Genomic DNA, 54,219 nt, shown 5'->3' with positions numbered 1-54,219 from the left:
ATTTTACAAGCTGAATTTTATATCTCCAGATAAAATTCATCTTTTCTTTGGGGAAGCAACTTAATGGGTCTTTAGGCTGTGTAAAGATAGTATTCATAGACTAACGTGTGGAAATAAGAAGCCAGACTGCTCTATGTAGCCAAGATTGTATTCCTTGAGTGCAGAGAATGTCAAGTGGTTGCCTGATTTTCTGCTTGTGGGCAACCCAAAGACATGACATTGGGATGATTTTACTTGGATATGAAAATATGTTGATCTCAGGAGGCTACAAAACCACAATACAGTTAGGGTGCACATTGGATCCATTTGAGGTCGTTTTGAACTCTGGTGCAACACCTACATGCATCTTAGACTCGTCACTTCCCCTAGGACTGAGTCAAGAGCAGATCCTCACCACGGCTACCAAAAGGGTTTTCAGAGTCCACAATGACTAATCAATCAATCTCTTTGTCTACACCCTCCCCTCTTCTCTCAGTTCTCCTCTGTTTTCTTCCATCATCCACCTTCAAAGTCCCTCAATTGAGTGGCCTCACAGCTACTATTCTTTTGGGAAATTCCAGTCCCACCTACTGGAGAAGGAACTTTTTATTCTCAGTCTTTTCCACAGCATTTACGGGGAATGCCTCTGGCTTTGGCTAGATGGTCATAATGACTCTCTTTCACTCAGTCTGGGTCAGCTCCTGGGACAAGAGGACCAGCTCTTCTTTCTGGAGTGTGGGTGTTGGGGATGCTCCAGTTCTAATTCAGTTTCCCATCAGTGAGAGCAGCCAATGACTTCCTACTGACTTCACCTAAAAAATGAGCATACCTCAAACTAAGCAAGAACAGCATTTTATTTTTTTCTCTCCTTAGGAACATTATATCTAAAAGGTAAAAAACAAAACAAAATATTAAAGATTGTATTAATTTCACTGCTTCTTTCAAACAACATACCCTGGTTATTGAAGCATTTGCTTTTTCCTGGGCCTGGCTATAAACTACTTTTTGTTTCCTAGAAAAAATCGGAAGCACAAGCTTTAATTAAAATTCTTTTCTTATCTACTGCTGATGGCAGGCTATCCTACTGTCAACAATAATTTTTAAGAGCAAGGCAGTCTCAATCCATATTTATGTCTAGAAAAATTTTTTCAGGATAAAATATGCACCCACAAGGAGGACAAATTTTACATATAAAGAGCAATATAAGTTTTTGGAGCTAAACATCTGGTTCCTCCTTAAAGAACAGAATCTTAGCTTTATCTTTGTATAACGAAAATGTCAGTCTTAGGCAGTGCTCAAGCTCAAAGGCTATGGATTTCTCTTCTACTCTCAGCGGTTGGTATGAGAACAAAGATTTTTTTTACAAATCTTAGAACCTTGGAAGAGGGCTATGATCTTGAGAGGAGAGCAGTAGGAGATTTATTTCCCACCTTCTGCAGCTAAAATCAGAACAGACACACACACACACACACACACACACACACACACACACACACACACACTGAAATTGGGAGGGAGGGGGAGGAGAAAATAGACTGTGATGTTAAGTATGTCTCTCTCCAGGTGGTATTATAAAATATTTGTGGAGAAAGAAATCTTCTCTGTATTTTTCAGTTTTTGAAAAACAAGTATATAGTGCATAAAAACTTATAAAAAGCCTAAAATCATTATTTTAAAGAGAAATAGTGCATGTGAGAGTTTATCATGCCAGTAACCTGGTATATGCTCAGTAAATCTAAGTCTCCTATTATCTCTGATAAAAAGGAACTGGCTATACTTCCAGCATGAAAAAATAAAGTTAAAATAAAACACTCTAGATTAATAAGCTTCTGTCATAAGGTAGGAAAATCACCTCTATTGCCCCAAGCAGCCAAAATTACAAAAGGTTCTTAAATCAATGTCTGTTCTAAGAGTTAAATCCTTTGAGAATACCTAATCTATATAAGTAAGAGAGCAGCACTTCTAGCAGCAAATCCTCTCCCTGCAAAACAACCTAAAACTAGAAAAAATTTTCAAAACCAATCATTTCAGGGCTCTGGGAAAAGATCAGACACAAATGATAAATTAAGAAGCATTTATTCATGAGAAACTGCTGGACTTCTGTACAAGCAGTGGGAGTCTGTGGTGGTCTTGCCTGGGGATGCTTCAACATCCCCCAAACCACTAGCTTGGTAGTACTACCAAGGTGGAGCTGACTGTGAAAACCAGCAGCTTCACCACTGGTGGGGGCTGGTTTGATTTGGATGGAAAGCAAGAAACCCGCCTCCGTTGGTGGTGTCAGGAAAAATAGCAAATTTGATCAGAAATAAATGGGTGAACTTCATGTTCTGGAAAATCATGATTCAAAAGATGAAGGCAAATTAAAAATATTCCCAGATAAAAAAAAGTCTCAGCAAATTCTCTAGCAGACCTGCCTTTAAGAAATGCTAAAGGAAGTACTCAGGCTGAAAGGAGGTGACACCAGATGGCAGTTTGAATCCACAGGAAGAAATGAAGACCATCAGAAATGCTAAATATGTGTGTGATATATTATAATAAATATATTTTTATTTTTTCTTCTCTTTATTGCTTTAAAATACCTAAGATTGTACAAAGGAATAATTTTAACACTTTACTGTTGGGTTTAAAACATATAAATATCTAATATATGAGAAAATAAAGCTATATTGGACCAAAGCTGCTATACTTTACCAGAATGTTCATTATCAATCAGAAGTAGATTGTCATAACTTACAAGGCGTATTGTGTTTCTTAAAGGAACCACAAGAAAATAGCACCAAAAAATTATAGTTAAAAAGCAACAGAGGAATTAAAATGCTACACTAAAAATATTTTAATATAGGAAAAGCAAAAAAGGAGGAACAGAAGACCAAAAAAGACAAAAGACATAAAGAAAACAAATAGCAAAATGGCAGGGTTAAATCCAACCATATTAATATTACATTAAATGTAAATGGACTGAACACTAATAAAATGGCAGAGATTATCAGACTAGATAAAGGTCAAGATACAACTATAAGCTGTCTATAAGAGATACATTTCAGAATCAAAGACACAAATACACTGAAAATAAAAGGATGGAAAATAATATATAAATTCTGTTAAAAAATGGGCCAAAGACCTTAACAACCACCTCACCAAAGAAGATATACAAATAGCAAATAAGCATATGAAAAGATGCTCCACGTCATATGTCATCAGGGAAATGCAAATTTAAAAACTGAGATGTCACTATATACTAATTAGAATTGCCAAAATCTGGACCACTGACAACACCAAATGCTGGTGAGGATGTGGAGCAACAGGAACTCTCATTCATTGCTGGTGGGAATGCAAAATGATGCAGCCACTTTGGAAAACAGTTTGGTGGTTTCTTACAAAACTAAACATACTCTTACCATACAATCCAGCAATTGCACTCCTTGGTGCAAAGGAGCTGAAAACATATCCACACAGAAACCTGCACACAGATGTTTATAGCAGCTTTATTCATAACTGCCAAAACATGGAAGCAACCAAGATGCCCTTCAGTAAGTGAAGAGATAAATAAACTGTGGTAAATCCAGACAATGGAACAATATTCAGCATTAAAGGAGATGAGCTATTGAACCATGAAAAGACATGGAGGAAACTTAAATGCATGTTACTAAGTGAAAGAATCCACCCTGAAAAGGCTACACACTGTATGACTCCAACTATATGACATTCTGGAAAAGGTAAAACTATGGAGACAGTAAAAAGATGAGTGGTTACCAAGGTTGGGGGAGGGGAAGGATGAATAGGTGGAGCACAGAGAACTTTTAGAGCCGTGGAACTACTCTGTATGATACTATAATGGCGGATACATGTCATTATATATTTGTCCAAACCCATGAAATATGCAACATCCAGAGTGAACACTGAGGTAAACCATGGACTCAGGGTGATAATGACAATAATGACGTAGGTCCATCAGTTGTAACAAAATGTACCACTCTAGTGGGAGATGTTGATAATGGGGCAGGCTATGCATGCGTGGGGGTGGAGGATATATAGACATCTCTACCTTCCTCTCAATTTTGCTGCGAACCTAAAACTGTTCTAAAAAATAAAGTCTTAAAAAACAAAAACGACAGACTGCTAATACAGGCTACTTAAATTCTCTGGGATCATCCTGGGTGGGGGCAGTCTAATCCACATGAGCCCTTAAAAGCAGAGAACTTTCTCCAGCTGGAGTCAGAAAGATGCGGCAGAAGGTAAAACCAGGGAGATTCACAGTGTGCGAGGAACTTTCCCCGCCATTGTTGAAAGGAGCCACATAGAAAGCACGAGAAAACATGCCAGCAACCACTAGGAGCAGAGACTGCCCTGGGCTGAGAGCAGCAAGGAAACAGGACCCTCTGTCTTGTAAACACAAGGTCCTGAATATGGGCAACAATCTGAATGAGTTTGGAAGCAGATTCCTCCCTCCGGCTTTCAGTGAGGAGTGCAGCCCTGCCGACACCTTGATTTCAGCCATTTTGAACCCTAAGTAAGGGACTCAGCTGAGCCCACCTGGACTTCTGACCTACAGAAACTGTATTATAATAAATTTGTGTTGTTTGAAGCCATTAAGTTTGTGGTAATTTGTTACAGCAGCCATATAAAGTTAATACATCTATCCATATAGAAATTTTATAACATTCATAATTGACTGGCAGTAGCTAATTCATGATTTCATTAGCTCCCTGTCTGTGAGAGATGTTGAAGAAATGATTCATGCAATGGGTGGGAGGTAGGACTTGACAACTTGTAAAGTTCCCTTCAGGTTAAGATTCTGTCCTCCAAAAATGCATGTTTACTGTGAGTGATTTGAGCTAAATGATACAGATAAGTTCTAACAGTTGCTATGGTCTATAAACTATATCTTAAGTATTGATAAATAAACATGTTTATCTCATAAATTAGCTATTTTTGTTTTGAACCCTTTTAGAAATCCTGCAGAAGTCAGAAATGCATTTGTTTATCCCTGTCCTTAATGCCAACATCTGAGACCCAATCTCTCAAGTATATGAGCAAAGAAGTTCACAAAACTAAACATGATGTGAGCTCTAATGAAACAAAGAATGTTTTTGCAAAATAAAATACAAATTATATTACATTACTAACTTTGCTTATAGGCTTCTTCATTAGGTAATACGGATAGTTGATTTGTCACCATTGTCTTTTTGAGACATTTTACCATGCAATATTTCTCTAAATGGGTGATGAGGAGAGTATTTACTCTTTCAGAAATTAAATAGTGGGACATATGGATTCAGTAAGACAGTGATTAAGAGAATGAAATTTTTAGTCAGACAAATATGTGCTCAAATTCAATATCTGGCAGTGGTATGAGACCTTGCAGAAGTCATTTAAAGTTTCTAAGCCTCAGTTTATTGATCTATATGATGAAGATGATATTGAAATTAACCTAATAAATTATTAGGAAGATAAAATGAGACTATAAGAAAAAAATGCTTGTAAAATTTAATAAAAATCATTCAGCACATTTTAGTTGATTTTGAGAAGAGCTCAATGATTTAGAAATGCCTATGCTTTCTAAACCATAATTAATTTGATGTGATATTTCTTTCTTTTGTTGAGACTGTGAATTTCTGAGAGAAGTTATGACAGCATGGACTCACTTATGGGGCACTTTCACATTTTAAAAGAGCTATATATTAGAAATACTATTTCACAGTATGCACCTAAGAAATAATGGAAGTTTATCTATAGTTATAAATAACTTAAGGGGTTGTATACATTATTTAAGGAAATTTTGAACTAAATTTATCCAAAACGTATTTTTCTATGCATATCAAGTGATAAGTCAATATATTTAATAACGAAATTCTGGAAATCTGCCAGGTAACAATAAATCATGTTTAGGACACAGTTCATAGATACTTTTATTGGCTTAATTGTGAAGAGGATGGGTGATGAAAAAAATGACCAAAATAATTATTAGAAAATGTGCTTAATTTTTGTGGTCATAAAACTTTCAAGTACATAATTGGAAATATTTTACATTGTTTGTTAATTTAATGTATGCTTTCCTCATCCTAAAAATAATCTAAATCAGCTACAATAGGATGCTATATCAATTAGTCACCAACAGCCATTTGGAAAGTTCCATTTGTATTTTCATATTTCTAAATTACTTGTTATCAAATTACTATTTTTGTGTACTAAATTGTGGCCTAAAGCTATGTCTTTTATGACTAAAAATAAATAATCTTTAAACAGTTATTTTAACAAAAAGAATGACCTCCAAACAAAATATCACTTTTTTAAAAGTTTTTTATAGTTATCATAGAACCTAATAAAACCTAATACTAATAGATTAGTATAATTCAATGACAAATAGATAAATAAAAGGACACATCAATCTTTAAAAACACAAGCAGATACCAGTAGAAATCTATCACTATGCAACTTTTTTTTTTTTTTGGCTCAGGAAGATTAGCTCTGAGCTAATGTCTGTTGCTAATCTTCCTCCACTTTACAAGTGTGTTGCCACCATAGCATGGCCAACAAGTGGTGTAGATCTGAACCTGTGAACTCAGGCCGCCAAAGAGGAGCACATGGAACCTAACCACTATGCCTTAGGGCCGGCCCCTATCATGATGTAATTTAATGAGGGGTTCTGGTTAGTGGAAGAGGGTTTCTGTTTATTTCAATCAAAAGGATTTACTATATTCTTGCGTGGCCTGTTTATATTTTATCACTCATTTATTATAACTGCTGAAAATACAGTGCAACTAAATTTACTCTTTTCCTATCAAGAGAAGAATCCAGAATCTCTTTTAAAAACAGCCTTATGGCCAAGACAAACCTACTCAAGTTACTTAAGGGAAATGCCAGAAAGGTCATGGGTTCATAAGCAAACCCCGGGATGTCTTTTCTAAAACTTGTGGGTGAGAAGTGAACTCAGCTAGAGCAGGGAGTGGTGTGCTACATGAAGTCAGGATTTCAGAGAAGGAGGCAATGTTCCTCCCACTTCCCTGGGGAGGGGAGCAGTGGTGGTGGTTTAAAAAGTACTTAGAAAACATAATTTTTAATCAACACTGTTTCATGTGGCAGGCTCTTAGGGTGATTTTCTTTTCCTTTTCTCTCTCTTTCTTTCTTCTTTTCCTTCCTTCCTTCCTTCCTTTCTCTCTCTCTTCCCACCTCTCCTTTCTCCCCTCCCTCCCTTATTTCCTTTCTTCTCTCTTTTATACATTCCAAATTTTAATGTTATAGTATTTGTATAAGAAAAAAATTTTAAAAACACTGAAAGTTTCTAGTCTTTGAATTTTCTGCTTTTAATCTTTCTTTTGTCACAGAAAGGAAAATAAGAAAGGAATCTCAAGCAACATCAACTAGCAAAGAGATCCTTTGTGCCCTTGCTGGGGGAAGCAAGGCCCATCACAACAATTTTATAATAGTGCAGGTCTGTGATATTAGCTGTCTATCTTTTGTCCTACATTACAGGCAGGGAAGACAGAAAGATTGCTTATAAAACTCATCAGGGGCTTCCCACTACTCTCAGGACAAATTCTCAGCTCCCATGTGGCTGGAGTCTGGTGAACCAGGGCAGGATATGGAGAACATAAAGGGAAGAAGTTGGAAAGAGGAGGAATGTCGGGGAGATCTTGTAGGACCGTGTGGGTCATTTGATGATTTTGCATTTTACTCCAAGTGAGATAAGAAGCCCTTAGAGGTTTTTATGCAGAGGAATGATATAATTCCAGAGATCATTCTGGCTTCTATATTGAGAATGGCCTGAAGTGAGGCAAGGGTAGAAGCAAGGAGATGTGTTGGGAGGCTACTGATATAATCCAGGTAAGAGATAATGATGGATTAGACTAGGATGGGAGAAACTGAGGGTGAGAACCAGTAGGATTCTGGATATATTTTGAAGATAGAGCCCATGGGATTTACTGTAGACTGGATCTGGGATGAGGGAAGGTGCCAAGGATGACTCTAAGGGTTTTTGGCGTGAGAAATCAGGAGCGTGGAGTTACCAGAGATAGGGAAGACTGAGAGAAGTAGGGTTTTCTTTTGTGGGGTGGGCGGCGGTGGGGGGCGGGGACCAGGGTTAGGTGCGAGGAGAAATAATAGGAATAGATCAGGAGTTCAGTTAAAGACATGTTAATTTTGAGATACCTATTACGAATCCAAGTACTGGAAAGATATCCTTGAGTAGGCATAAGGGAATGGAATCTACCTCATAAGTAGAAGGATTGGACCAGGCACCAAGTGCTTATGCCAAGCACGTGAAGATAAAAATATGGGTACAGATATAGTAGATGGGTGGATGTGGTGGTGGCAGCTTGTGAAAGTTCTTTTCTGATTGTTTTTATTGTCTCAATGAAAGGAGAAGCAAGATTATCTCCCGAGGGGCCGGCCCTGTGGCTGAGTGGTTAAGTTCGCATGTTCTACTTTGGCAGCCCAGGGTTTCGCCGGTTCAGATCCTGGGTGCCGACATGGCACTGCTCATCAGGCCATGCTGAGGCAGCATCCCACATGCCACAACTAGAATGACCCACAACTAAAATGTGCAACTATGTACTGGGGGGATTTGGGGAGAAAAAGAAAAAGATTGGCAACAGTTGTTATCTCAGGTGCCAATCTTTAAAAAAATTTAAAAAAAGATTATCTGCTGAGAGTGAGCATGAGGGAGAAAGTTATTATAAAGGTCTGAGGAAGAAAAGATGTGAAATAGTTATCTAGAAGAATGGCAAAATGAGTGTACTAGAGAAATGTAGTATACAGTATATGTGTAGTAGTTATGAATTTAAAGTGAGACCAGTCAGAATGGTTGTATATTTTTCTCCAACCTGTTCAGCTACCTGGGCTTCTGGTTCAGGGTGTCTCAAAAGGCTGCTATCAAGATGTTGGCCAGGGCTTAGTGGGTTTTCTGCTTCAAGGTCTCAGTGGACTGCAATAAAGATGTCAGCTGGGCTGCATTCTCATCTGGAGGCTCGAGTGGAGTAGAATCCACTTCCAAGCTCACTCAGGTTGGCAGAATTTATTTCCTTGTGACTGTAGGACTGCTGACTTCAGGGCTTTTCGTTTGTGTGTTCATATTTTTGCTGGCTGGAGGCCACTGAACTCCTAGAAGATGCATGACATTCCCTGCCACATGGCCCTGTCCATAGGCAGTTCACAACATGGCAATTTGTTTCTTCGGGGCCAGCAGAAGAGTGAAAGTGAGTCTGCTAGCAAGAAGTCTTACCTAATGTAACCTAATCATGGGAGTGACGTGCCATCACCTCTATCATACAGCAAAATGTATTCAGGGAAAGTATCCCATCAGCTTTTCCATATTCTATTAGAAGCAAGTCACAGGTCCTGCCTACACTCAAGGGGATGGGATTGTACGATCCAGGGAGCAGGGATCATGGGAGTCACCTTAGAGTCTGTCTGCCATGCGATTCTATTCCTAATACCTGATACCCAATGAGCCAAACTTGGTAAATATTATTTTTTAAGTAAAAGTTTACACAGCTCTTACTCTGAGTCAGAAACGGCTCTAAACACTTTAAAAATATTAATCCCAACAGCAACCCTAGTAGGTAGGTCCTATTATTATCCCCATCTTACAAGTGGAAAGATGAGGGACAGAGACAACAATTAACTCATCCAAGGTCATTCAGCTAAGTGACTTCATAGCCAGGACTCAAATTCATGCTTTCTAGCCTTCCAGTCCATATTCTCACCCATTATGCTAAGCAGTCAAAAACAAAGTAAATGAGGGGCTGGCCCCGTGGCCGAGTGGTTAAGTTCGCGCGCTCCGCTGCAGGCGGCCCAGTGTTTCGTCGGTTCGAATCCTGGGCGCGGACATGGCACTGCTCGTCAAAAACCACACTGAGGCAGCGTCCCACATGCCACAACTAGAGGAACCCACAACGAAGAATACACAACTATGTACCAGGGGGCTTTGGGGAGAAAAAGGAAAAAATAAAATCTTTAAAAAAAAAAAAAAAAAAACAAAGTAAATGAACAAATGAATGCTGTTGAGGGACACAGGAAATAATTACCTAGCATCTCTGAGAACTCAAGTGAGTTTTGAGATAGAATTTTTGTAGTTCAATTTTGATGCCAAACCGGTTGGCACCGTCAGAGACGTTTATTGTGATTTGGGATCTTTCTTCTATTAGGTAACACAGACCAAGCGGAGATGTGGAGTCTGGGACAAAAATATTTTAGGAACTTTTTGTTGTGCTTGAGATTTCTTGGAGGTGACATCCCATTTTGATCTTTTCCTTATTTAAAGATATTATCTTGGGGCCAGCCCAGTGGCATAGTGGTTAAGCTTGCACTCTACCTTAGCAGCCCAGGGTTCACAGGTTCATATCCTGGGCATGGACCTAGCAATGCTCATCAAGCCACGCTGTGGCAGCATCTGACTTACAAAATAGAGGAAGATTGGCACAGATCTTAGCTCAGCGACAATCTTCCTCAAGTCAAAAGAGGAAGATTGGCAACAGATATTAGCTCAGGGCCAATCATCCTCACCAAAAAAAAATAAAGATATTACCTTTATGTTATATAAAATATAAAGCAAATTTCATCTGTTGTAGATTCATAAAGAAGGAATAAGTAACTAGGAGATGTCACCCAAATAATAACTTGTGATATACCTTGTGTGTGAGTTGAAAGTGTACGAGATAAAATGTGCAATAAATCCAAACATATTGTACTTACGGTAGGGCTGAGAAACCATATCAGAAGCAATCGTTCACATCTCAGAAAACTTTTCATGGATGGTCATCCAGCCAAGCAGAGGTGGGTGGCTGAATAATGACCAGACAGGTGGGGAGGCAGGTTTGGAACAAAATATGTTGCAGTTCTGGTTTCAGTGTATGTCAGATATCACTCTAGGCCAAGTTTCTGAAGAATTTGCCCTGGAGACAGCGCTGCTGTGCATTAGAAAGATCCAGCCAAGAGGGCTCCCAAGGGTAGATATTAAATATTTGACCCACGGCTCATAATGGTCTCATAATGGTGAGCTGTTTAGCTTTGAGACAAGAAAATATATTGGAAACGTTTATTATGGTGGTTGAAGTTTTTAGTGATTGGATTACTTTTACACTTGTAAATTCCAGAAAAACCCTCTTATATAGCAATAGGCTTCTACTCTTGCTTCTACTTCTTAATTGTGTCTTCTGTCCTTAGGTAAACCGCTTCATTTTTTAGGAGATGTTCCCTTATCTATGAATTAACGGAGGTGGACCAGATAACCTCTAGCCAACGGCACTGGAATGGAATTTAAAGTGCACTCCCCCACACCATAAAAACTGACTCAGTTGGCAGTCCTGAGGCTGTGTATCTCTTTAATTATTGTACACCAACACTCTCTTATCTACTTTCTCCCTGGTTCATTCCATTCTGTTATTTATGTACTTCCTAGATTACAGTCAGTTTTGAGGGGGTATACTTTGAGTAAAAAAAAAAGAAGTCATTTAACAGGGTATATTCATTATTTCACAACATTTCAAAATACACCCTGTGCTACAGAAAATTTAGAGTGTGGGAGGAGTGGTGAGCTGTTAAGTCAGGATGCTCTCCCAGGGGGAATGAAGTACTCATGTCCTAGGAAACTGTCAACAGGAAAGTCAGAGCCCTAATCCCTCCACCACCCATTTGTTTGTTTCTTGGAAACAGTGATCTCATGAATGCTCAAGCCTGGCCTCTGACCGAACCTTGAGCTAAGCCAGACTCTTCTGGTGATTGCATGTACTACCGGGAAAGAACCTGGGTCCTTTTGGAAGTTCAGTGGCCTACCTGAGGCCCTCGCCTTCAGGACAAGGGAAGGAGAACTCCTCCGGTGTAACCTCACTAATGCCAGCCCACTGCTTGATAAATCTTTGTGGATCATCACTGGTTGTACTGCACAAGAAAGTGTGGACAGACTGGCACATATCCAACACAGCTGCAGGGGAAAAACAAGCAAGCAAGCAGGCTCTTTTAGTTAAATAGCATACCTGCTTCTCCGAAATTAAGAAATACATATTCTCCTGGGGCTGGCCCAGTGGCATAGTGGTTAAGTTTGCATGCTCCACTTTGGTGGCCCAGAGTTTGCCAGTTTGGATTCCAGGTGCAGACCTATGCACTGCTCATCAAGCCATGCTGTGGTAAGCATTCCACATACAAAATACAGGAAGACGGTCACAGATGTTAGCTCAGGGCCAATCTTCCTCAGCAAAAAGAGGAGGATTGGCAGTGGATGTTAGCTCAGGTCTAATCTTCCTCAAGAAAAAAAGTATATATATATTCTCCTAATTATCAAATAATTTTCAGGGTCAGCCCCATGGTGTAGTGGTTGAGTTTGTGCACTCCACTTTGGCAGCCCAGGGTTCGCAGGTTTGGATCCCAGGTGCAGACACACACCACTCGTCAAACCATGCTGTGGCAGTGACCCACACACAAAGCAGAGGAAAATTGGCACAGATGTTAGCTCAGGGCACAGTCTTCCTCAAGCAAAAAGGGAAAGATTGGCAACAGATGTTAGCTCAGGGCCAATCTTCCTCACCAAAAATAAATAAATAAATAAATAAAAAATTTTTACTTTAGTAAATTTACAAAAGAAAAAGCCAAAAGAGTATAAAAATCACCATAATTCCGTTGTCCCTATAAAACAAAAGAGCTTGTGTTTTAAGTTCTTCTGCATGTTTAAATTTGTGTGTAATAATGGCCCATTTAAAACATCTCTCTTGGAATCCCAACACGATTCTGTGTTTTTAATGGAGACTATTCCATTTTCCTTTCTTTATTTTTTCCATCTTTCTTTCCTTCTTTCTTTCATTTTTTTTTTTTTTATTAAAGATTGGCGCCTGAGCTAACAACTGTTGCCAATTTTTTTTCTTTTTCTCCCCAAATCTCCCCAGTACATAGTTGTGTATTTGTAGTTGTGGGTCCTTGTTGTGCTATGTGGGATGCTGCGTCAGTGTGGCCTGATGAGCAGTGCCATTCCGCACCCAGGATCCGAACCCGTGAAACCCTGGGCCACCGAAGCGGAGCGCTCAAACTTAACCGCTGAGCCACAGGGCCAGCCCCTTTCCTTCATTCACCTAACATTTATTAAATAGCTACTGTGTACTAGGCCCTTTCTTTTTTAATTCTCTTTCCAACTTTGTCAGATATACTTTACTATCATCCCAATTTTGTAGACAAGGATACTGAAGTTCAGGGAATTAGAGTGATTTCTCCAAATCTTACAGCTTCTATCTGCCTATCACCTACCTCAACTATCTAATATATCTATCTAATAGACGAAAGTATTTTGTATTTTTTTTAAAGCCAAGCTGGGATCATACATACTATTAAAAATACATACCCTTTGGTAAATATTCCCTTTTCCGTGCTTCAGATTTCAGTTTGTTTAATACCAACCCCTAAGTAGGTCTCTCAGTCCTAAGTTCTGTACTGGAGTACAAATTCCTTGGTTTCTTTCATTAAGGACACAGCAGGAGCTAGAAAAGGTGATGGTGTTGCCAGTGGGAGAAGAAACAACGGGCTCAGAGAAGCCCCATTAGCAAGGCTGGGGATCCAGGGGTAGCCTCCTGTAGAGTGAGGCTGCCCCTTACCTCCTGACTCTTTCCCAAACCCAGCAGCCTATTCTGTTGGGAAATTGATTCATTTCTTTATTCTCTCCCTCCTCTGAGCTCTGAAATCCTATGCGCTCGCTGTGGCACTTAGGGCCATGTAGCTTGAGAAATGAACATCTCCTCTCTTTATTTTTGCACTATAAATTCCTTGAGGACACAGGCCTGATTGTCCCTGGTACCGATCACAAGCACTGGCACAGAATAACTCAATAACATATTTTGAACAAACATCTACTTGTTCTTAATTGCATTCTGAGAACGTGCCAGCTTGTTCTTAAGAGGAGAGTTCAACCCCAGAGACACCCAGATAAACATCAAGGGATTCCAGGCAATCCCCACTCTGCACAAAATCCTGTACTCCTCATCTAAACCTCCGTGTTTTCCACTGGGAGGTTGAGAATCAGAGAAAAACACTTCCCTATCATGATTCCTGTCTCCAAGGCCCGGCTGCCACCATTCAACAGCCTGCTTGTGGCATTTACAGCTTCCGGGATGATGTGGCATCCTGACAGGTGCTAGGGGGCATGCCACAAGGCACAGGCAAAGGACTCTGTAGCCTATCATACCTCCTTTCCTCCAGAGCTGTGTGCTCCATGGGTTAAAGATTTACTTTTGTGTTTGGACTGACAACAAAGAACTCCACCATTAGTTGTATTTTAATTTTTTGTACTTTTAAATTTTTATATAATTGTGACCTTACAGAGAAATTGCAGAGCAGTATAAAGAAGTTCTATATACCTTTTACCCGAATCTACCGATTGCTAGCATTTCCTCTCAAATATATGTTCCTATCACATATACACATATCTGTATCTATTTCTGTATTTAGATTAATAACCATGGGTTCTTACTGATAACTTCAATTCCAAACCACCAATAAAGAGGTAATTCTAGTCTCCTTTTCCCTATTTTTAATTTTCTTCTCCAATAGTAAATAACCTCTCTCATTATTTTTTTTTTTTAGCGAGGAAGATTGGCCCTGAGCTAACATCTGTGCCAACCTTCCTCTTTTTTTATATGTGGGATGCCACCACAGCTTGATGAGCCATGTGTAGGTCCAGGCCCAGGGTCTGAACCCATAAACCCCAGGCTGCTGAAGTGGAGGGCATGAACCTAGCCACTACGCCACCAGGTTGGCCCCTCTCATTATCTTCAATATATTTTAATCATTTGCTCACCTCCACTATGCACAAACTAGCTCCAGAGTTGCTACCCCATACCACTGCGAAAAGCCAAACTACTAACCAGAGTTTACTATTTGTTTACACTTCTTTTTGTCTTTAGATTGAGAGTATATAGTTAAAATATTATGCTTACAGAAATATTCGTATGTCAAAAATCATCAAATTGTGCACTTTAAATATCTGTAGTTTAAGTCAACCTCAATAAAGCTGTGAAAAAATACTGTGATCAAGTTACTTGGGTTGGTCCCCCAGGAACCTTTCCAGGCAAGTTATCTTAAGACCTACAGTTAGGTTGATTTGTTTCTGTTTGTTTTCTATTTCAGAGTTCAACTTCCCTCTTTGTTAATTTTATCACATTTTTTGAATATGTAAAGCATTAACATGGTTCTAAAAGTCAAAACTACACACAGAGTTTTATTCAGAGAAGTGCGACCCCCTCCTCCTCCACTTGATTCCTGCTCACCCCCTGTAGGTAACTAAGCTCACTGGTTTCTGGCTTATCCTTCTTTTTTGTTTTCCTTCCAGAAATAAGCAGATGTATGTACATTTTTCTTATTTCCCCTTCTTTCATTTATGTATACTTGCTTGTGTTTTGCTTTTTTTTCATTTAACAATACATCCTCAAAGTCACTCCATATCAGTCTCATTTTTTTTTTTGGCAGCTATATAATATTCGATGTTTTCTTGTAACTCTTGCATGATTTCATATTTTACACTTAGGTCTCTGATGTAGTCGGAGTTTTTTCTCATGAATGGTGTGAAGTATGGATCTAATTTTATCTTTTTCCAAGTGGCTACCAGGTTGCCCCATTTATTAAAAAGTCGATTTTTTTCCTCCTGTGGTTTGAGATGCCACCTTTGTTATACAGTAAATTTCCATAGGTACTTGGGCCACATTGTTTTAATTATAGAGGTTTCCTAGAATATTTTAACATCTGGTGGGTGATCTTATTGGGGCTTTTCCTCTTCAGTGTTTTCCTAGCTATTCTTTTATGTTTCTTTTTCCCTGAGAACTTGAGTTATCAACTTGTCTAATTATAAATTTATAATTAACAAGGAGTGTAATTATAAATTAACATGGGGCATTTTCCCATTCGATCTGGTGTCTTTGGTGGCTTTTGTGTAGGAGTGTTTTAGTTTTCCTCATATAGGTTTTGCACATTTTTGTGTTAGATTTATACCTAATTATTTAATTTTCTTTGTTGCTATTGTAAATGGGATTTTCTCTACCATCATCTTTTAACTAATTATTGTTTGTATAAATGAAACTATTAACTTTTGTCTGTTCATTTATCATCATTTTGTCTGTTCATACTCTCATGACATTTGAAAATCAATGTAGGTCTTACTCGTTTCTAACTCTTAAGCCTCTTATGATTTCTCTTGTCTAACTGCATTAGCTGGTATCTTCAGTGTAATGTTAAATAATCACGGATAGAATGAGCATCCTCGCCATGTTCTCTGCCACTAGCTCTTAAAAGACCATTTATATATAAAATATTTTAAAGGACAGAAATAACTCTCCAATGTAACAAGTGTCTGGATATTTATCTGGCAAGATGAGAGTAAGGGCCTTCTTATGTCTAGTAACCAGAAAAAAAATTTTAGCAAAAAGGGTAAAAGCAAAAATTTGATTTTATAATAGTTCATTGAAAACACTTGTGCTGGGCCCCAGTTCTACCTTTTTTCTTTAAAGGACTCTTTAATAATGATTTTGCTCTTTATTCATTCATTCATCTGAGATTTTAGAGAAGGCCTGTAATACTCCAGACACTATCTTAGATTCCTCATTTAATTTTTACTACACCCATGTGAAGTAGATAGTATCCTTATTTTATAAAGGAGGAAACTGGGGTTTAGAGGTTAAATGACACAATTTACAAGAGTTGAACTGTGATTTTGAATCTGGGTCTCCTAGTTTGACTTTTTCTAAACTCATATATTTCTTTCTCAGGGAGTAGAAATGTAGAAGAGTAACAATTAGTAAATGTTTAGAAAGCAACTGTCTTAAACTGTCTTCCCTTCATTAAAGGTCACAATGCTATCTATAGTCAGTTACATCATTGTGGGCAGGCGTCTATGTCTCTTTAAGAGGGACCTGGGCATCACTAAGGGCAGTGATTTTGTTCTTCTCAGTTGTCATGAAAGATTTGAGAGAAATGTGCCTTACGGTATCAGGGATCCAAACAACAAAAAGTTTTCCAGATGATGATAAATAGAGCAAGTTATCCAGGACCTAGAGAGCACCTGACATAGAGTAAGCAATCAAATAACAATAATTAAAATTTATGATTTACTCCTTTTACATTCTTTACTTGTATTGACTGGTTTAATCCTCACAACAACCCTAAGAGCATTTTTTAAAACTGTCTGTAGAGATTTGAAAACTATGCATGAGTTGATTAACTTGCCAAAGATCATAAGCAATAAAGAAGCTGGAATTCTGTCTTCAGATTGTCGATGAAAATAATCCATAACCAATCTATAAATGAAAATTTGGGTGAGTTTATTCTGAGCTGAAATCTGAGGACCATGGCCCGGGGCCTTTCTTCCCGAAGGAAGAAAGGGCACCAAAGAAGTGAAGTATACAGAGTGGTTATATACCTCCATACAGGACGTTTCACATATGATTGAAATGTCCCTCCCACAATAGTCACAAGATTGCCCTGTCATCACAACGCTTGATGGACACAGCGGATAGTGGGTCTGCTATCTCAGAGGGCATAGCAGGAGGCAAGTCTATTGTCTCGAGCTGGGGGTGTCACAGGTGAGCGCAGCAATCAGTTTCTAGCGTAAGGAAAGATGCTTAATCCTTAAGGAGATGCCAACGTTGGGAGGGGGAGGGAAGTTGCACCTTTATTTCAAGGGCCTTCGCTCTTGCCATAGGGAATCTCTAAAGCAGATATACAATGCATGCTCAACAGCCACGGTCAGGCCCTTTTGGAAAGACAAGGTCAGGCTGAATTAGGTTTACACCAAATGGCTTCCTCATATTCTCCGATATATCCTATTGCTTGCCATTTTTATTCGTCAAGATCCCATGCCCTTAATCGCTACACTATTAGGTTAACACCAAATGGCTTCCTCATATTCTCCGATATATCCTATTGCTTGCCATTTTTATTCGTCAAGATCCCATGCCCTTAATCGCTACACTATAAATCTTTCAAATAAATGAAGTTTTGGGATCCTGAAAGACGAGTATTCAACCTCTTGAATGTAAATCTACCAGTATTACTTACCAAGTGTAAAGTTTTCTGTTACTTGATGTGGTGGGTAATCTTGCAATTGATAAAGGAAATGAAGAGGTCCCTCCACTCAAGAAAGGTGCTATGTTAAATCTAGGTGTTTTTGGTATTTCAACACACTGGACTGCTTGCAAAGAACGGCAAAGCGCAACGCAACTTTAAATGGAAACAGCTTCTAAGGGCACAGCGCTGAGCATATAATCTGCATATGGAAATGCACACAGGGTTATAGAACAGGACTGACGGTATACGACAAGCGATTATAAACACCAGGCCTGCAATGGGTGTGGAGGTCATCCAGTCCAACCATTTTCGTGCTGGATACTGAGGTCCACGGAGCTCAAGGCCTCAGTCACACAAAGCTGACACTTGGCTCACACTCACTGGCGCGCTTTTCACTGCCTCACGTAGCTAACAGAACACCTGTTTACATCTCCTCTCTCCTTTCGTGCCTGTTTGTGCAAAAGTAAACGGGCCTGGATCGCTTCACGCGCTTCACCATGTAACAGACAGAGTATGGGGCCCTGCCAGGCACCCGGCCAGCTCGAGGCGAAGTAACTAGCCAAGGTCAGAGGGCGCGCCACGTCCGCCCTTCAGAGTTCAGCACAGAAATCGGCGGCTCTTTCGCAACCATCCGCGTGGGCGATCAGACACCCGCCACCCGGATGACACAGCTCCCCGCCCAGCTCCGCGGTCTGCTTCTGGACGCGGGGTGAGCCCCGAGCCGCTGGGCCAAAGGGGTTACTAAGAGTCGCCGGCCCGCACCTCGCGCTACGACCTGGTGACGTCGCGGCTCCAAGCACCCGGCCCACGGCACCGTAGCCAAACTCCGGCCCCGCCCCTCCCGACCGGCGCAATGGACACCCCGCCCCGCCCGCTGGCGAGCCGTAGGGCGGGGCCGTCTGCTGACAGGACTGCCGGCGCTGCCCCCATTGGGCCAGAGAATGAGTGACGCTCACAGGCCCCGCCCCCGCCTCGTCGCCGAGCCTGCCTGGTCGCCAGAGCTCGCGGCGCTGACGTGTCGGGGCGGGCGGTGTCGGCTCCTCCCCGCGCGGGCAGCCACTCGTCGCGGCTGGAGAGGGGCGGGGTGGCCGGGGCCGGCGCTCCCCCCGGCCCAGCTCGCGGCCCGCCCCGCCGCCCCGGCCCCCCGGATGAGGGTATATATTCGGAGCGGGCGAGGGACGCTGATGAGTGGCCGCGCCGAAGAAGCCGAAGCCGGGCGGAGCTGCCATCGCGTCGAGGGAGGTGAGGGGCCCCTAGCCGGCTCGCTGGCTCCTTCCCCCGCCACCGCGAGGGGTCGGCGGGGCCCTGACCCGGGACGGCCTGGGGGCCGGCCCGCCACGCACGCCGACGTGGACCGCGGCGCACGTACGCGCACAGCGCCAGCAGCCTGGCCCCCGCGAGGAAACCGCCTGCACGCCCCGCCCCGCCCCGCGCCCCTCGCGGGCGTTTCTCTTGTCGGCGACCCTCTGGGAGTGTCTGACCTGGGGGTGGGATGAGGACTCCCCAGATGGGCCGGTGGCCTTTGAGAGCGGAAGATTTGGGGTGGATTCTGGAATGGGGTTTGTCAAGCTGTTGGGAGTGGGCCCGCACCTGGATGGGGGTAGGGGCCTTGAGGTTCTCAGGCTTGGGCCTCATGCATAGTTATGCCACGCTTGGGGGGCTTCCAGTGGGGGCGAGTCGTCGTTGGAACTGTCCGGTGGGAGCGGGTTGGGGTGTCTTGAACCTATGAGGAAAAGAATTGAGAGCGTTGACAACAAGGATTGGAGATACTTGTGGGGAACATGAGAATGGGACAAAACCTACTTGCCACTTTTTGTTCGTTCGAATAGTGGTAGTGGGAGAGGGTTGAAATTTCTGGGTTTCCCCTGGCTTGGCCGAGCAGAAGGATGGGATTGGAGGGCTGAGAGCACACGTGTGCTGAACATATGGCTTCTTGAAGATTTGATTAGGTTTGGCCCGACGCTGTGCTGTATTCATCTGTCTGTGGTTTATGGAATTTGAAATCCAGTAGTAGTGATTATGATAATATGTATATGTCATCATGTAGTGCTTTTAGTTTAAGGACTTTTAGGTGAAAGTCACTAGGGGTGGACCGGAGGGTTTGCAGGAGGCTGAAGGCAGTTTCTATTCCTTCTGTTAGTGAGTTAGCTCCCTCAGCTGGGACTAAGAAAGACTTCATAGGCTGTGCTGTCAGGCGTTTATAGGATTCAGTGGTTACGGCTCAACCCCAAGAGTATTTTTCAAAAGCTCTAAGAGGTTTACTTATTAATTTTTGGGTCATAGTATAGCAGCAGAGATAGGGGCAGGAAAGAGGCCAGAAAAGGAGGGGGAAAATACTGCATTTCTTATAATAAAGGTATATTTGATAATGGTGGATTATTACCCGGCTTGTCATTGTTTTTGACGCAGATGTATTAGGCTGTGGGCATATATCAAGTTCTGTTGTAATGTCTAGAGCAGATCAACTTTTTCAGACTTTGGTTGTCAAAATAAAAATCCTAGTCTAACTTTCCTGTTTACTACTGCTTACCATTACACACACGTGCACACCTCTTATCAGAATTAATGGGGAAAATGGTACTGTTTTTTGTGGCATGGAAGTGGTTCTATTTGCCTCAAAAATAGTCATAGATAAATAATTCTTGTCCAAAACTAAAGTATAGTTGTTATATTAGAAACGTTTACATGTTATTTAAATGAGGACATGTGACCGGTGGTCTAGGCCCAGGTACCACAGTTTAACCTGAGTGTCTTATTTGCATGAATCCATTTTCTCAAGCATCTGAAGGTGGATAGGTATCTAATGATTTGATTTATATCTTAAAGTGTTATATGTTTGCATGTGTATTTTAGTAGGCAGAGCACTCTCCACTCTCGACTCTCATTTGAGGGTGTGTGAGAAAGCCTGGTTGTATTATCTTCATGAGGAAGTGTATGCACTGGGAGTGAAATGGTTTGCATAGGGTCAAATATTAGCGAGGGACCAAGAACCAAGACTTCCTACTTTTCAGTTACCTGGTTCCCTGCTGATCCTCTCACTCTAGAATGATCCCTTAAATCTGGGCAAAAGCAGTAGTATAGATGAAACCTTAGGAAAGACCCCATTCCTTGGAAAATAGTTTAATACAAACTTATGTCTCTCCACTGTCTTTTTTTATATGATGTATTTTTTTCTTTTTTAAAGATTGGCACCTGAGCTAACATCTGTTGCCAATGTTTTTTTATTATTATTTATTTTTCTTCTCCCCAAAGCACCCCCAGTACACAGTTATACATTCTAGTTGTAGGTCCTTCTGGTTGTGCTGTGTGGGATGCTGCCTCACCGTGGCTTGATGAGTGGTGCTAGGTCCGTGCCCAGGATCCGAACTGGCAAAACCCTGGACCACCAAAGCGGAGCGCACGAACTCAACCACTCAGCCTCAGGGCCAGCCCCAAGATGTATTTTTTTTTTAATTCAAAAGTAATGGCATCATATCTCTTGAAACGTGTATGAATCAATAGAAGTGACTTTTAATACCCTAATGAGTGTCCAAGGCTCAGTCTCTTGACCTCTTTGCTTTTTTGTGTATCTACACTGCCTAGGGGAACCTCATTGAGTCCATAACTTAATATAATGTATGCTGATGACCTTGAAAGTTTTACATTTAGCTCCAGTATCACCTCTGAGCTCTAGACTACTACATTTTGCTGTCTTATAAGCATTTCTATTTGGATATCTAATAGGCATCTCAAATATAACATAACCAAAAGTGAAGTATTGATTCCCCCCACTCTCCACATATATCCCTAAATCTACTTCTGTCCTAGGCTCTCCCCACGTCGGTAAATGGGACCACCACTTGTAGTCATCTTTGCTTGATTCCTATCTTTCTCTCTCCACATTCAATCCATTCCCAGAGCTTGTAGGTCCACCTCAAGAATCCACCTTCACCACTTCTCTAAGCCCCTGTTATCTCTCATTTAGACTACATTGCAGTAGTTCCCTAACTGGTCTGCTTGCTTCCAGTTTTGCCTTCATTACAGTCTTTTTTGCCCCACACGATAGTGGAGTGAGCCTTTTAAAGCCTAAATCAGACCATGATACTCCCCTGCTCCAAATTCTCTGCTGGCTTCCCAAACCCCAGAGTCCTTCCCTTGACCACAAGGCCTTACTTGATCTGGTCTCTGCTCACTTCTCCAGCCTTCCTTCCAACCACTCTTTGCTTTGGTCACTCTGTTCCAGTCACATCAGCCTTCTTGCTCTTCCTTGAACATGCCAAGCACAATTCTGTCTTGGAACTACTGCACTTGCACCTTCCTCTGCCTAGAATGCTCCTCCCTAAGATAGTAACTGGGCTTGCCTCTCTCTTCATTGAGATATATTCTCAAATGTCTCAGAGGCCCTGCCTGACCATCTCATCTAAAATCCCTACCATCACCCCTCTTCTCTTTAGCCCTTTGTCCCTCTTTATTTCCCTTCATAGCACTTGTCTCATAGCACTGCCTGACATTTTATGTAATTGTCTGTCTTATACTGCAGTGTGGGCATGCACATCGTCACTTGGTTCATTGCTGTGTCTCAATCACCTAAATAGAGACTTGGCAGACAGTAATTGCTCATTAAATATTTGTTGAATGAATTAATGGCACATGAAAGTTAAATAGTTTTCCTTCTCAAATTGTCTGTTAATGCATCCTTGCATATTAAAAGGAAACTTTAGCAGTAACCTATTCATATATGTGAGAAGAGTGGTTGTGGGCCCATCATCTTTCAATCAACAGAAATAGCAACATTGATAAAAATTCAGCCTTAGTTATAGCCATTTGCCACCCATATCTCAACACTATGCCTTGTTCCTCGAATACATTTATTTACTTGAATTAGTTTTCATACTGTTCCCACTGACTGCATTTTCTCTTACTTGTATCCTTGGCAAATGTCTTTTCATCCTCTACTGCCCACCTCAAGTCGTAGCTCTCCTCATGTTCAGGAGGCTATATCTTAGTAGTCTGGAGCACAATTTCACTTCTCTAATAGTAGCTAGAAGCATTTAGAGAGGGCTTTCTGTGTGCCAGCTACTATTTCAAATGCTTTTCGTTGTACTGACTCATTAATCCTCTTAACCTTAGAGGTAAGTGCTGTGTTTCTCCTCATTTTATAGATGAGAAAATTTGAGGTACAGAAAGGTTAAATAGCTTGCTCAAGGTCACAAAATTAGGAGACAGTGGAGCTGGGATATGAACCCAGCCGGTCTGACTGCAGACTCCAAAGCTGGTTACTACCAAGTGAACTGCGTCTCTTTTTTTTGGCACCTGGCCTAACAACTGTTGCCAATCTTTTTTTTCCTGCTTTATCTCCCCAAACCACCCCCGTACACAGTTGTATGTCTTAGTTGCAGGTCCTTCTAATTGTGGGATGTGGGACGCCGCTTCACCGTGGCCTGACGAGCGGTGCCATGTCCGTGCCCGGGATCCGAACCCTGGGCCACCGCAGCGGGGCGCGCGAACTTAACCACTCGGCCACGGAGCCGGCCCCTGCGTCTCTTTTTAAGTGAGACCTCGGGTTGAATTGGGTTGAATTCTTAGTATTTCCTCTGCTTTTATGAGAGATGTTGTATAGTTGAAAGATCATAGGCATTAGAGTTAGGTTTATCTGGGTTAAAATTCCTGTTTTCCTACCTACTAGGTATGTAGTCTTGGGCAAGTCACGTATCCTCTTTTAGCCTCATTTTCTCATTGGTTGTAAGAATTACTTAATTTATGCCTCTGAACCTTGAGAGGAAAATTTTTTTATTCCCATTTTACAGATGAAGATACCAAAGTTCAAAGTGTCTGCTACTTGGGCCAAGCGATAGAGCCAGGAATAAAAGTCAGTTCTGTTTGATTCCCAAGCCCATAAAGATTCACTTCGAGCTAGTGTATGTGAGGTGGGCCTTTAAAGATGGGTGCGATTTCAGCAGATAGAAAGACTGAAGAAAGTACGGGGAGGTAGGGATGAAGGTCTCAGGTGACAGCAAGCTAGAACTGCGTCCCACACTTAATGAGGTTTCATTTTCATTTCATATGGAAGCCTTTATTTGGTTATGAATCATTGCTAACTCATAAAGTGTATTTATAGGTAGTATCATTCATTTCACACTTGAAGTATTCTATCCCTGAAGTAAAGCTAAGTAACAAATCAAACTAAAAGTTGGGAATATGTTATACTCAATCTTATGTGCTAATCTAATTTAAATTGATTTTATAAGAAGAATCATGAAGCCAGTCTGTCAGTTCAATTTTAGGGGGCATCTAATTAAAAGAAAAAACATCTAGAAGTTATGTGACTGTCTCTGTTGGATGATAATATCTTTCTCGAATTTATTTTTGAATGGACAGTAGTTAAAATTATTTCTAAGCAATTTCTGATTTGGATCAACATACCCAATATAGAATAAAAAGTAATAATGCTTTTTGAAGGGAAGTATTTACTCATCCTGTAGAGTTTCTCTCTGTGCGTCCTGTGCATTTTCTTTCTCGATTCTGTTGCCTTGTGGACTCATTTCTGCCAAGTGAGTCAGATATAAGAACATCAGTTGTGTTTATATTTCTGAATAAATAAAGTATGAATAACGTTTCCCTTTCTCTCTCTCTCGCCACCTGTCTCTTTTACACACACGCACACACACACATAGAGTCGTCTTTCTCTTGGGAGGCAGTATAACTTAATGGTTAAGAGCATGAATTTAGGAGTCAGGCTGTCAGGATTTGAATCCCAGTTCTATTGCTTTACTAGTTTGGGAGTTCTCTCTGTAGCTGAGTTTCTTCCTCTGTAAAGTAAGCCCAGTAACAGTTTTGAGGATTAAACGAACCAGTATCTATAAAGCAGTAAGAATTGTACTGCCACACAGTAAGTGACATGTGTTAGGTGCTATTATTGCCACCTCAGGGAGTCCTAGATGTGAGTTCTCTTGACTTGAGTTGGTAAATAGTGTTTGATATTTAATGGTCCTGATGAAGTAGATATTGTTAACCCCTGTTATTTACAGGTAAGGAAACTGAGGCCTGAGGAAATTAAGTAACTCAGCTGAACTCCAGACTTTTGCTTTGAATAGCTGTGTGTATTACCTTTCGCTATTCTTATAGGAGGAGAAGACAGTAGGCTGTTTCAGTTATAATGTGGTGACGGTTCTTTACAGTGACCCTCAGATTTATCCCTTTCACTCTTATTTCCCCTGTAGATAATCTGGTTCAGGCCTTTGGATTTCATACCTGCAGTTGTCTTTTAACAACGCTTCTAGTTGTTCCTCTTACAATCTATTTTTTGCCATTGGTCTTTCTTCTTGTCTCTCTACAGCATGGTGACACTGCCCATTTAATAATCTACTGTTGACTCTTCCTTGTTCTGTTAAGCTAAATTCCTCTGCTTAGTTTTCAAGGCTCTTCATGGTTTAGCCCTACTCTACGTCATTTCCAAACATTCTACGTAAAACTTCACCTTTCTTCCTGCTCTCCATCCCGTACACGCTTACTCCTCATGGCCGTCTGGCTCTGCTTGTTCCTAATCTTATCTATAGAATCTGCTCAACCCTTGAGGCATGGCTAGATCATGCTTCCTTTGTGAACTCTTTCTAAACAACACCTGTCTTCTCTTGCATTTATCTGTATTAGATGAGTGGATGAAATATTTCTTCGTTCTCTTGTTTTTTTAGTACTATGCACTTTAAAATTTTACCATATTATCACAGAATGCTCTTAAAAAACACTGTCTTTTCCATTGATTGTTATGTGTATTGCTTGTCCCTTTAGGGCTTAATTCTTTGTAAAGATAATAGACATCTTTTTATTGCTTGTCTGCAGAAGTCGCTATTGCAATAAAATGTATTTTTCGTGACTATAAGTGGTCCTGTGTTCTTGAATTTTGTTGTATTCTGAATACAACAGCGTTGTTTCCATCATTAGAGATAAAAGGAGAGCAGTTGAAATATTAAGCAGTCAGGTGTTCTTTCATCGGTAGCTTAGTGGTCAGAGGAATAACACAGACGCGACTAAATGTGATGGTTAAATGGTGTGGGCCCTGGAGTTCACATTCCCAGCTCTACCAGTTGGCCAGGTTGCTTTGCCTCTCTATGCCTCAGTCTCCTCAACTGTAAAGTAGTGGTAATACTAGTATCTATATCATAGAGTTGTTGAAAATTAAATGAGACCATGTAGGTCAAGTACTCAGTGCAGCGCCTGGCATGTAATGCTAATCAGTATCATCTTACAAGTTTGATCCCTTACAGATATTGTGACGGACAAGCAGAAGTTCATCTCCTTAATATCAAGTTCTTTAAATGTACTTATTTTTAGTAGGAAAAACTCCTCGGGTTTAGAGGTTAGACCATGACCTACTATTGATTCCTTTTCTCTTTTAGGTTTACAGGTACGGAAATTACACGCCTATTTTCACAAAGCTTGGCTACCAGAGCATTATGAATGTTAATGACCTCAGACTCAGGTTGTCCAAAGCTGGGCAAGAACACCTGCTGCAGTTCTGGAATGAACTGGAAGAAGCCCAACAGGTAGAACTTTATGCAGAGCTCCAGGGCATGAACTTTGAGGAGCTGAACTTCTTTTTCCAAAAGGCCATTGAAGGATTTAACCAGTCCTCTCAGCAAGAGAAGGTGGATGCACGAATGGAACCTGTCCCTCGAGAGGTGTTGGGCAGTGCCACTAGGGATCAGGATCAGCTCCAGGCCTGGGAAAGTGAAGGTACTCTCATGTGAATATTTGTTCTAAAGTTTGTTATGAGATAGACTAAAATTGTTGAAGTAACTGAATCATGTAATTGATGTTTGTCTCTCATACTACCTTACACATGGTGACCAATCAGAAAGTGACAGGTTGTGTAGCCAAGACCTCTGCTCTGTCTCTGGTTGCTGGTCCCTTCATTCTCTCTTCATTTCTGGCGCCTGATTCAAGGCTCTTCTCATTCAAGTCTTAATTTGCCTCTAGTCACTTTCCCTCCTCAATTTCTGTGCTTCTACTAGATTTCTCTTCCTGAAGCACAAGTTCAGTCTTTCAGTTTCTGTTGGCTTAATCTAAAAACCTTCCCTAACCTGGCCTATCCTTTGTTTCAAATCTTGTCTCCTATATTACTTTCCATTCCACCGCCCCACACATTTTAACTGGACCCAATAATTCACCTTCCTCTGAACACTGGATTGTGCCTTTCCTGCCTTTGCTCATGTTTATCCCTAGCTTGGTCTGGCCTTTGCCCCTTCTCTCTCAGGTGGCTCACCTTGTAAGGCTGTCTCCTGGGGTTGTGCAGTGCAGTGACTCTGCCACTTGGGGAACTTAGACTCATTCTTTAAGGTTCACCACACATACTGTTTGATCCACGCCTTTTGCTTCAGTGTTCTAAGCTGGAGTTATTTGTCCATGGTTTTCTTTAATAAAAGTTGTTTATGTTTGTCATCATCATAACATTGTAAACTCTTAAAGAACAGCCCACGTCCTAGTCCCAGTTGTCTGTGTTTGTCACAAAGCGTTTAGAACAGGGTTTTACAAGTTATAAGTTGGTCGATAAATGTTTGTTGAATTGCCCCAATGCTTTTTCTTCTGAAATGTATCCTAAAATCTGTCCCCAGTAACTAGTACTAATTAGTGCTTTTGAGAATGGCAGAGTAGCTCAATTGTAGCTTTTTTGCTGGAGTTTAGAGTTGTGGTTTTTATAATCTACTCATCTGTAAGTAAAAGGGACTAAACAGTTCAGCTTAGGTCCTTGAGTGTTGGTACATGCTCTTTGTCAAATCTGGACTGCATTTCTTCAACTGTAGAATCCACAGATGGGACTAATGCTTTTCTTTTCTTTTTAAAAGACAGCATTTCAAAAATAATATCAAAATAACAAATACTATGGAGAGATTGCCTGTAACCCCATCAAATCTGTTTTTATTTGCTTACATTGCCACCTAGCACTTGGTTACATACATACTTACTTTTATAGATGTGCAATAATATTTTACATATAACCTTATAGTCTCCCACACCATGGCTGTTTTTATTTTGTCTTCCACTCTTTGGCACTCCCTGCCCCCCCACAAAAAATGAAAGATGACCGCCATTATCAGTCTTCTGTATACCTCCCCATATCCTTCTCTGGGCTTACAGCTTTACTGATTTTCAGACTCCTTCCAAAGAGCCCTAGGGGTTCCACTGCTGGGGAAACTGTCTCCTGTAGGGAGGAGGGAACGGATACTGAACAGCTAGCTCTCCAGTCCCTTCCTCTCCCCACTGCAGGAGCAGTTGTCCCTGACCTCTTTTATGTATTTGATCTTCACATGCAGTTTTATTTAAAAGGAGTTGGTGATTAAGAAACTTTGAAAATAATTGGATGATCTTCAAGGAGGGCCCTTTCAGATCTAAAATGCTTGTTCGTGGCTAACCTAGCTTCATACTCAGAATAGGGCTCTGCCACGAAGCTGAGAGAGAGTGACTTCCAGGTGGATCCTTCTGAATGGAGAGCTTTAGTAACAGTGAGGCCTCTGCTAACTTGAGATTCAGTAATCCCCTCCTTCCCTGGGTTTCCAAACCAAAGCCGCACAGGCCTCTGCTTACTCTCTTGTATCCCAGATGCCTGTTTTTTCCCTTGAGATCCTATGGGAATGAAGCCTTAGAATTGACTCTTATGGAAAGCCAAAGATTTGACCTGGTATAATGGGGACCATGAGTAACAATCCACATTTCTTATAATTTGAGTCTTCTTTTTGACCTTTTTGTTGGAGTCTGTGGAACTTTAGTCTATTTATGACTTTTCATTTAAACTAAAATCCAGAACTATAATAAGCAAGTCTAGTATAAGAAAGTGCAATGCAAACTTCCTTTTGGCTTACTGTCAAGGGAACAATATTTATTTGTGGCTTAAACAGTAGGGGTGGAGAAGGAGACTTTGTAACTGACATTATATCCTTTCACTTAGCCAGAAACTGCCACGTGTGTGCAAAATTCTTAACAAAGTGAAGTTTCTGCAGTAGGTTATCAGAGGGAAGAGATTGCCATTGTGAAGATTATGATGCAGTTTCAGATAGTAGGAAGATCCTGATAATTATATCAAAGACAGTTCACCCCCCCACCCCCCAGGATGGGGGAAGTAAAAGCATGGTATGGTCATTTCTAAGTGTCTGGTGGGTACTGACATTATAATAGACGTTTGAGCACCTAGGGTGGTAAATTATTTCATAAGAATAAATACAAAAGTGACCACTGTGCTCCTTATTGAGGAGCGATCTGGTTTTAACTCTCCAAGTGTTCTGGCCAGGTGTAGAAAATGGAACGTAGAGGAGCAACTGAAAAATCTCTCTTATGAAACCAAGATCTTGAGGGAAGTAATTAGAAGCTTTGAGGAGAATATCATGTTAGTGAAGATACACGGGGAAAATATATTTTATATTTGCTCAATAAACCCCCTCGTTCTTTATTAAAAGAAATGTATGCTTATACTGAACATGAAACAGTCTTGCAGATTTATATTATAATAACAAATAAATATTCAGTATTAGTCTTTTTTGCCTATGAGAGATTTTTAAAATTGATCTTAATCTACCATATGGCACTGTGGTAGAAAAGTAAATGGATTGTTTAGGGGAAAATGTATTCATAACACTATCTCTGCCACATTTTCTGAAATTTAGTGCAGTGGTACTTATAAGAGATTTATTTTAAAGATTTTATTTTTTTCCTTTTTCTCCCCAAAGCCCCCTGGTACATAGTTGTATATTCTTTGTTGTGGGTCCTTCTAGTTGTGGCATGTGGGACGCTGCCTCAGTGTGGTTTTTGATGAGCAGTGCCATGTCCGCGCCCAGGATTCGAACCAATGAAACACTGGGCCGCCTGCATCGGAGCACGCAAACTCAACTCCTCGGCCACGGGGCCAGCCCCTAGATTTATTTTAAAAGTAACACATGCTTATCTTAGGGAAATTGGAGAATACTTAAAATTACAGACGAAAAAATACAAATCTCTACCATCCTACAGTCCAGAGATAATACTCACTAGTAATATTTTATAGTATTTTCTTACGTATTCACACACACTGGGATTATGTATAATTTTGAAGCCTGTGTAAGAATTTGTTATTATGAAAGATTTCAAGCATATTTTGAAACAGATATTTGGAGACAAAATACTATGATAAACTCTGACATATGCATTACCTTGATTAAATAATTATCAAAGTTTTGCTACTTTTGCTTCATCCATTCCCCCTTTTCTTTGCTATAGTGGTTTTTTTTGTTGGTTGTTTTTGCTGAGGAAGATTGGCCCTGAGCTAATATCTGTTGTCAGTCTTCTTCTTTTTGTATGTGAGTCACCACCACAGCATGGCCGCTGACAGACAAGTGGTGTAGGTGTGTGCCCGGGAACTAAACCCGGGCTACTGAGGCAGAGCATGATGAACTTGACCACTAGACCACTGGGGCTGGGCCTGTTGTAGTATTTTAAGGCAAATCTCGAATATCATTTGTTTTTACCCTCATATAGTTCAGGATGCATCTCTAAATATATGGACATTTTCTTACTACTCACAATACTATTATTATACCTAAAGAAATTCACAATAGTCCCCCAGTATCTATAGCTGGTTCAAATTGCGATTTCTCTTACTAGTCTGTTTTTGTGCTTAAAATTTTAGGGAAATAGTTAATCTATAAAATAATAGTTTCAGTTGTAAAATGTGATTAAATATTAAAGACTTAAAATATCTCCTCCGACTAACTTTCTTGGTCAGTCTTCCTTTATTTCCACCGGTTGAATAGGCTCTTTACCCCACTGTCACCTAGAGTGTTGGCAATTTAAATGGAAAGTTCTGGCAATACTTACTTCAAAAGCACCTGTGCTGTCTTCCTTGTTTCAGACACCTGCCCAAATCAAAGTGTACGAGAGGAACTAGTCCAAGCAGGAAGTCATTCAGGAAGTATTTGATCCGTGACACGTCACTGTAAACGCCTCTTTCTTACGTAAATATTATCAGGAAAAGTGCTCAGATCTGTAGGGCCTGCGGTGCAAGACTCTCCAAGGAGAGAGATATTCTCCAGCTCTGGAAACGGCTTGCTCTGGCTTGATTCTTTTTTTTTAACCTCTGCTTTGGCCTGTGTTAGGTGCCCTCTCTAGGAAAGTTATTAATTCTTGTGTCCTATAATGAAAAGATGGAAAGGATGATACAGTGATGTACTTTTCATGTTTTTTTCATATTTCTTCAGAAGTTGTTTTGGGATAGGAGAAGTTCCTAATTTCCTAAGTGTCACACGCATTAGGTACATTTATAATCTGTTACTGTTTTTCAGATAGGTGCCGTGCTGCCAATATAAAACTTATGTTATGCCAAATACAGTTTGAAATCATGTATTAATGCCATATAACTAAAAGGCTTACTGCATTTTATTGGCCCACTTAATTTCAAGCAGTATTTTATCAGTTATTATAAGACAGATACTAATTTATGCGTTACATACTTTGGATAAACCTTGCAGGTTTATTGTGGTAACACAGATGAAGTGGATGAGTTCTTCAGCCAGTGTACACACAATCTGATGCTGTTAACAACAGCTGTAGCCGCATTTAGTTCTTGAATTGCAGCTGGCCTAGAGTTGCAGCTTGGCATCTGGGGAGTGCTTTCTTTCCTCTTGTTTGTCTCTGCCCCTAAGTGAGATGCATAAGCAGGAAGAATTTAATGCAGAAACCTTTTACTGAAAATATATATGGGTGGTGTTATGGCTCATTGAAATAGTTGTGGCTAGATGGAGATGAGATGTAAATGGAGACTTGCCTGGAAATGTACACGTGGCAGGCATAATCTCAATGCTGCTCTTCAGACGTAGTGATCAGATGGGTTCTCAGCTCCATGGATGGAAGGAATTGAAGACAGTATGGCAGACAGGGACTTAGGAAACAAACATGTGCCACTTATTTGAATGAAGAATGAGGCCACTGAGCTGCTGGTTAGCAAGGCTTAAAAAGTGGAAAATTTGGAAAACGAATGAAGCAGTAGTGTGGGGAATAGATCCAAGGAAGAGAGAAGTTTATACAATGATATCTGGGTAACTGGTTAGAACCTCTGGACACACTATTTGATGTTGGATGGCCATCAGGTCAGCAGCTGAGACACAGTTGACTGGGAGTTTTACAGGTAACGTAGCTGAGGGAAATAACTTACCTTTGGGTCAAAGGTGAAAAGTAAGATGTCTTAAAGGGGCCAGCCTAGTGGCACAGTGGTTAAATGTGCACGTTACGCTTCAGCGGCCCAGGGTTTGATGTGTTGGATCCCGGGTGTGGACATGGTACCACTTGACAAGCCATGCTGTGGCAGGCGTCCCACATATGAGGTAGAGGAAGATGGGCACGGATGTTAGCTCAGGGCCAGTCTTCCTCAAAAAAAAAAAAAAATAGCTGTCTGGAAGGATGACTAGAGCCACATTAAAAGTAAAACAACTTAAAACACATGACCTATGAAGAAAGTAAATAGTACAAACAGAACAAAGGCCTCTGTGTCCAGATATTTATCAGGGACTTTTTTTCCCACTGAGAAAGATTCGCCCTGAGCTAACATCTGTTGCCAATCTTCCTCTTTTTTTTACTTTTTTTTTTGGTTGAGGAAGACCAGCCCTGAGCTAAGATCTGTGCCAGTCTTCTCTGTTTTGTATGTGGGACACCTCCGTGGCATGGCTAGTGAGTGGAGTAGGTCCGCATCCAGGATCTGAACCCATGGAACTTTAACCACTCGGCTGGGCCCTTTCTCGGGGACTTTTCTGAAGATATTTAGAAATATTTCTGATTCTAACACCTTTAGTGGTAGGTGAGGGTCCAGACAGGACGAAGCTATTTATCTGCAGTTCTAAAAGGGTACAAAACCTGTTTTGTAGCAAAAACTGACCTGAATTTATCCCTTGTAATGTGATTACAGGCTGCTGTCTCAGATCTGCTGGGGATATAACATAACATATGTGTATTATATTCTTTTTCTGAACTTCAAAGAGTTCTGCATTCTAAAACAAAGCTGACTTACAGGGTTAGGTAAGGGATTGTGGACCTATATTTTAAAATAATGCTTTTTGGGTGAATGACAGCAGAATTAAATGTATTCCCTAGAAACCATAGTTTCTTTGATAATGCAGGGAGTAATAAAATGTAAAACAGTTTTCAAAACTGCCTTCTAGTCTCTGCTCCCTCCAGATTACTTCATCTCAGTCTCTCTTTGTTGCATGGTGGTCATGGGGCTTGCTTAAGGCGGATACAGATCTGGAGTGCTGTTAGAAATGTCAGTGTTTGGCAAGTTTTGGAGAAGGTGGGCACTTTTCCATTCGTGTAGGGCGGGGGTAAGATAGGTTTCAAAAAGGCAGCACAACCTCTCATGAATTCACTGGAAAGGAGAAGAAGGGGCAAGAAAGAAATATGAAGGGAAGTGTACACCTCTCAAAATTATGATGCTGTAATGTGTCTGTGAAATGTTTGAGTGTGATAGGAGACTGCTGGGGGCCGTGGAGTGCCTGGTGAGTAGGCCCTGGAGTCAGGTTCTAATCCTTGTTCACCTTTACTAGCCATGTGACCTTGGGCAAGACCCTTAATTTCTCTGAGCCTATTATCTCTAAAATGGGGAAAATTATACCTACCTCTTAGATTACTTTGAGGTGTAATGTTCTCCCTGATTTTATTTTTTTTTAAACTCTGATAAGGTACAGTGAAATGCTTTGGAGAAAATAACAACATTCTGGTTTCGGGAAAAGGAGAAAGAGAGAAAATTAAGTCTCAGGTAGTTAAGGTCAGCTTCATATCAAAGGGGAAGATTATGGAAATATCTAATGTGCTTTTAAATTTTTTGATTGAAAACATAGCCACTGAATAATGTCCTTGGGCTGTGCATGTTTACTAATGAAGACAGGTGGTAGAGTCAGGACTGGGGACAGTTCTCACTTTATGATGGGTTTATTTAGAATATTTCTTTAAGTTCTTGACATACTAGTATCTTAGCTTTAGGAAAGCCTAATCTATCAAAAACACATGGAGCACAAAGTTAGTAAACTAGACAAACCCACATTACCTAAGGATATGAAAAAAATAGTAATAATTGATACTGGCCACCACTGCCCCCTCTGGGTTGGCTTGCAAATGTGAACAGTGGCCAGGTTTGTTCATAGAATTTCTGAGAATTTTAACGAAAGTATGAAATTCAGAAAACAGGAACAAAACCCATCAAGCATTGCCTTAGCCCATCTGACATTTTACAGCTTTTCCAGCTTCCCAGAGACCCAGTGTCCATGTTGCCTTTTCCCGCAAGCTGCTCTGCCTTGTGGTGCTGAGACTGTCTACCTTAGAGTGATGAGGTGGCCCTTAAAAATGCGATATGGCAAGATTTTGTTTTGTTTTTTTAAATCCAAACTGAGAGCCTCTGTCTTTTAATAGTATTTACAGTTTCATTTATTTGCATTTGGATCTTAAATCCATCTTGAATTTATTTTGATTCAAAGAATAGTATTTTTATTCAAGCATTATGTTTGGTTATTACTGCTGAATATTCAACTGGTGAAAACTGACTGGCTTCCAGACAGAAGTAAATCAGTAACGAAAAGACTGAGTTTTATGTCCTTCTGAACTGTTATAGATGGCCCATTAAAAAAAAAAGGCATTTAGTGGCTGGCCCCGTGGCCGAGTGGTTAAGTTTGCGTGCTCCACTGCCGGCGGCCCAGTGTTTCATTGGTTCGAATCCTGGGTGCGGACATGGCACTGCTCATCAAACCACGCTGAGGCAGCGTCCCACATGCCACAACTAGAAGGACCCACAACGAAGAATGTACAACTATGTACCAGGGGGCTTTGGGGAGAAAAAGGAAAAAATAAAAAATCTTAAAAAAAAAAAAAAAGGCATTTAATCAGTTTTATTGAAGTATAATTAAGTGCAATAAAATGCAGTGGTTTTTATGAGTTTTTAACAATTTATGCACCCATGTAACTACCACCACTGTCAAGATATAGAGCGTTTCCATCACCCCACAAAGTCTCCTGATGCCCTTTTGCAGGTAAATCCCTTAAGCTCATTCAGTTGAGTTGGTTTCCTGACGTCAGAACCTGGCTTCTTAACCATTACTGTTTTTCTAACTGAGGGTGTCTTTTATTTATGTTTGCTGGATGGTAGCTTGCCTGGTATGTTTTCATGCTCATTAATTAGTTATTTATTATTGATTTATGGGCTGGAGATGATTTAATAGCATCATCCTTCATCCTGAAGCCTAGGTCTTCTTTTATCCTGTCTTTTTCTTGACTTGGCACATCTAATAAGCAGTCAAGAACTTGTAAAACATTTGTAGCATCTCTTGTCTTTGCCTTCCAATGTTAGCGGGAAAAAATTTTTAGTTCATTAAAGTATATTAGTCATTGTTTGGTGTTTGATTGGGTTATATAAATTTAATTTTTTAATAATAAAAATGTTTTTGTGGGGCCAGCTCCGTGGCCGAATGGTTAAGTTTGCGCGCTCTGTTTTGGTGGCCCAGGGTTTCACCGGTTTGGATCCTGGGCGTGGACATGGCACCACTCATTAGGCTACGATGAGGTGGTGTCCCGCATAGCACAACCAGAGGCACTCATAACTAGAATGTACAACTATGTACTGGGGGGCTTTGGGGAGGAGGAGAAGAAGAAGAAAAAAAAAGACTGGCAACAGATGTTAGCTGAGGTTCCAATCTTAAGGAAAAAAAAATGTTTTTGTTAGCAAGATAGTCAAACATGATTCCATGTGGATTTCTTGTTCTTTACGCCTTATGCAGATAGGGTGACTCTTTGCTGCTACCTTTGAATATATAATCCTAAGTGTTGAATTATAGAGGTTTTATGATACAAGTGTTTTCTTTTCTAGGACTTTTCCAGATTTCTCAGAACAAAGTAGCAGTTCTTCTTCTAGCTGGTGGGCAGGGAACAAGACTCGGTGTTGCATATCCCAAGGGCATGTATGATGTTGGTTTGCCATCGCATAAGACACTTTTTCAGATTCAAGCAGAGCGTATCCTGAAGCTTCAACAGTTGGCTGAAAAATATCACGGCAACAAATGCATCATTCCATGGTAAGATATGTCTCGTTATGGGAGAGTGTCTGAACATATATTGGTTTATAACATTCAAAATCCATATATACTTTATTCATAAGCAGACATATTTCCTGTTATTACTGATTTTCTTGGGAGCTGTAATTTACTATATATGCTAAAAGTAATATGTATTATAGCTGGATAGACGATCGCCATAGCTTTAATGGGCAACATATACTCACCGCCAACTTTAACATCTCTACCTCAGTACCTTTGGATACTCAGTGGGTTCTCTCAGTCTAGAAACTTCACAGTGATTGGTAGTTTGTCTGTGTATAAAATTTCTGATTGAAAAGCAGTTTCCCTCTGAAATTTGAAGGCATTGTTCTATTGTTTCTGGCATGGCTGTTGAGAGGTCTGTTGCCATTCTGATTCCCAATCTTTTTTTTTTCCTCTCTCTCTCTCTCTGAAAGCATGTAGGGTGTCTTCTTATCTTTAGTATCTGAAATTTCATGACAGCATGGTCTGGGTCTATTTTCAGTCACTGCTCTGGGAACTCAGTGAGTTCTCTCATCTAGAAACTCATGTCCTTAAGTCCCAGGCAAGCCAGCCCTCCCGAAACCCCACCCTTCCCCCACACACAGCAGCTGAAAGCTCCTCTGCTTCTCTGCTGGGACCACACTTGGGTTCTCGGTCTCTGCTGGTATCCCATGTTCTCAGGGCCTGTCTCGGCCAGCATTTGTCTCCCAGGCACCAAGAGATTACGGGAAGTTCTGCTCTGCTTTGTAGAAGTTTTTGATTTAGCACTTTAATCTCTGGCCCAGAGCAGCTTTGAAAGTTAGCATGTTTTGAGGAGGAAACCAGCTGTGTGTTTGGGATCCCTCAGGTCCCTCATCTTGTTATTTCAGCCCCATGTGACAAACAAAAGCTCCGCTGGGTTTTCTGTCCTTCTGCCTGGTCCAAGCCCAGACTCCCCCAGATCAGCACATACCCTCAGGAAAAGGCAGCTGCATATCCTTAGCTCCCCTTTGAAAGATTCTCACTGTCTTGAATTTTAGTTCCAATTCATGTTGCTTCTCTTGCTTTCTGATGCCTTTAAAAATAGGCTTTTTGTAGTTTTCCCAGCTTTTCTAGCTCTTCTCAACAAGGATATTGGCCTGCTGTGAACAGTTTTTTTCATCTTGATTCCTTTGGGGATTTTTGAGGGGCATTTGTGTTCTAAGCAGCCACATTCTACTGACAGCCCTGGCTCCCACTATCATGTTGGATTTTTTTCTTTTTCTTTACAACTCAGAATTTCTGTTCTTTTCGTATGCAGAGTGATTTAGCCATCTCTGTTCCCATCTTCTAAATCATGCCCAAACCTTTTGTACCCAAAGTTCAAAATACCCAGGATAATTTGTTAAGCAGACAGATATCTACTTTAGTGGGAACTTATACCCTTTTCTTCATTTATTCATTCAACAGATATTAATTGACTGCCTGCTTCTAGGTGCTAGGGATATATCAGCAACCGAAACAGACAAAAATCCCTCCTTATATGTCATCTACGTTCTAGTTAGAGCAAAAGCTACTGCAGTCACTGAGTGTAGTTCTAGATAGAATTATTTTTCTCCTTTGCCCACTGGCATGGGTTAGATTTTTGTGACAACAGAGAGTATAATTATGATTTTTATTATTTATGATTTTTAAATCATCACTTTTATGATTTTAAAATCATCACTTTTATGCTTTTAAATAGAGGGTGAGCAAAACCCAGATTCCATTTCAAAATTGTAATGAAAAGAACCATAAGAGATCATTAGAATGTTACCCTTTCCTCCCTATTTATTTGGAGTAGGAGTTTTTGATTTAGAATATACTTTTCACAGAGTTTTAAAATGTTTACTTGAGCCAGTTATAGTCTCCCTGTTGCAGGAGGCATGTTTAATATTGATTGATTGATTGTTAATATTGTAATTGATTGTATAGATTTATTTGATACATAAGGATTGATGAAATGAAAGAAACTCTTCTTGGGGGCAGCTAATGCTACCTTCTCCAGAAGGACGAAGGAAGTCAAAACAAGAAGCCCGGCTCTCAAAGGTTGTCTTTAGCTTAGGAAATAGACCAGACTTTATTTTGCTCTAACTTACATAGCACTATGACTTAGAAGCTCTACTTTCTCTTGCAAGGTATATAATGACCAGTGGCAGAACAATGGAATCTACAAAGGAATTCTTCACAAAGCACAAGTACTTTGGTTTAAAAAAAGAGAATGTAATCTTTTTTCAGCAGGGAATGCTGCCTGCTATGAGTTTTGATGGGAAAATTATTTTAGAAGAGAAGAACAAGGTTTCTATGGCTCCAGGTTTGTAAGCATGCTTATTTAATGGTAACTAGAAATGGCAGTCACAAATCATTAAATTTTGGTTTTCTTTTTAATATGGTGATTCAGATGTTAAAAAATTAATATTTTTAATTTTTTTACAATTTAGTGGTTATTTAAAAAGTGAAAATTCCACGGGTATAATGGATATGCTTTTAGACTTTTTGTGGGTGTCTGCCCTTAAGAGCAATTTGAGCAGCAGAGTGTTCATTCTCTTTACCCAATATTTTATATACAGCAGTTTCACTAGTCTAAGATTGGAAACCATCTGCTGTTTAATAAATAAGAGGCTCAATTATAGTTTATCTGTACCTTAATTCTCAAACAGTATTAAAATAATTGTTTGGAGGTATTAAATGACAAAGAGAAATAGTTTCAGGGGGTTAAATAAAAGAATGAGAAATACAAAACTGCACACTGTGATCAGGGCCACCGCTCTGCAGTTCTGGGTGGCGCGTGCACATTGTAGCTTGTCAACGGCATTTGTAGAGTTGGCCAGCATGCCGCCTGTGTCCACCTGCATGGACCCTGAGTGAGATTGCCAGCTACAGAAATCAGCGTGTTGACGGATTCATATCTGTGTGAACCTGTCCTTGGAGGGGAGGCTGAAAGGAAATAAAGAGTGGTGCCCTCCACATGTGGGCTTTTATTTCATCTCAATTCCTTTTTTCTTACTTAATTCTTTTTAATTAATGGCAGAATCTACTGTTCTTAGCTCTGTTTTGGGAAGTTGTCTAATTTTTTTGTCATCATTTAAGCTGTGGCTGAGGTCGTTGATGGAAGACGTACATTAAGGCAGCACTAAAAATAAATAGGAGAAAGAAATGGCTCTTAACGTATATTTAGTTTAAATCACCATAGACCTTCATGTTAATCTGGTTTCTTAAATTATTAGTGTAAAATGCACATGTGTTTTTATTTTTGAGGTGGGTAAAATCCTCAGTGTTGGAGCCGTAAATATAGAGCTAACTTGAATCATATAAATGCTCATAAAACTTGAAATGTTGTGAAATAATCATTGCCTGATAAAGAATTTTGTGTTTCACAATGTATTATAGGCTATATTATTAAAAAACTGAGTTAAAAAGAAAAATATGGTCTTTGGGGTTGCCTGATCTTATATTAACAATGTTATCTACTGGATGCATAATGCTAAATTACCTTCAAAATCATGTCGTATAATTTTTTGACATCTAGCACTTTCCTTATGGATATTCAGTTTTCTTGGCCCTGTAATGTGAATCTATGGTTTTCAGAGACCTTCACCCCAGTTTGGAAACATTCAACAGTCTTTGGGTTATCTTCATAATGGATTTTGGTGTGCTGCTAATGGGCTATTTTATTTCCTAGATGGGAATGGTGGTCTCTATCGGGCTCTTGCAGCCCAGAGTATTGTGGAGGATATGGAGCAAAGAGGCATTTGGAGCATTCATGTCTATTGTGTTGACAACATATTAGTAAAAGTGGCAGACCCACGGTTCATTGGATTTTGCATTCAGAAAGGAGCAGATTGTGGAGCAAAGGTAATGCCTTTCTCAACCATGGTGAGGCTTTAAATGGCCTGTTCTCTGTCACTGTATGTTCCAGGAGTCGAACTAGATTTATTAAAATGATTTGAATATTTTAGAACCATTCATCTCTCTAAAGCAACTAAATTATTATCCTGCACACACTTTTTTTCTTAAATTGGCAACATTTGATTCTAGAAGTAGTGTTGTATGCTTGACCATCACAAGAGTTTAAGATATGTGAGGATGATTTGTGAGTACCTGGGGAAGTGAACGATCTTCACTAGCCCTGGGATGGATTCATTGTATCAAGTTCAATTTGATCAGATTAACCCAGTTTCTTCCTATGACAAAGATACTGGAGTAGTAGGTAAGGGAAGTATGATAGAAATAGCAGATTTAGATTCAGCAAGGCATTTGACAAGGTATCTCATCATGGTAGTCTTGTGGATGAGATGGAAATATGCAGATTGGGGATAAGGTCAATAAAAGCAATTAATAACTGCTCAGATGCCCACAAACATACTGATATTTAGATAGAGGGAGGTTTGTAATGCCATGTAACAAGACTGTCCTTGGCATAGTTCTTTTCAACATTTTGGGTTTTTTTGGTGAGGAAGATTGGCCCTGAGCTAACATCTGTTGCCAATCTTCCTCTATTTTTTTGTATGTGGGATACCACCACAGCATGCTTTGGTGAGCAGTGTGTAGGCCTGTGCCTGGGATCCAAACCTACAAACCACAGGCCGCTGAAGTGGAGTGCTCGAACTTAACACTACACCACCGGGCCAGCCCCATTTTCAACATTTTTTTTAATTGCATAGATGATGATGTGGGAGATGCCTTTATGGTAGCAAAGAAAACATATAGTGTATCTAGGAATAAAATAGATAGGAAACATGAAAGACCTAAGAAACACTTTGGAAAATTTAAAAATATTGATATAAATGTTACTTTCCTGGAAATGTGTGAAGGTATCAGTTCTCACCAAATTAAAGTGTGACACAATCCTGATCAAAGTCCCAATGAGGCTATTTTGGGACATCTGACAAAATGATCATAAAGCTTAGAGTAAACATGTAAAGTTGCCAGGAAAATGTTGAAAAAAGATGATGATGAGGGAAGAGGGTTGGAGACAGTCTATCAGATAGTAGTATGGGTTGTAAATAAAAAGTAGGAGTGTAGTACTGAAACCAGAATAGAATGACAGGTTAATGGAACAGAAGAGATTAGTCAGAAACAAATCCGTATATTTATAAGAATGTAAGATATAAAAATACGGCATTTTGAATCAGTGGGGGAAAAAATGAGATAACTGACTAAAAATATACTAAGATGTCTCCCTCAAAGCTCTTACCAAAATCAGTTTTAAATGGATTACAAAATTAAATATAAAAAAAAAAACCCATGAGGAGCTGGCCCGATGGCATGGCAGTTAAAAGTTCACATGTTCCCCTTCAGCAGCCCAGTGTTTGCCGGTTCAAATCCCAAGTGCACACCTAGCACTGCTTATCGAGCCACACCATGGCAGGCGTCCCACATATAAAGTAGAGGAAGATGGGCACAGATGTTAGCTGAAGGCCAGTTTTCCTGGGGGTGGGGGGAAGCAAAACAAGCCATAAAGATGTTAGAAGAAAATTTAGAATAATTTTATAATATTGATGTGAAGGAAAGACCTTTCTGCCAAAAGCAAAAACCCATATAGGCTTCTGACAAAAACCAATTAGACTACATATAAACTTGAAATATCTGGATTTAAAAAGAAGAGCTGCCGTAAGAGACATGCCCTATCCTTGGTTGGAGATTTTCTGTTATAAAGATGTCATTTCTCTTGAAATTAATCTGTATGTCTAATGCCAAGTCATAGACAGAGGCTGATGTCTTAAATTTACAAGTTTTAAGAGATTAAGCTAGTAGACCTAATAAGACTCCTTCTGACTCTGAAAATAGAGTTAGTTTAGTTCATTTAAGACCTTTGTCTGTCCTAGTATTCGCTGAGTGTACTGTGTGTAAATAGCTACTAAACTGTAACAGAAATAGTTCTTTGGATTGTAAATAGCTACTAAGCTTTAAAAAAACCAAACAGTGTATTTCTGACTTTGTTCCACTGGGTGTCACTCTTCTTTCTAAAACAGAAACTTAAAATTCACCGCTCTGAGCTTCAGAATCAATTTAAATTCTATAAAGTCAGAGAGTGTTGAACCTGGAAGGGACCTCAGAGATCTTCTGGTCAAGCTCTTTGATCTCAGAAATGAGCACTCTGAGTTCCAGTACTAAATAACTTCCAGGCTCAAGGTCCCTCATCATATCAACAAGGCGGGATTAGAATTCCTCTTTCCCAACTCCTAGTTTTAGTATTATATTGCGTTATAAAACTAAACTCGTTAGATTAATTATGTTTTTGCTGGCAGCTCAAAAACTTTAAATATGCGTGCTAACTTTCATGAGTGTGCTAATCACACAGAGAGGCAAGTGTAACCAGTCACTCTTTCCACTACCTTTGGGTCCTGTAGGACAAACCCCATCTCAGTCGTGCTCCTTAGTTCGTGTCTGGCACATAATGTAGTACTCAGTGAATGAATAAATAAATATTCAGGTGGAACTGAAATATGGCAAGACTGGTAGATGTTAAAAACTTTTAGAAATGTTAGGAATCATTTCTGTAATCTGTGCTCTCACCCTTTTTATTTTAATAAAAAAAAGATATTAAAATATATTTTTAAGAACACCCGAATGAGGGAATGATTCAGAATGTGGTAGTGGAACTCTTTGTAGGACTTCTTTAATAGGCTCCTGTCTTGGTGAATTAAGTATTTTTTCTGGTGTGAGAGCGTTGAGAAAAGAATTAAAGAGTGGAGTGATTTGCAAAAGTACAAAGCTAACAGGGTAGGAACCATGTTCATTAAAGATCGTTTTGTAAAGCAGATCAACTTCATGTTTAAGTGTTATTTTGAACTCAGTTTTTCAGGATTTAACTTGTAGAAAATCAAGCAAACCTTTTAATTTTATACCGTGTGTCTTTTCTGTATAATATAAACTGACTTCCAGCTTCATGCAGTTTACAAATACTTTCTTTTGTAATCCAGCCTTCTATAATATTTGAAGGTAAACAGTTGTCATAGAAGTAAACCTTTCACTGGTAGGTTAACCCTTGGGAAACGTAAAAGGTGAATGTGCTTGTTTTTGTTTCCATGGCTGGTCAGGAGGAGGGATATGTAGAGGTGATTGGAAAATAAACCTGTATGCATGCTTTTTTTTTTCCTGTGGGAACGAGAGGAATCTATTCCAAATTCTCTAGTAAGATACCACAGTGGCACATATGTAGTGAGAGGTGGTAATGGGATGGTAGACTAGAGTTGCAAATAGGCCCCTGATTGGTTTAAAGCATTTTGCTCTACGTTTCCCTCCAGTTTAACCCACTTCCTTGGTAGGAGGTTTCTTTTCATTGAATACTGTGCTCCTTTCAGGGTGGCAAACAGTGAAACTACACATAAGGCCACGTATCCACTAGCCCTGCCTGACTGAGCTAGGCTCAGTGCCTATATCTCTAATTGCTGTGAAAACAGTTCTCAATAGTGGCTTTAGTTGTCTGGAAGAGACTGCTGCTGGCTGTGTTTATTTTAAGAAATCAGCTGCTGAATAAAAGTTTTGACTTTATTGATACAATTTCGTGTATACTTAGGATAGACTTTTTAAATTGGGGACAGATATTTCAAAATACTCTGAAGCAGGCTGAATTGTTAAGTGAACAGGGCAAACAAAACAATATCTTGTGATATTTTTTATTGTTTGATTCTTCTGCTGAATGTTGATTTTATATAGTGCATTGCATACAGTTCTTTCGTAATTTTCTTCTAAACACTCAGTTTGTCAGTGATGTGTGGGATTAGGGTGGTGGGGTATCAGAATCACCTGTGAGGGTTTTTTTTTTTAATTACATACTCTTACATTTTCCCTCTGATTTTGATACACACCTTTCTCTCGGCTTCCCTACCAGGCTAGAGCCATTGACAGATTATCAAACCACTGGTTTTCAAACGTTTTTTAAAACATAGAATCTCTTCAGACAAAATCTAAGCATGCAAAACAGATAAAGATGGGTGGGCTTTTCCAATTGAAGTTGGAGTGAGAGCTCAGAGACCTGCCTGCTCCAATCCCTCTACCTCCTAGCCAAGTCTCTGAAAAGCGAGGAATACGCTGTATTCATGAATGAAAATGAAAGAAACACCCCTTTCAAATGAAATAATGATTTGGGCAATGTAAACAGAGAGGCAGGATGCCTTACTTTTTTTGTCTTGTTAATCCTGGAGAAATTTCATTTCACCTATTCTCCAAGTAGTTGAATGTTGTTAAGGATAAATTAAATAATAAAGTTAAAAGATATTTGGGGAGATGTAGACTCGCTGTTTAATTATTCTCAGTCCAATGTGATTTCCTCTGGGCTCTCTGTGAATTTCTACTCCGTGGTTTAGTTAGGTGATAAATAAGAAGGAGATAATTTACCTCATTTCTGGTTGGAAAGTAGTCTGTCACAAGAATATAAAGTTAGATAGGTGATTGTCTAAAGTTAGAGATTCCTCTTGACTTAATACCTTAGAGCCAATGTAAGCAAAATTGTAAACGTGGCCTTTGAAAGTGGCAAATCTCCAGGTAGTGTTTGATTAAATTCTCCCTCTGCTCTTGGCTTTCTTTGGTGGGCAGGTGGTAGAGAAAACGAACCCCACCGAACCCGTTGGAGTGGTGTGCCGAGTAGATGGAGTCTACCAGGTGGTGGAATATAGTGAGATTTCGCTGGCAACAGCTCAAAAACGAAGCTCGGATGGACGACTCCTGTTCAACGCAGGGAACATTGCTAACCATTTCTTCACCGTACCGTTTCTGAGAGATGTTGTCAAGTATGGGCAAGATGGGGGCTTTTAAAAATTTCATTTATTATTAGTCAGAAACTAAGTCACCCAAATCTATATTCTACAGAATTTTTCTTTCCTGAGGATCCCCTTTATCAAATGGAGATTTATCTCACATTGTAGTTGTTTTTAGAAAGATGTATCATAGGGTGTAATGCACCCATTCCCCAGTGCATTAACTGGAATCCAAAGCATTTCGCCCTTTTCTTCTCTTCCTCTCTCCCATCCACCTGCTCTAGGTTCTGGTGAAGCAAAGAATAAGAAGTGAAACACCCTCTCTCTACCACAACTGGAAACATTTAAAAATACAGATATCTGCCCTACGTCTACTAAATCAGAATTTCTGGAGGTAGATGCAGGGTGTCTGTATTTTTTTTTTTTTTCTGAGGAGGGTTAGCCTTGAGCTAACATCTGTGCCAGTCTTCCTCTACTTTATTTGTAGGTCACTGCCACAGCATGGCTGACTAGCGGTAGCAGTAGAGGTCCATGCCCGGGATCCGAACCTGGGAACCTGGGCCGCTGAAGCAGAGCACACAGAACTCAACCGCTACGCCACAGGGCTGGCCCCAGGGCGTCTGTATTTTTAAAAAGCTGCCCACATAATTTAAGTTAGCTGGTTCCCAGACTAGCATTTAGGAACTAGCGCGTTAGAGAGTAAAGAAAAAGAACTTGAGACCTGGATGGAAATCAGCATGGTAGTGCCACTAAGGATAAAATAAGAGCCGTTTTATCCTACCAGGCTTTTAAATGAAGGACGTTCTCATTATCTGATTCTTCACTTTGGTAGCTTTAGACATTCCAGATGACTGTCTACTTTTAAAAAAGTTACTCCGCTTTACTTTAGAATATCAACTCTAGTTCCAAAATATTTCCCATTCCACTATGCTGTTTATAGCTGTTGTTGATTAATCCATAGTAATCTTTCTGTCCCCTACTTGGAAGGGATCTCAGTTGGGAAAGTTGGGGCAAAGAGTAGAACATGTTACTAAAGACATGGAAGCTATGGGAGAGACATTGGTGTGAGCTATGTATTTTTTCACGTGGAGATCATTATTTGATTTTGTTAACTTGAAATGAATAGGGAAATCTATTTAATATTTAAATATGAACTGAAACTTAACAAATGCTCTTCATTTTGAAAATCTTAGTACTGACTGTTGGTGCATTTGCTCCTGACTATGATTATCAGATTTTCTGGCATTTTATATTTGGAAAGTGATTGTCTTTTTTTTCCCTACTTAGTGTTTATGAACCTCAGTTGCAGCACCACGTGGCTCAAAAGAAGATTCCGTATGTGGATTCCCAGGGACAGTTAATTAAGCCAGACAAACCAAATGGAATAAAGATGGAAAAATTTGTCTTTGACATCTTCCAATTTGCAAAGTATGTTTTGAACAGCACCAGTAAGATTAAATATATCTCTTGAAATGTAGCTTTTTACTCTCTTAGGCATGGCCCTATTTTCAGGAAACATTTGATAGCATATGTGTCAGATGTGGCCTTTTGATAGGGTGTATAGTCTAGATTCATCATCCTTCTCTAGGTTTAAACCACCAATCCAGGAGGATGGTTTGAGTTGCCCATGAGTACATTTTTCTTTATATCAATTAATTCGTTATCGGCTTTCCTGCAAAATTGTTAAAGCCACTTATTTTGGCTGAGAGCCAAAAAGGGTTGAGACAGAGAATTGGCTCATTTTGTGTTTGGGATGTCTTACTGACCTATGAGTAAATGTTTCAGTGAACATGTTTTTAAATTATATAACTTTCTGTAAAAGATCACATTTGATGTTGAGATGCATGTCTCAGAATTTGACCAGTATGAAAATACAGAAGAAAAATTAGCTATATATAAGATTAATCTTCCCATATACATTTCTAAATCATTCTCTTTGCCAGTTTGTTTTTTCCAGAACAGAGACCAATGTGATCTTTTTGCATTAAGATTTCTAATCTTTCTCACCTCAGATGAAGTGTTTTATATTTGGGGGTAGAAATAACTTCTCATTTGGCATCAGAGAAGAGAATCCAACTTTATTTAGTCCAGGGACCAGCATTATTTCTTTCAGCATTCATTTGAAATTGCATTAAGAGACCCTATTATTGATGACCAAAGGCTTAGCTATGTGGAGAGGTGTTGGAAGCTGTGTGTGCACTTTCATTTCATAATAAAGCAGTCTTTGTATGGTTCCACTCTAGGAAGTTTGTGGTGTATGAAGTATTACGGGAAGATGAGTTTTCCCCACTAAAGAATGCAGACAGTCAGAACGGGAAGGACAACCCCACTACTGCGCGGCATGCCTTGTTGTCCCTTCATCATTGCTGGGTCCTCAACGCAGGGGGCCACTTTATAGATGAAAATGGCTCTCGCCTTCCAGCAATTCCCCGGTCAGTATCTTTTCTCTTTTGTGTGAATGCTTCCTGGACTGTTCCTCTTGGACTTCTTTCTCCTCTCTGATGTATTCCTATATCTTTTTAAAAAAGCAAAGTATTGATGTGGGCAGTTCCTAAAGCGAAATAACGACAGCTTTGCCCATTACAAAGAGAATGATAACTCTACTTCCTCTTGAAGAGGAACCTTCTACATTTCTTGTTTCTTTGGATACATCTCCACCATGTCATTGGAATGGCTCCTCCTGAAAAATGGGCAGAAGGTGGTTCTTTTGGTGTGCCGTGTGGTTAAAGCCCAGGAGTGGCACACTGTAGCACAGGGCAGAGGATTGGTTGTTGCTGCCCATAAATTTGCGACCTCATGACAAGTGCCATCTATGAGACCCCCTCAAAAGACCTGCTGCCCACATAGGCCCACCCCAGTTCTCACCATGGCACTTTCAGGTCACTGAGGGAGGTGCCGGGAAGGGGAGTGAACGCCACCTACATTCACGGGTACGCAAGCTTTAGAAATGCTTTGGGATTTTAGAAGTTAAAAAAGAAAGTACTTGTAGCATTTCAGATCTGAGATAAAGCACTTTTAAGCTAAAGCTTATATTTTATAATAAAAACCTGCATTGGCACCTAGAATTCCCCCCTTCTAAATCATTTAGTGTTTCTGTACTTGTGTAAAAACCATTCTGCCATATAATTTATATTCATAAGGGATAAAATGGCTGGCTGCGTGCACACAAGGGCTAGAGTACTTTGATAAATGTTAGAAAATGGGGCATTGGAACTTACTGGTCCGTAACTGTGTTTTCACAAGAAAGAGCTGTAGTAAGCTGTCTCATAGTCCAAGGCCACTTTCAGGCTCTGTGTTGTCAACAGGCTTGCTCTGTGGCATGTCAGATTGTCCTCATGCTTCATCTTTGGCCATTGAGTTTGTTTTGTACCCTCTCGGATCTCCTTTGCCAAGTTTATAATTTACCGTAAATATATGCCTTTCTGTCAAGTATATTTTGCAATTCCACTTCATTGTTATTGTTTAATTTGTTTCCATTCCCATTAATGCTTATTTATTCCTACATAGCAGTGCTACAAATGGAAAGTCAGAGACCATCACAGCTGATGTCAATCACAAGTAAATATGCCACCCTGCCTGCAGCGCATGGTGATGGGGCTGTGCTTCCCTCCGTACTAACTGGCCTCGTAGTTTAGCGTGCTGCCTTTCGGTGGTCTGGGTGGATAGTTGAAGCTTTGGTTGGGGTATACTGCTTACTTGGTGGCAGGTATCTGTCTGGATGACACTAACTCAGAATCTCAGTGCATGCTGGAAGTGGGGAGCATGCTTTACTAAAGAATCTGACCATAGGTTTTTGAGCCTCTAGTGACAAATTTACAAGTGATAGATAAAATCTAGAGCAATAGGCCAGGGAGAACAAATTTAGATCCCAACTTCCCCTTTTTAGCATAAGCATAAGCTGGACAAAAATAACATTCCAAAGATGTGTCTTATTGAATTCGATATATGCTCTCAGTAGAAAGGCTAACTGTTCCTGACACATTTGGTGGCTCTTAATGTGGAGAAAATTGTTATTTTGATTTATTCTCATACTAACAGCTGCCCTCTTTGGTCTCTGCATGTTAATTTTCATCAGTTACTATCTTGCTCCTAGAGAGAGGATCTTTTTGTCTTAATGGTGGATAATTTTTAGATAGAAGTAACACAGCCTCTCATCTGGGTACTGACAGAGTTTGACAAAGCCATTATCTTTATAGCTAACGAGATAGCTTGATATTCTTGTTGCGTTTCACAGTTTATTAGGCTTAGTTGGAATTTGAAGATAATTGGGGAAATGGGTACAGGGCAAAGGACCTAGAGATGGGAGTTATTTCAGAAATAGAGTGGCAGTGATGTCAGTTTAATCCATGTGTTTTTTCCTGCCTGTGCCACTCATCTTTGTCCTGTGGAGACAAGTCCCTGTGAGTGTCAGTGTTTCTGGTATGTGGCCCTGTAGACAAGGAAGTAGATTCACAGATCTGACTGGTTTCTTATGGGAGCCATAGGTGATTATTGCCTCTTAGGCTATGCGAAGAGGGATGCAGAGCCCCTCGTCATTTTCTGTCCCATCCATCATTTTTAATATGTGGGAGCAAGCTGCTTTTATAATTTAAGAAATAAATTTTTGGCCCTAAATTTCCTTCTCATTGAACCACAGCTTTTAACCTAAAAAGTGAAATAGTTTCTTAATTATGTAAGGGAGAACAACCTCCAGCTATCTCAGTTAAGATACAAAAGTTGTAAACGTTATTTAGTTCTCATCTGAGTTCTCTTATTTAGCACCCCCCCATTACTTCATTTTAGCCATTTGTAGAATAATTAAACCGAAATAAAAGTTTGGCCCCAAATGAGATCATGGAGTTAGAACAGTTTTTGCTGAAATTCTTAGCACTAAAGGATGGTCTCACAGAGTAGGAAAAAGATTACTTAAAAGGGAGAAATGAAAAGGAAGTATTTTATGTAAAAGAGGGAAGAAACAGCTTGGAGACACTCTGAAAGAATGAAAGCAAGGATGCTAAGTTTTGACAAAACAATATTATTTATATGTTTTGCCTTAATGCCTACTGAACAGTGTCAGCTACCAGAAGGATGCTTGGCTAAAGAACTGGCGGACAATACTGTTACTGTGCTAATTTGAGAATCTCCTGCGATTTTGCATTCAGTGATGGTAGCTTCTGTCTTTCCGCCTCCCTGGCATCTGACTTTGTTTATTAAAGTTGACTTTCTTAGTTTCTTGGAGTATCTTTGTGGTACTAGAAAGGAAGTTATATTTAGGTCAGCTGTGTGTTCCTTGGATTCAAAACCAGCTTCTGATCCTGGCAGGCCAAATCCCTCAGAGGTTCAGATGAAACTGGGCTGTATACATCTTATCAGTGGAATGGGTCCTCATTTTTCCCATTTGGTTTAATATGACTCTGAGCTGCCCCAGAGGGTCTGGACCAGATCTCTTGAGCTCTTTTGATAGAATCTGGCACAAATCTGGAGATACGTGTGCCCCTTCTTTTCTCTTTTTTTTTTGGTGAGGAAGATTCACCCTAAGCTAACATCCATTGGCAATCCTCCTCTTTTTGCGCTTGAGGAAGATTAGCCCTGAGCTAACATCTGTGCCAGTCTTCCTCTATTTTTTGTATATGGGACACCTCCACAACATGGCTGGTGAGTGGAGTAGGTCCACAGCAGGGATCTGAACCCGTGAACCTGGGCCGCCTAAGTGGAGCAAGTGGAACTTTAACCACTCAGCCGTGGGACCGGCCCCCAGGGAGATATGAGTGCCGATTCTTTTAATTCATCTTTTTTCTAAATTACTCATCTGTCCACCCTCATCCTTCATTCAGCCGATGAGCATTTGTAGACCTGCTTACAGACCCTCATGTACTGTTAGAATCCCGGGTGCTGAAGTAGCTTACACAAGAGAAATAAGTCATTTCTTACAGCATACTGAGAGGTTCAAGATGCACATACGTAAAAATTAAGTAACATCATCAGGTGGTATGTGTTTATGTGTCAAATGTGTGGTGTAAATAATAATTACCCTAGAAGGCAGTGACTTAGCAGATATCTAATAAATTTATTATTTTTTTAAATAAATGAATGAGAGCGATCACTATGAAATGCAGTGGTCAAAGGAAGGTTGGGCTTGAGCTAGATCTTGGAGGGTGGGTATGATTTGTATCGTCAAAGGGACGGTAGTTGAGGATGAGTTGGAATACTCCAACTCAGCACAGTGTGTGCAGCTGGGCTGGTTCGAGTGGAAAGTAGCAGGGAAAAGTCAGTTGGAGTAGTGTAGAGAGGACCTTAAATGCTAGCTAGATAGTTCTAGTTAGAGAAAGATTGGGCACGGCTAACCTCAGAAGCCCTCTTGTTTTATTGACTCCACCAAAGTGTCAAACTACATATTTGGTAAAACAAAGGAGAGCTATGGTTTGAGGTTGCAAGAGACTGGAGTTTTGTGTGTCCTGTGTCCTATTGGTAAGATTCGTGAAATGGTGAAAAACTTAGAGGTCTAATGACTTTAAACATATTAAAAACACTATTTCTTGACTTTTGTGTTAGATCATTTAGAAAGTCAGGATTGCTTTTGCCTATAAATGTTAGAAATGTGATTTAGAGGAAGCAGATGGTGACTTTAGCCTTGCCTTCACTGGGGGCATTCTGCCTTCGCTCTTTAAAGAGGGACTTCAGTGAAAGTAACAGAGAAGCACTTTGAAACATCGAATAAATCAGCTCAGCTAATCTAGGAGATTTGGGCAGAAAAACATGTAGTGGGAAATAATTTACCTGACCTTTAGAACAGTACTGTCCAAGAGAACTTTCTGCAATGAAGGAAATGTTCTACATCTGTGCTGTCCTGTTTGATAGTCATTAGCCATTCATGGCTACTGAGCACTGGAAATGTGGTTATTATGACTGAGGAACTGAATTTTAAAATTTTAATTTTTAAAATTTTGAGTTTAAGTAACCACATGTGGCTAGTGGCCACTGTATGGGACAGTGCAGCTTTAGAATATTTGTCAGCATTAATACCAACTCTCAAGGTTGTGGCAAGTTTAAAATGAAATAGAAAGGATTCACTAGCAGTGGGCCTGGAACATAGTATATATCCTATAAATAGTCCCTTTATCAATTTAAAAGTTATAAATGATAAAAAATGAGATATACGTTAGGGGATAAGTGTGTCGATATTGGGGAAGTGCTTTGAATAGCTGCTAGTAATTATTGGCACTTGCCCCAAATAGTGTCTTTTGGACCATGACAATTTCATGTTAACTTCATCCTCAGGGAATTTAGTGATCGTCAGGGTAGAATCTTTTCTGTTTGTTTAACCAGCAGAACTTTATCTACAAGCTTCTTGGAGGAAAGTTACCCTCTGTGCTTTCACTCTGGCAAGTAACATGGGAAGCAAAATCTCTAACATGTGTGTTTTTTCCCTTAGCTTGAAGGATGCCAACGATGTACCAATCCAGTGTGAAATCTCTCCTCTTATCTCCTATGCTGGAGAAGTAAGTTTGCTTTGTTTTTTTCCTCTATCTTTTTAAAAGTAGGGTTCTGATGTTGTTATATGTTTAAGTAAAGGTGCCCTTAGAGAGGATGCAGCATTTTCCGACGGCCTGGCCCTGAGGAGCTCATCCTGGGAATGAGCCAAGAAGTTGCGTTGTTCTGAATCCTTCTCTTTGAGAATTCCTGTTACAGCTTTGCATCTATCCCATAAGTGGGTTAGTTGCCATGAACAGAATGTTTAATGTTTAGTCCATTTCACCTATACATTGAAATGCAGTGGGCTTTAAAAATAATTAGCCTAGGGGCTGGCCTGGTGGCATAGTGGTTAAGTTCGAATGTTCCACTTCAGTGGCCTGGGGTTTGCAGGTTTGGATCCCAGGTGCAGACCTACACAGCAGTCATCAAGCCATGCTGTGGTAGTGTCGCAAACACAAAATAGAGGAAGATGGGCACAGACGTTAGCTCAAGCAAAAAGAGGAAGATTGGCGACAATGTTAGCTCAGGGCAAATCATCCTCACCAAAAGAAAAAAAAAACAGCCTTCTTTTTAGACAGATCATCTGGCTCTTTATAATGCAGTGTAATTTTTCCTCTCAATGGGTCTACTTTGTTTATATACTCTCACTTTTTGTAACATCAGGGGATTTAGGGGTCCCTGCTATTTTAATATGTAGTATTTTTTTTGGAGATCCTTGTCAGATTGCTTAGTTCTAGCATCAGAGACAGCCACCTTGCTTAGAAGGTTATTAACTTTACTGGGTAATGATTATAGAAAGAATGACTATCATCTTATTAACTTTAGAAATTATAATATAATCAGAATAATTTTTCTTTTTTTGTCATTTGTTTTATGCTTCCATAAATAGGTCATTAAGCCCAGTTTAAAAAGTATACTAAAGAGATTTTTATTAACTTTTAAATTCTGTATCTCAACCCAGCTTTTGGCATTCATGCTTTAAATCATTATTGTAGATACTGAGTTCAGCATTGCATGACTACTGTACACCAATTTTCTGTTTCATTTCAACCCTTCTTTTAGGGATTAGAAAGTTATGTGGCAGATAAAGAATTCCATGCACCTTTAATCATTGATGAGAATGGAGTCCATGAGCTGGTGAAGAATGGTATATGAACCAGACACCAAGTTCCACCACACTAAGAATAGCTTTTATTTTTGATAGACCTACTGTGAACCTACCACACCTCTCCTGGAATAACTCAAGTTTGAATATCCACAGAGTTTCATTTGCTTGTTGAACTCTTACAACTATTACGTATTCCCCAAGATCCAGATGACTGAACTTCAGAAAGCAATTTTATGATTCTCAACTTATTGAAGGTCTTATTTATATTTTTCAATTGTATAATTTTTTTCCAAGTCAAGGAAAACATCGGCCATCTAGGAAATTTCCTACAGCTTGAGTATAGTTGGGATGTTCAACATCACTTTACTTGGAGCTGGAAGCATTTGTTTTCAAAGTTGTACATAGTAATAATATGTCATTGTACATGTTGAAAGATTTCTATGGTACTAAAAGTTTGTTTTATTTTATCAAAAATTAAATTTTTTAAAGAAAACAATTAGTAAAATAAACTTTTCTTCTTGTCTCTGGAGTGTCATTTGTACCTTGAGGAAATTATTCCATTGGGAAAATATGAAACCTGGGAAAAACCTTGAGATACTGCAAAAAGCCAAATGGATACTTCTGGGAGATTGCAGAGTCATAGTTTTTTAATGAATATCTAACTTTGGACTTTATCCTCCTATCACTTTATAATAGTGGCTTTTGAGGGGGCCAGCCCAGTGGTGCAGCGGTTAAGTTCGCACATTCTGCTTCAGCAGCCCAGGGTTCGCCAGTTCGGATCCTGGGTACAGACATGGCACCGCTTGGCAAGCCATGCTGTGGCAGGTGTCCCACGTGTAAAGTAGAGGAAGATGGGCACGGATGTTAGCTCAGGGCCAGTCTTCCTCAGCAAAAAGAGGAA

General features: G+C 40.0%; 1 protein-coding gene across 10 annotated transcripts; it reads left to right on the top strand.

Moving 5' to 3' along the window:
• The first annotated feature begins 18,983 nt into the window (after positions 1 to 18,983).
• Positions 18,984 to 53,841, top strand: UAP1 (UDP-N-acetylglucosamine pyrophosphorylase 1). 10 transcript variants are annotated; one of them, XM_070266299.1, is made up of 11 exons: positions 18,984 to 19,251; positions 26,385 to 26,721; positions 35,852 to 36,056; positions 38,195 to 38,370; positions 39,739 to 39,911; positions 44,598 to 44,791; positions 46,046 to 46,186; positions 47,002 to 47,190; positions 48,269 to 48,316; positions 52,170 to 52,236; positions 53,273 to 53,841. In XM_070266299.1, the coding sequence occupies exons 2-11, from the start codon at positions 26,442 to 26,444 to the stop codon at positions 53,363 to 53,365; spliced, it is 1,566 nt and encodes a 521-aa protein (XP_070122400.1). In that variant the 5' UTR covers positions 18,984 to 19,251; positions 26,385 to 26,441; the 3' UTR covers positions 53,366 to 53,841.
• Positions 53,842 to 54,219: the final 378 nt, after the last annotated feature.

Source organism: Equus caballus, chromosome 5 (genome assembly GCF_041296265.1).
Source record: "Equus caballus isolate H_3958 breed thoroughbred chromosome 5, TB-T2T, whole genome shotgun sequence".
Lineage (NCBI taxonomy): Eukaryota > Metazoa > Chordata > Mammalia > Perissodactyla > Equidae > Equus > Equus caballus.
This window is presented reverse-complemented; position numbering and strand designations above follow the sequence as displayed.

What these genes read in the sequence shown, in the direction of transcription:
- UAP1 (XM_070266295.1), top strand. Translation starts at nt 19,502, where the DNA reads ATGAGGACTCCCCAGATGGGCCGGTGGCCTTTGAGAGCGGAAGATTTG. An exon ending in CAAGGTTTCTATGGCTCCAG is followed by an intron (nt 38,371 to 39,738) that starts GTTTGTAAGCAT and finishes TTTATTTCCTAG; the next exon opens with ATGGGAATGGTGGTCTCTAT. An exon ending in ACAGCTGATGTCAATCACAA is followed by an intron (nt 48,317 to 52,169) that starts GTAAATATGCCA and finishes TTTTTCCCTTAG; the next exon opens with CTTGAAGGATGCCAACGATG.